The sequence below is a fragment of the Ochotona curzoniae genome, unplaced genomic scaffold (assembly GCF_017591425.1).
Source record: "Ochotona curzoniae isolate NIBS_2020 unplaced genomic scaffold, NIBS_Ocur_1.0 contig_1274, whole genome shotgun sequence".
NCBI classification, from domain to species: domain Eukaryota; kingdom Metazoa; phylum Chordata; class Mammalia; order Lagomorpha; family Ochotonidae; genus Ochotona; species Ochotona curzoniae.
This window is the reverse complement of record NW_024465023.1, coordinates 3,140,261-3,203,054: the sequence shown is the minus strand read 5'-3', so window position 1 is coordinate 3,203,054 and position 62,794 is coordinate 3,140,261. Positions and strand designations below refer to the sequence as shown.

Here is a 62,794-nt window from a genome sequence, read left to right as displayed (position 1 = left end):
GAATTTTTAAAAATGAAAAGAAAGTGTGAAATGTCAGAGTGTATGATTTTCTAATGGACATATAGGAAATGGGATGTGGAGCTGACCTCATTTAACTGTCTTGCTTTTAAATTCAAAGTAATTTCAATTATCTGGGCTTTAGAAAAATACAGATTGGAGAGTAACTATGCAACAAAACATTTAAAAACCATGCCAAAATTCAAAACCACAATGAGTTCTTTGATAATATTTCTCAGAATAGATTGGGATACCTGTTTGTAAAAACAGGAGGCTCAAGATCTCCTTGCAGGTTCACGAGTCAATCTGGGAGAGAAACTCTTCCCGCTTCTCTGAAGTCGACTCCTGTGCTCACTAGACCTTCTGAGCGTTCTCTTCCATAACTACGTGGTGGGCATTTTCAGTCTTTCCTGTAGTATACTGACTGCTCTATCACTTTGGGGGGGTGATATCTTCTTTATTGTGTGATGCTCCAAACCAGCCTGCTCTAATATATTTACATTTCTCAATGGCAACAAAGTCAGAGGACAACTGACTCTAGGATCTATCTGATGCATCTGTTTTTCTATTATTGCTATACTAAAAACCACAACATTTTTTAACTGAACTAAAGAAAGAACTAAATGAGCAAGATATTTGAGCTATAATAACCTTAATGAAAAGACTTTCTGATCAAAGTTGAGCCTAAGTCTCCTATGTATTCAATTATTTAACCCTCCTAAACTTTGCGTAATTTCTAAATTTGACAGACATTTATTCAATACCATTTTTCTCTACATCGTGGATAAATCATGTTAACAAGGTCAGGCCCAAGAGCACAGTGAGGCTTCTGGCACTCCAAAGCAGGATCTCCGCAGGTCCATCACATTCACACTCTGAGCATACTGGTGCTTAGGTGGTAAACTCAACTATCCCACCTCTTATTTCTCTATGACATATCCTGGAAAATTTCATTAAATCTTTTAATTAAATTGTGACATATTCTAATACCTTAACATTCCAGGCTAGCAAAAGAAGAATAGGTAGAAGAGAAGGAGGAAATGGAGGTAGAGGGCTCTAAAGGGAAGAAGGGAAGGAGAAAAAAAAATCAGTTTAGTACGATTTTTAAGAACAGAATCATAAAAGTTGAAAGGTAAATGAGACCTTTAAAATTACCCAGTATGAGGGTACTTCAAAAAGCTCACATAAAATTGAATTTAAAAATAAAGTTGCTTTGCCGAAAACATTTTTTAAGTCATATCACTGTTTTCATAATATATATTTCCCATGGATTTTCAGAGGATCTCCTGAATTCATGCTTTCACATTTCTTCTAACTAAAGTATACTTATCTTTGAATTACATTTTCCATAAACTTTTTTTTTGAAAAGTCAGATATACAGAGGAGCAGAGACAGAGAAAATCTTCCATCCATTGATTCACTCCTCAAGTGGCCTCAACGGCCAGAGCTGAGCCAATCTGAAGCCAGGACCCCGGAGCCTCTTCCGGGTCTCCCACACGGGTGCAGGGTCCCAAGGCTTTAGACTGTCCTCGACTGCTTTCCAAGGCCACAAGCAGGGAGCTAGATGGGAAGTGGGGCTGCCGGGATTAGAACTGGCACCCATATGGGAACCCGGCACATGCAAAGTGAGGACTTTAGATGCTAGGCTATCGAGCCAGGCCCTTCCATAAACTTCTTGAAGTATCCTTGCATTTATGCAAAGTGCAGGGAAGTTAAGCAACTTGCCTAATATCACACAGACTAGGGTTTGTCAAATGTTACTCCATGTTAGAATCAACTTGGGAGCTTTGAAAACTCCCAATACTTAGCTTGTGTCTCATCATGCCAGAAGCTCTGAGGGCTTAAAAAATACTGATGCTGATCGCTTCTCGGCCTTTTGGCTAAGATCAAGTGTAAAAAATACTGATGCTATGTCCCACCCCCAGAGATGCTAAGGTTCTGGGTATTGGGTGGGGTGCTGAACACCAAGATGTTTTTAAAACTCTCCCAGATGATTCTAACAGGCAGCAAAATGTGACAATCTCTCAGAGGAATGAATGATGACATTTAGGGATCCTCATATTGTCCTAGAAATGCTCTGACTCCATCTAGCTGCAGCCACATTTTTCCAGAAGTCAAGTGAGGGTTATAGCCTGTGCCTGCTGGCATCCACTCTTCCCTCAGTTTTGAAATTAGGGCACTATTGACCCAACTCTATCCTTATCCTCAGGTGTTTCTCAAAGGCCATCTGTGGCACCAAGGAAAACATATCTGCTGGCCCCTTCATCACCCTTTGAAGTAACTCATCCAGTCCTGGCCCCATTCTCTAAGCGTTGAGATCAGTACTCTCTGAACTGAGTATCCTCAAGACTCATAATGGTGGCAGTTAAAAAGTAGACACCTGGGGCCAGCACTGTGGCACCACATGTTAAACTTCTACCTGCAATACTAATATCCAATGTAAGTGCTGGTTGGAGTCCCAGCTGCTCCACTTTCAATCCAATTTACTACTAATGTTCTTGGAAAAGCAATGGAATATGGTCCAAGTGATTGGGCTCCTGCACACCATGTGAGAGACCCAGATGGAGTTGCAGGCTCCTGCCTTTGGCCTGGCCCAGCCCTAGTGGTTGCATCTATATCGACAATGAACAATGGAGGATCTCTCTCTCTCTCTCTGTCTCTCCCTCCTTCACTGTACTCTGTCTTTCAAATAAATAAACCTTCCTAAAAATATATAGATACCTAGGATTACCACATAATCCTCAGATTAAAACTACAGTCAGGGGCCTGAAAATCTGCATTTAAAGTACACTTCTCAGAGGACTTGGAAACATGCAGTCCCCACATCTCAGTTTGAGAAACACTGCTTTCCAACAGTGTTCCCATCTCCCTTGGGCTTTGTTTCACCCTTTCACTATTTTTGTTTTCAACTATTTTTTATGAATACCTGAGAGGTTGGGCATTGAATTGGCAACAAACACTGATCAAACAACAGGAAGTGACATGTTTTAATCTCAATTTTCTTCTTCCAGAAATATAAAGCAAAGTCTCTCCAAACACATTTGAATCTCAGCCACTTCTTGATTCATTACACAACAAACAAAATACCATATACAAGATCTTCTAGGAACCAAAAACATAAAATTTCAATATTTCTCATAGACCGTTAACTCCAGGCATGACTGTCTTTCCAAATACACTTTGCATCTCTGACACCTACACATTGGCTTTCATATAGAAAGTATTTGACAAATGCTAAAGGAATGAATGAATAAAGGAATAAATGTTTGGTATTTTTTGTTTAAGACTTATTTATTTTTATTGTGAAGTCAGATATACAGAGAGGAGGTGAGACAGAGAAAAAGATCTTCCATCAGCCACAAGAGCCAGACCTGAGCCAATCTAAAGCCAGGAGCCAGGAACTTCTTCTGAGTCTCCCGCACTGGTGCAGGGTCCCAGGGCTTTAGGCCATCCTCAACTGGTTTCCCACACCACAAGCAGGGAGCTGGATGGGAAGCGGGGCTGCCGGGATTAGCACCAGTTCCCATATGGAATCCCAGCATGTGCAAGGCGAGTACTTTAGCCACTAGGTTACTGTACTGGGCCCCAGGAATAACTATTTTTAAGCCATTAAAAAATAATTGTTAGATGTTATCATTGGGGTACTATGTTATATCCAGTATATGGCAGTTGATGATTAAAAAGTCTTTTATTAAATCAAAAAACAAGTAGTGGTTATATATGTATTCTATTTTAAAAATCATGATGGAAAGAAATAATTGTTCTAGAATTCTTCAGCTGACTAAATAATTGGCAATTGAAATTTTTACAGTATTAAATAATTATTGTAAAATTATTTTAAATGCTTTATTCTATGTCAAGTAACAGGTTTTTCTTAAGAGTCAGTACTTTTAAATTCTCATCAAAATATGAGCCTATTAAGACAAGGTGCGACTTGCCATTCCTACAGGCATTCCAACCTGAAGGCAGAGGAAGACGCAAGATTGTACGCAGTGTTTGTGGTGTCTGTAAAGCTCATCAAGCTGATTGGGAGATTTTCCACTGCTTGGTCAAACCTAAGCTTCTTCCACTGCCCATGCTCCACTAGCATGAGGAAAATGCTCAGTATACTCAAGATGTCCCTAGAGAAGTCACAACCTAGGGCCTAAAAACAGGTCCAGATTTGCACAGAGCCCTGGTCAGCTGCAGTACTGCGGTGGCTCTTGGCAGAAAGCAGCCTAAAATCTAACCCCTTCCAATATATATACTAAGGATGGTTCTAAAGAGTAAACAAAAAAGTGACTCATCATTGCACTCATATACAGTCTGTAAAAGTAGAGGTTTCCTCTAAAAGTTTTGCAGTGGGGGTGTGTGTTGGAGTAGGGGAAGAACAAGAAAATGGAACTGTTTGATGTCTGGTTCTTTTCATCCTAACCATTTTTGATTTTCAAAGCTGAAACAAAAGAATAAACAAGATAACTCTTGGTACCAGCCTAACCTCTGCCATCAAACACCATCCAATTGCCAACCCAAACTCCCCAAGCTCTCATTCATTTGTGGCATTAGTTTATTTCAAAATACATCTTTATCCAACTCATACACTTTGGCTCAGCTACGCTGATCAAATCAAATCAAATCAAACCCACCCCTACACCCCAGATGTCAGTTGGGTGATTCTCCATGCTACAAATTCAGCCTTTGCTAGAAACATGAGAAGTTCCTCCTCAAGCCCTGGCCCTAAGAATTCAAATCTAGAACCCATAATCACTCAGCTGGCGCCAAGCCCATCACCCTCACCACACTGGCAATTAAGTAGGCAAGCCCAATTCTTCCATCTCGTTCTAGAGGTCCCTTCTGACAATTCCCAGAACACTACATTATTTCCTTGGGTCTCAGGTCCTCATTTTGGGGGGGGGGGGAGGCGGTGGTGACAGAGGGGAAGGACACTTACATGAATAAGGAAAGGTCTTTAAGACTGAACTGGAGTCTTCCTGGGTCTCATCAGATGAAGAGCTATGAAAGGGCAGAAACTACACCAACCACCAGAGGTCTCTGAAGGTGTGTACTGGTACCTCAGACACGACTATAATCAGGACACAGCCTGGTCTTGAGTTGCTAAAGTGTTTGTGAAAAAACAATTGTACATAATTTATGGTTCTGGGGATTAGGTAAAAATCCGGAGTTAAACAGGTCTGCTCACTGCAGGACTTCTTAGAGCTTTCAATATATTAATATGTATTGCAACACTCTAAGGAAGAGCAGAGCACCATTTCCTACAGAGCCCAGCCAGAGACCCCTTTGAGACAGAACACCTAGAGGAAAATCACCACTCCTAACTGCTTTCTGCTGGCCCAGTGAAGTGTTAGGGTTAGAAGTCAGACAAACTGGAGTGGCCATTCTCAGGTAGTCTTTAATTCCTCTGCACCTCTATATCCTCATAAGAAAATGGGGATATCAACACACCTTACTGAAAACAGAGAATAAGAACAGCTATGACAGATAAATAGTAGTCCCTTGATAATAGTAGTGGGTTTAGCCGTTCTTACTAGATAGCATTTTTCCCATCTTAGTGCTCTTGGGAAAGACCACCCATTTCTTCCGTGAACCAAATTAGCTAGAATCCATAGAGGCACAGTCTCTGGGAGGCCCCAGAAAAAGCATTCTGAAGGAAGAAATTTGAGCATATATGGAGTACACCCACCCAATCAGGGTGGTATTATCATCCCTATATTACTGATGAAGAAACTGAGGCTCAGAAATGAAAGTTCATGCTCCCTGGTACAGCTGATTGCTGGCAGAACTGAAGACTCATTCCGTTTGGTCATCAAAGAACAAAAATGTCCACTAAAATGCTAGCTACTCCGTGGTTTCAAGGAACCATTCTTATCTTTCTAAAAATTACTGAACTTCACCAAGATTTCCTTTGCTCTTTTCTACAAATGGGAAACCGGTGGTCCTCTTAGACTCCAAGAGACCAAGGAAATGGAACGAAGATTTCTAAATCTGTTTAATGGAGTCTGGGGACTGGGCCTTGAAGAATCCCGAAGGGTTTTGCAAAGCATACCTTCTCTCACTTTAAAAGCTGTCACCCAAGTGGCAACAGAGTGTTGTCAAATGTCAACTCCATTTGAGACAGGCCTCATGCCCTTCAATATGGCATAGTCACCTGCAGGTATTTTTAAAGTGAAGATAACTGATTTACAATTAGCACCTCTGGGAAACTGCAAAGCTATGATAAAATACACTCTGAAGAAAGCTTGTACTCTGTGCCATCACCACACAATCTGTTTATAACATAGAATTTGACTTGCCCCAACTGCCTAAGCACATACACACACAGACACACACAGACACACACACACACATTACCTGTTTTTCTGCTTGGCTAGTGCAGAGGTGTGTCCTCACCCTGGGTGGCTCCTGAGAAACAAAGACTAGAACCAAACGTGCTTTCTGAGGGAACACGCAGTTCTGCAAGCAAAGAGGGCTGAGTTCAGCTCTCCCTGGAGCACCCTCTCACGCACACGCACATCCCCCTGCTGTCTCAGCAGGAGAGTGCTCGCTTCACTAATAAACATGCACAAAGAAATAACTAGAACAGGACCCAGCTGCCTAGTCTTCCAGCCTGAGTGAGGCTGAGCTGGCTGGCTTGTGAGCTGCAGCTGCAGCTGGCTGCCCAGTCCTGCTCTGCTCCTGGCCTGGCAATAAAGAGATGTGCTCGAGTAATGGGCTGCACAGTCATCAGGCACGTGACCTCCTCTAAGGGGAGCAGGCGTGGTGCGGGCAGGAGCAGGCTCCTGCTTCTTCCCAGCAATCATCCGCACCAGCACAGAGTGGAGAGCCTATCAATCCATCAGGGCAGGAACCCACTCACTCCATACGTCAACCGAAGGTGAGTTTTAGAGAGCATTATGGTAGCAAAGGCACAATTAAGACAAGTAGGGAAACAGAGCTTCCGTCCTAGAGACTACAAAGGCAGTACCGCGAGCCAACTCATTGCATGTTTGCATGCCATAGGCTAGTCAATGAACTCCTCATTTGGGAACATGTCTGCAGAGGGAGATCCACCCTGTCTCATCAGCAGAAAGGCTGTGGCAAGCTGGCCTGAGACTTTACTGAGTCTCACGAGGAAGAGGTGGAAGTACATTTAACAGTGAGTGCCTGTCTCAGCACTGGAGGGCCACCACCAGCATTCCACTCTCTCCAGGCAATCCAAGGGTGGACTTGTCTCCAGGGTCTCCCTTTGACTGCAGCTGCACCACTAAAATGCTTCTCCCAAACCCCACCTAGCAGGTGACATCACATATTTCAAGCTTTCAATCTTTTAGCTTCATCGCCTCAGAGTCAAAGAACTCCAGCCATAACCATCTCAACCCCACCTGGATGACCTGTAGCCCAATACCCTCCTGCCAGTGAGAACCACAGGAGAGCCAGAAAAGTGCTTACCATGTTTGCCATTTAATCTAAGGGGGTAACTTTACAAATAACTGGAAAGTCAGCATTGGATTTCTGTACTCCATTAACATGTTAAGTATTATCAGAGCGGTAATGCAACTGGACAAGTGTCCATGGTAGAGATGCCAAGATGATGATCTGATGAGGCTGCCACACACATTGTAGATAATAGCATAATTACCCAGGCTCCTGAAAACAGTAGTGGTCAATGTAGTTTTGTGGATGGCTTTCTCCAGCCAAGTGCCCAGTCAGTCCACCGTCATTAAATGATGGTTATGTCTAGCTCCAGTTGTCCAAATGTCACTTCCTCTGTGTGAAGCCTTTCCTGAATCACCACAGGGGAATAAGTCCCTCTGTTTTCTGGCTCCAAGAGCCCTGACTGTGTCCAATTAGAAAGTTTCCCAAAGCGGGCTGTAATTTGCCCTTTTACAAATACAGGAAATCCTGAAGGGCACAGGTCCAGTCCAGTCCTCTTGGCCTCCTCGGCATAGAACACATGACACACTCACCAGATAGGTGTTTAATCACAGAAAGAATGGAAACAAAAGAAGGGGAAGAACTCGTGGCTTAATAGTTATTATTCTCATGGCCAGCTTCTGGACCTCTTTGGCTTGGCTGTGACCTCCATGCAACTGATTTAAAACTTAGAATTTGCTTTCAAGGGACAACTTCCCTTTTTTACACTGTACAGGAAACACTGAGATGCTACATTTAGTACCACAAGGAGTCCTATGGCCAACACTGATGTAAAAGAATACCTCATAATAAGTAATATCACATTTATTGGGAATGTACCATGTTCTAGGCACTTAGAAATTTTACACGTACTATTCTTACTTCAGCTACATATCACTGTGCACTATTATGACACCTATTTAGCACTAGGAACAAACAGCAAGTGAGGGACAGAGCTGGGATTCTAACCTGGGCCCTTTCTAGAAGCCCTGCTTAGATCAGTACCTTGTGTGTTAGCAAAATTTGGGCTTTAGCCTCTTCTCAGATGCTCTCAGCTATTCAGCAGCCCAGCAGGGGTTGAGTTCTCCAAGGTTAAAAAAAAACAAAAAAGTCACAGGCAAAATTTTATTAAGAGTTCTGGACCCACTTATGAACATATTTATATCTCTAACAGTCATCCCTCAGTGGACACATCACCATGTGCAGACAGCCAAGAGGAAAGGTGAGAGATGGGTTTCCCCCTGGAAAAAGCCATGACAATACTGTAGCATCCTTAACTATGATGGCTGAGCCCCTCCATTCAATACAACAATTACTGAGCCCCTGTCACATGGCAGGCATTGTGCTCAGAGGTGTGAACTAACAGGTGAACAAAATACACAGGATGGCGTGGGGCCAAATCACCTTATTTACCTAGGTAAATTTGACATCACTAATCAAAACCCATCTCTCTATCAGATATAAGCTCCAGATACTTATAATGGTGTCAGGGTTACGGGAATGAATGAAAGCAATGTGGCATGATAAAGTCTCTAACGGGTGGTAGAGGGCACCGAGAAAGAGCCCTATCTGTGAAAGGGGGTGAGAGAAGATTTTCTGGAAGTGATACACAATCTAAGAGCTGACAATCAAGCAAGCTGTAGTCAGAAGAAGAGGTGAGGAGATAAGAGGTGTTCTCATGCATCTTCCTCAGTATCAAACAAGAGTGTAAGTGGGAGAAGCAAACTAAAAAGCAATTCCCTGGTCAGACTTAGAGCAGAGTAGAGGAAGGTGCCTGTCTTTATGAAGATGAACAATGGCTATCCTCTCACCCCTCCACGTGCCTCCCCTATCTTTCTCACTTCCACATTCCCCAGCTGGTTTTGCCAGGACTTCCCAAATCAACTCCTTGCCCTCCACTGCTTATTGTCTCATACTCTGCTTCTCACAGGACTCAAATCAGGACCCCAGGTTAGTCTGCGGTAGCAGCTACCACGAGAAGACAAAGAGGCATGGAACAGACTTGCTTCTATACCAGAGACAGAGATGGCATTCTAGACAAACCTCTCCTACTCCACAAACCTCCTGGAGTGGGATGGGATGCTCACAATTTCTGTCCAGGCAAAGTGATGATAGTAGTGGTTCCTGTTTGTGACTGACACATGACTGTGGGGTATTTTAGAATCTAGGTAAAGCAGCTGGGCTGGAGAGTAGGCTGAGAAAACAGCAATGTGTGCAAATCTGTTTACTGGTGGATATTTAAGGTGTCTGCCATTCATGGCCCCTAATACCTCAATGCAAAACACTGCCCAAGGACAGAACTGTCTTACCAGCACTGGTAATGCTCAGTAAGCCTTCCCGGGGTGAGCAACCACAGTCATTCACCACTTCCTAATACCCAGTAGTCTCCAAAATTGGGGTATCAGCTCCACAGCAGATGTACGGAGATCTGTGGGAGAAAAGAAAATAAAACATTAGAAATTTTATTTTTAATGTCGTCTTATTCCTGTTAATCTATTTTCATGCAAATTTGATCACACATTATAAGTTCAGATTAGTTATAAATACATAAATGTGTCTATATCAAGAACCCATTATTTATTTTATTTTATTTATTTTTTATTTATTTTATTGGAAAGTCAGATATACAGAGAGGAGGAGAGACAGAGAGGAAGATCTTCCATCCGATGATTCACTCCCCAAGTGAGCGCAATGGCCGATGCTATGCCAATCCAAAGCCAGGATCCAGGAACTTCTTCTGGGTCTCCCACAGGGGTGCAGGGTCCCAAAGCTTTGGGCCATCCTCAACTGCTTTCCCAGGCCACAAGCAGGGAGCTGGATGGGAAGCGGGGCTGCCGGGATTAGAACTGGTGCCCATATGGGATCCTGGCAGTGCATTCAAGGTGAGGACTTTAGCTGCTAGGCCATGCCACCGGGCCCCAAGAACCCATTCTTAAAATCCATGCTGCACATGGTTCATGATTTTAAAAATATATCAAAAAACACTGATTAAAAGAGTCTGCAAAGGGGCCTATATGCACTGGCATACAAGTTAATCCTCCACCGGAGGTGCTGGCGTCGCATATGAGCACCAGTTTTAGTCCCAGGTGCTCCACTTCTGATAGTCTGGGAAAGCAGCGGAGGATGCTCAAGGTTTTAGGCACCCACACTCACATGGAAGACTCAGAAGAAGTTCCTGGCTCCCAGCTTCAAGCTGACCCAGCTCTGATCACTGTGGCCATTTGGGGAATGAACTAGTAGATGAAGGATCTCTTCACTGTCTCCTCCTCCCATCCCTCCCCGTAACTGAATTTCAAGTAAAATAAAAGAAATATTTTTTAAATGAAAAGAGGGTAGGGAAATCCCAGACCCTATGGAATTGCACAATAAAATTCAAAATTTTAAAAATAAACCATTTTCTTTTTAAAAAAAAAAAAAGGAAAAGAAAAAGAAATGGCCTGCTCCCTTTTGAAGCCGATGCTTCCCCACTCAAGTCTTCAAGTGAGTGTAGGCAAGCAAGCACTGGATTGGAACAGTGCATGCCAGAGCCCGAAGTGGAAGACCCAGGTAAGTTATGCCAGGGTCCTGCCCTATACTAACTCTAAGATCATAAACATGTGCTTTTCAGAGAGAGAGAGAGAGAGAGAGAGAGAGAGAAACATCACAGGAATGGATTTGATCTAGCATATTAGGTTCTGTAGATATTAGGATCAAAAGCTGACCTTGAACCCCTACCCCAAACTTCATAAATCACAGCCAGAAGCAATATCACTTGCTAGAAACTCAGAGCAGCATGAAGGGAAACAATTGCTCTTCCCCTCAGGCTAAAAGTTTCTATCCATGGGCAAAACTCAGAAACACTGAGATCCATAGGGAAACAGCCATCCATTCTTTCCTTAATAGCTACTTGCTGGGTCAGTTCCAGCGATGAGACAGGAAGACAACAACATATAAATTATGATGCATTCCACAACCAGGCTCACAGTGTGATAGTAGAAACAGACACATGCACAAATAATTTCCAGACTGGAAATACAGGCACAAAGATATGTCTGCATACTGATGGAGACCGGAAGGATTTTAGCTCTACCTAGGAAAGCCTGGGAAAATTTCACAGAGCATGAAAGGTGGGGAAACACATTCTAGTGGTATTTCCTGAGATTGGAGGATAGACAGTGTATAAGAGCAAAGGCTGAGGCAATAACGTGGGGAGGTAGACAGGTGAGAATATCAGCAATCATCCAATCACAACAAAGAATGTAGACTTTAACAGTGAGAATGCTCCAAGGGCTTGGGCTTCTGCTACCATGTGGGAGACCCAGATGGAGTTCCAGGTTCCTGGCTCCTGGTTTCAGGCTGGAGCAGACCCAGTCATTGCAATCACTTTGGCAATGAACAAGAAGATGGCAGAATTTCCAACTCTGTCACACATTCTTTCAAATAAACCTTAAAAAATAAAATCTGGAAATCTAGACGGTATAAGTCAGGAAATAAAAATTCAAAATTTTCCTGGGCTGGGGAAGTTTTATAAATAAATAAAGCAGCTTGGGTGGAAACTACAGAGATTTTCATCTCAATGAGGTGCTTGTTCCTTCCTGCTAAGCAACATCTTGAGCTGCCTTCCAAAAACACTGGCCCGGTATTGCCCAAAGTCATTTTTCAAGAGCAGCTGATCATATTCTTATATAGGACCTATGTTTAAACATTGGCATATTTTGGCAATTTAAGAACCATCAATGGCAGGGTACAAAATTATTTTGTTCACTCATAAACATGAAAACCACCAGCCGGAACAGTAGCTCCTTCTGACTTGTTCAGAAGGGCCCTCAGAGATCTCCACTTTATGGGAGACAAAGTCAGGCTTAGAGAATTTAGGTGACCTAGCCAAACTTACAGTCTCATGACTTGGAAGCAGTATTCTTTCCTTTATATCTAAGTGACCAATTCTACCCCATAAATATAAGCTACTCCATAAATATAAACATTAAAGTCCACAAGAACTAGGCCAAACACCAGCCAAACACAGGCAGCGCGTCCACTTCCTCTCCACGGCTCCAAGCCTACCCCAAGCTGCCACCCTTTTTCTGACTCAGTGTGGGCGCTTACCCTTCCCTCCAGACGCTCTTGGGGCCACACAGCTTCAGGGGCAACAGACTTTTAGATCTTCACCTGGCCGGCTGCTGGTCTTTGAGCCTGACCCGCAGGCTCAGGCCACACTCCACCCTCACCCTTACAGGTCTTACTTAGAGAGGAGCGTAGAATCTTCCAGAGATTCTAGAATTATTCATCAAGAAGTTGGCTGTCACAACCTCACAATGTAAGTACCCACTGATGGGATGTGAATGACACAACCTGGAAAAGAAAACCACTTTTTGATTATTGAAAGGCAGACTCCAGACTCTTGGAGCTTTCTTGTGCTCACCCTGGCCTCCCTAGTGATCATTTTTGTGTGCACAAGCATGGTTGTTTCCGGGGGGGCACATCAAAATATCAGTTCAAACAAAGCTTGGGGTCAATGTGGGGTAACAAGCTATCCTTCACCTGCAGTGCCAGCATCCCGTATGGATGCTGGTTTGAGTCATGGCCACTCCACTTCTGATCCAATTTCCTGCTTTATTACCTGGGATAATAGCAGAGGATGACCCAAGTTCTGGGGACCCTGCACCCACATGCGAGGCCTGGAGGAAGCTCCTAGCTCTTGGCTTTGGATCAGCTTAGCTACAGTCATTGCAACCATTTTGGGAGTGAATCAGCAGATGGGAGATTCTCTCTCTCTCTCTCTCTCTCTCTCTCTCTCTCTCTTTCTCTCTCTTCTTCTCTCCGCTCCTTTCTTCTCTGTAACTCTGCCTTTTGAATGAAAAAGAATAAATCCCCACAAAAGAAAAAATAATACACTTGAGTGAAGTCTCCTGACCTGCTCTGTGATTTGAGGACTTTAAATAATGAATCTTTTGAGTTCCATGTAGATCTTAATCCTTCATGGTATTAGATATTGTCTGCAGGCCTCGATGAACTAGTTGTCATATCCCCCTCAGCATCTGGGCATACGGTCCACTGCACAGGCCTCAGTAACCATGGAGACCCAGTTCTGACACATGCACTCCACTGTCAGACCACATAGCCTATGATTTTCACTGTAGTTCAAGTTCTGAGTTCAATGATCCAATTGGGAGATCCCCAAAGATACCTCACCAGAGGTGACCCCAACCTGACTCCTGTGTGTATCTGTCAGTGCAGCGACCGGCTTAGTCTGTTACCCACATCAGCCTACACACACAATGGCGGTTGCAGCTACCTGGTTAGTTCTGTACATGGCCCCATCTTATAATCAAACCAATGGATGACGCAGCCCAAACCAACCATACCAACCACATACTTGGCCCTTATGCACACCAACAGGAAATGCAGCCCAGTCAGAGCAACCCCTAATAAATCCCAACAGGCCTGCCTCCAGCCCTGGCTCCTGTGCATGCCGATATATGCAGCAGATGAGTACAATCTATCCCACATTCCATTCAGCTCTCATACCCATCAATGGACATTGGAGCCTAGTTCAACCCAACCAATCCCACTATCCAGTCTGCATTCATGCTGCCCAGTGCCACTGCCTGTCTAGCCAGGCCTGCCACCAGCCCGTTTTTATGCTCACAAGTGGGAGTTGCAGCTCATCAGAGTGGTGCCCACAATTTCCCTTATAGGCTAACTCCCAGCCCCAGAACTTCCACTCTTCAGGTGGTTTTATGGTCTAGTCAGACAGGACTTGCCCCCAGTAACCACTTGTCAGCTGATGCTGTGGCTAAGTCCAACCAGCCTGCACTTACTCTGGCTCATGGATATGATCACTTAGCCCAGCCTGGCTCTCTCCCTAACCCAACTCACATGCAGGGCAACCGGTGTTGTAGCTCTATCCAACCTGGTCTGCCCCAAGTCCCAGGTCTTATGCTCACCAGCAGGAGCAGTGGCCCAGCAGGGAAACCCTGCAGCTCCACTACTGAGCTTACCCACATTCGGGGTCTTACAGGCGCTAGTAGAAGCTGTGGCCCAGACTGGCATGGCTTTTCTCACCTCAGCATCCACCAGCAAGTGCTGCAACCTGGTTTAGCCTGGCCTGTTCCCAGTTTCAGCTCATGCTGGAGGGTGTTACAGCCCAGCCCAGTCCAGCAAGCCCCCAGTCCCAGCCCTAATGTGAGCTGGCTGGTGTTGCAGCCCAACCTGGCCTATCCTACACTTTGTACTGGTTCTCACATCTGTCAGTGGGTAATATGAACTGGCCCAACTTGGCCTGTCCCCAGACTTGACCCAAACACATGCCAGCCAATACTGTAACCTACCTTGGTCTGGGCTGCTCCCAGCCTTGCTTCTTGTGCTCACCTGCAGGGACTGTGTCTGACAGGAAACTTCCCCAAGCTCCTCTATCAGGTCAACTCCCAGTGGCAGATCACGTGCACACAGGTGAGTCCCTGGCTCATCCTGACTTGGCCCACCTCCTGTCCTGGCAGGAACAGCGGCCTTGCCCAACTGGCCCACACCCATTCTGGCTCTTACAATTGGGTATTTTAGCCCAGCCCTTCCTCGTCTACACCCAGACCCAGACCCAGTTCTTACATGGGTCAACAGGTGCAGACACCTAGCCCAGCCTGTCCTACATCTGACCTGGCTCTTGTGAGCACCAATGGGTGCTGGAGCCTAGCCCAGACTGGCACACCCCAGACCCAGTTCACACCCATGCCAAAGGATGCTGCAGCCATTTCCAGCCTATTTTGTCACCCCCATTGCAGCTCTTGTGCTCACTAGTGGGAAAGCAGCTCAGGAGGGGTACCCCCTTAGCTCTCTGACCAAGATTGTTCCCAGCCACAGTTCTTGTATGTGCCAGTGTTTGCTCTGACCCAGCCTGGCATAACCCATCACATGGCTTGGCCTTTGCCATCAGATGCTGCAACCCGGTCTGGCATGGCCTGGTCCAACCCCAATGCCAACTCTCATTGCCTAGCCTGCCTCCATCCTGGCTCATGGTAGGTGTGACAGCCCAGCCTAGCTTGGCATGACCCACACCCCATCCTGGCTCCTGCACATTCCAGTGTGCTATAGTTTGGCCTTGCTCTGCCCAGTCTACCCTCTACAGAGCTAATCTGCATACGTGCTAGCCAGTGAAGCAGCCCTTCCTGACCAACACCCAGCCCTGAATCCCACACTCACCAATGGTAGTAATGGCCCACCAGGGGAGTTCCCCCACCAGGCTTACTCCTAGACCCAGATCTCAGGTGTATCAAAGGCCCTTACCTGGCAATGACTTTGCATTTCTAATAAGCGTTGAGGTAATGGGAAATTATATAGCATGGTACAGGTTTTACTTTTTTTAATTAATATTATATTCAATACAAATCATTCATTATTTTTGGATCCAGATCTGTGTTAATATACCTGGGAAGGCAGCACAAGATGGCCCCAAGTCCTCGTGAGAAACCAGGGTAGATTTCCTGGTGTCTGGCTTTGGCCCGACTTAGCCCTGTGTGTGTGGTCACTTACAGAATGAACCAGGAGAAGGAAGATCTCTAATTCTTGCTCTATGTTGCTCTGACTTTATTTTTTTTCCATAAGATTTATTTATTTTTATTGGAAAGATAGATTTACAGAGAGAAAGGAGAAAAACAGAAAGACCTTCCAACTCAATGGTTTACTTCCCAAATGTCCAAAATGGCCAGTGCTGAGCCGATCAAAAACCAGGATCCAGAAGCTTCTTCTACATTTCCCATGTGGCTGCAGGGTCCAGGGACTTGGGCCATCTACTACTGTTTTTCCAGGCCACAAGCAGTGGACTGAATGGGAAGTGGAATAGCCTGGACAGGAACTAGTAGTATCCATATGAAATGGTGGTACTTGCAAGACTAGCCAGTTGAGCCACTGCACCAGGCCTTGCTTTGTCCTTCTAATCAATCATTGTAAAATTATTCAAATATTTCAAAACAATGAAAAAATAATACTTATAAGCAAATTGAGGTGCCAATAAATGTCACTAATTTACCTCACGAGGGAGACTGTCAAACCTCCTAGGTGAAAAGTCAAATTCACAAAGCATTTCTAAACAAAAAATAACACAAGTTAACCTGATGGGACCACTGACAAGACACATCTGTACACTTGATGGTCCATTCTTTAAGCAGTCATTGAGAGTTCTGTAAATAATACTCAGGGACCAACAGCCTTGGTTGTATATTCCATGAGATAAGAATTGCCTTGCTTTTTAGCTCTCTGTTGCTACTGAACACTTTCCACTGATACACCATGTTCCTGCTGATACAGCCATGGGAAGGGAGCACTGTGAAACAAGCTATTGAGAGATCCAAGATTTCTCTGGATTGCTTTTCCTGTGGTGCTCATAAATTTAATACAGGGTCCAGAACAAAATCTTATCATTTCAGAAAATTAAAACCCCTCAGTGAGTGGAAGAGTCAGGAAGGGAATCCAGAAGAAGGTCTGTTGATTTCAAACATTATCAGCTCTCTTGTTTCCAAGCTGGGGATCTTAGGCGACTCACCCAACTCGGAGTCTCAGCTTCCTCATCTTAACAATGGAAATACTCAGGGCTGGTGCCACAGCTCAAAGGCTAACCCTCCATCTTCCAGCATCACTTCCCATCCATCTCCTTCCTTGTGGCCTGGGAAAGCAGTGGAGGACAGCCCAGAGTCTTGGGACCCTGCACCCATGTGGGAGACCCAGAAGAAGCTCCTGGCTGCTGCCTTCAGATCAGATCAGCTCTGGCTGTTGTGGCCACTGAGGAATGAACCAGCCGACAGAAGATCTTTCTGTCTCTCCTTCTCTCTGGATATCTGCCTTTCTGATAAGATCAAACAAAATAAATCTTAAGAAAGAAAGAAAACCAATCAAAGTACGGCAACTTTCAAATGCATCCTAATATTAGAGATGCTATAATGGAAAAACCCAAGGAAGTTAAAATCAACGTAGTAATCAATCCAGTAATTCCCAATTTTTTCCACAAAACACTACATAGACTTCCCAGATACACTATGTGGAGTTCACTTTGAGCCTACCACATTACAAACTCTGTGTAAATCAAGGGAATCCTGAGGGTAATCTGATCAGGTGAAGTTGTAGAAAGATCATAGTATGGATCAGATGGTAAGGAACTTATAGCAAGCTGGCCACAGGAGGAGCAAGGAGAAGGCTCCTGCAATAAATTCATAAGATAAACAGAAGTGCTGAATGAAAGCTGGCCAGCGGACATGGCCAAAGTGAAGGGCCAGATGCATGATCTGCCATGCAAGAAACCCCATGAATCTTAGACTGTGTCCATGGGGTGAGGGAGGCCTCAGATTGTCAATTTCTAGCTAAGGAGAGTTTCTCCACTAATTCAGCTCTATTGCTTGGGCAGCAGGGAGGAGTCCCACACAGGGTGCTGAGGGGACAGTGGCTAACAGGACAAAAGATGAAATTACTAGAAGGTAATTTCAGTCTAGGAGGTGATGATATTATTTTCAGGAGAATATTAAAGCATGTGAAAGCTGGATCTGTCCCCAGCATTAGACAACTGCGGCTGCCTCGTACCTAAGCAAGTGTTACACTGCTGGGAGAAAAGCAGCCATAACTGGCCAGCATTCTGGGCCTGCTTAATGCCAAATTTGTGTTAACTATACCAGTGTGCTAGCACAATTGCCTTTTTTTAAAAAAAAGATATGTGGGGGAGGTGGGGAACACCAGGCTAGGATACATCACCAAGCCCCCCAGCCTGGGGAAGGGGTGGCTGCAGATTGCCCAAAAAAAGGGTATCTGGGGACATGTTGGAGTGGGAACAGCATGTTTGACAGCAAGGAATGACTTCTGGGGCTTCCACAGACTGGGCCACTGCATGCACATGTAAGTAAGAGAGCTGAGACCACATGGTTTAGAGGAGGGAAACTGGAGGACACATTTGGGTCAGCTCAAGGCACCTGCCCATGTAGGAGATCTGGACTGACTAAGTAGCATCACCTGACACCCAATGGTACACATGAAAGCTGAGGTTGGGGTGCATGCCTGGTTAGGCTAGACCACAGTACCCACATGAAAGTGTTGGGACAGGGGATGGGTCACATCAGGCTGGGTCACAGCATCCACCAGAACATGAAAGAACTGGATCTGGGGACAGATTCTGTAGAGGATTTGTGGACTCACCTCTGTGGGACTACAGCACCTACCAGCTTGCATAAGAGCTGGAGGTAGTAACAGGCCAAGCCAGAATGGACTATTGAACTCACTGATAATAACTCATCTAACTCTTGAGGGGGCTGGAACTGGGAGAAGGTCAGGCTGGGCCAGGCTGCAGCACCCACCAGCACATGCAAAGGCTAGACTGAGGGTAGATAGACCATGCCAAACAGGATCATGGCACATGCCAGCACACATGAGATCCAGGACTGGGAACAGGCTACTAACCCCTACTAACCCACAGCTCCTGCTGGGGAGCACAAGAGCTGTGGCTAGGGGTCAGGTCAGGCTAGGCAAGTCTGCAGCACTTACCACTTTGCAGCACAAGTCGTTATTTATGTGGGCCAGGTTTGGGGACAAACCAGGCTGGACCAGGCCATAGCACCTACTGGCACACATGAGAGCCAGAATCAGGTGTGGGCCATGCCCAGCTAGGCTAATCCAGAGCACCCTCCAGCAAGAGCTGAGACTACAGGCAGGCCATGCCAGGCTGGGGACAAGTACCTGCCAGCACACACAAGGTACAAGGCAGGGAACAGGTAGAAGAATCTAGGGAACTGCCCTGCTAAGCTACAGCAATCACTGGTGAGTGCAAGAGCCAGAGCTATATGTGGACTAGGCTGGCCAAGGCAGGCATATGGGCTGGGCCCAGGGGTGGGCCATATTGGGTTAGGCTCCAGCACCCACTACCACTTGCAAAAGCCAGAATGGATACAGGGTGGGTCAGGATAGGCCGCAACATCTGCTGGGTCACATGAAAGCCGGATCTGTGGGTGGGCCAGGTTGTGCTAGACAGCAGCATCCATCAGTGAGAGAGGAATGGGTAAGTGCCAGTAGGGATAGGGTATAGAACACACCAATGAGTGTCAGGACTGGGGTCTGGCCATGTCAGGCTGAGTCACAGCATCCAATGGCACATGTGAGATCTAGAGTTGGTAGCAGGCTTGATAGCAGCACTTGGGGAACTTCTCTGGTAGGACACAGCTCCTACTGGTGAGCAGGAGAGTCAGGGCTGGAGGCAGGCCAGGCCAAGGTGGGCTGCAGCACCCATCAACACATATGTGGGCCAGGTCTCGGGGTGGGCGAGGCTGGGATAGTATATAGCACACACTGATACAAGTCAAGACAGACCTGGCCAGGCCAGGTTGGACTGCAGTACCCACAGGTTCACATGAGTGCTGGGTATGAGCCATGCTAGGCTAGATTGTTATACCTACCAGCAAGAGCTGGGACTGGAAGCAGACCATCTCAGACTGGGTGGCCACAGCACCCACTTGTATGTATAAGACCCAGAGCTGGGAGTAAACCTGATAAGAAAACCTCAGGAACTCCCCTGCTTCCACTGCTTCCACTGCTGAGCATGAGAACTGGGACTGGCAGTGGGCCAGTCCAGGCAGGATATCCACCAGCCAGCATTTGGGCTAGGTCTCAGGGCAAGCCAGGCTGTGCCAGGTTGCTGTACCCACTGGCACAAGAGAGAGCCAGAATGGATGCAGGTCAGCTAGGCTAGGCCACAGCACCAGCTAGAAAGTACCAGCACTAGTTACAAGTCATGTCAGGCTGGATCAAAGTGCCCCTTGATAGGCACAAGATCCAGGGCCAAAAGGGGCCTAGTAGGGAAACTGTGGGTACTCCCTTGCTACACTGCAGCTCTCACTGATGACCATGAGAACCAAGACTGGTGATAGGCCAGGCTGCACAAGGCAGAGACACCAGTTCACATACATGTAGGCTGGGTCTTGGGGCAGCTCAGGCTGAGCTAAGCTGCAGCACTCCCGGGTGTGCACGAGAGCCAGGGGGATGTGGGTTGCGCTAGGCTAGGCTGCAGCAGACGCTGGCACAGGGAAAAACTGGGGCTAGAGGTAGGCCTAGTGGAACCAGGGTCGCCTCAACTAGGCCACACCATCCCATGCTATGCGTGAGGACAGAGCCTGTGGCAGACTGGCTGGTCTGGGCCACAGCACCCATTGGTTTGTGTGAGAAATGGGACTGGAGTGGAATTGAACAGGCAGCTGCATCCACTGTTGTACATGTGTTGCCAGGTGTAGGTGACAGACTGAACCTGACATTGCACTGGCTGATGCACACAGGAGTCAGGTCTGGGGCCACCCCAGGCAAATTTTCTTGGAGGACTCTACAGCTAGACTCCTGGACACAGTCCCTAGCCACAGGGAAAAATCACAGAATGTGTGGTCTGACCTTGGAGTACAATTGTCAGAACTGAGCCTCCTCAGTTGCTAATGCTTATGCAATGGACAATATGCCTAGATGCACATGGAGGACACAATAACCAGCTGATCTAAGCCAGCAGAGAATGCCGAGTGCCTCATTAGAGGACAGAAAACAGAAAAGCTTGAACAATTCTCCTGGTCAAGCTTTGCAGCATGTTCCTGGGCGTGTGGATGCACTAAGGTGGATTTTATCAACCAATAGACCTTGAAAAGGCTTTCTCAACCCTGGTGCAACGAAGCCAATGCCATCTCAGAACTATCAAAACCACTCAAGTATCACCCCCAAAACACTCTTCCTCACATCAGGGTCTCTAAGGCATCATCAAATGACTGTCCCCCAGATGTAGTTTGACAGTAAGGAACAGACAGACTCCTCCCCCACCCCACAGTCGTCCCCTTCCCCCCCAGGAGAAAACAGAAACATTTGTCCCACCCACGTTCCTCCATACTTCGACTCTTCCTGCACTAATCAGAGGTGCAGGGTGTGCATCCCCCTCAACTAAGTAAACACTATTAAAATTGAAATTAAAAATTAAAACAAAAGAGTCAGACCTAAAGCAGAGCAGGCCTATGTGTATGATGGAGAAAAATAATGACCTCCATTAGGGGGTATGCCAAATTCAAGTGCCTGTGAGATTGCACTGAGGAAATGTGCCACAGGCAAGAGCAGCCTGGGTTTAGAGCCCACAAAAAATCAGGTCTAGAGAGTCAGATTAAGGAGGTCATCAGGTTACCAAAAATAGCCACTGTGATTAAAGAAGATAAAACAGCCAGGGAGAGCTTGCAGAGAATGAAGGCTACAGGGGTAAAAGCGGAACTCTCGGGGAGGAGGGACATTAGAGAATGAGGAGAGGGAAAAGCAGCCAAGGCAGCTCTTGAGGAGGCAATCTGAAAAGAAGGGGTGTGTGCAAGCCTGTGCACACCCACATGGCCTAGTCCTGTACACGTACCTTGGCCTATAACCACTGCCCAAGGTCATTCACCTAAGCAAGGGACAATTCTGATGTTCAGCTAGACACATTCAGCAGGAATCTCAAAATAGCCTACGATCTAGAGAGCTGTGATATTTTCAAGTATTACCACAATCTGTTCCCTTATCTCGCATGGGCTTGCGTTTTGCACGTATCTGGGTCTGACATGTAGCATGAGTAAATGGCAGAGTGGTAACTCCCTGTGACTTCTTATTTTCCTTCTACACCAACCATGACTGCCACTCCAAGACGAAACTGAAACAAAGATTGGATGAATCTGCAATTCATTTTCATGCCAAAGCACTTGCAGCTGGAAAAAACTGATCAAGGTCCAGGCAACGGAGTCATCCTGTAAGACCAACATGAGGTTCTTGAGCCAGAGCTCTGAGCCAGGTGAACCCAGGATGTGATAGGATACCCTGCTCCTTCTGACTTGTTCAGAAGGGCCCTCAGAGATCTCCATTTTATGGGAGACAAAGTCAGGCTTAGAGAATTTAGGTGACCTAGCCAAACTTACAGTCTCATGACTTGGAAGCAGTATTCTTTCCTTTATATCTAAGTGACCAATTCTACCCCATAAATATAAGCTACTCCATAAATATAAACATTAAAGTCCACAAGAACTAGGCCAAACACCAGCCAAACACAGGCAGCGCGTCCACTTCCTCTCCACGGCTCCAAGCCTACCCCAAGCTGCCACCCTTTTTCTGACTCAGTGTGGGCGCTTACCCTTCCCTCCAGACGCTCTTGGGGCCACACAGCTTCAGGGGCAACAGACTTTTAGATCTTCACCTGGCCGGCTGCTGGTCTTTGAGCCTGACCCGCAGGCTCAGGCCACACTCCACCCTCACCCTTACAGGTCTTACTTAGAGAGGAGCGTAGAATCTTCCAGAGATTCTAGAATTATTCATCAAGAAGTTGGCTGTCACAACCTCACAATGTAAGTACCCACTGATGGGATGTGAATGACACAACCTGGAAAAGAAAACCACTTTTTGATTATTGAAAGGCAGACTCCAGACTCTTGGAGCTTTCTTGTGCTCACCCTGGCCTCCCTAGTGATCATTTTTGTGTGCACAAGCATGGTTGTTTCCGGGGGGGCACATCAAAATATCAGTTCAAACAAAGCTTGGGGTCAATGTGGGGTAACAAGCTATCCTTCACCTGCAGTGCCAGCATCCCGTATGGATGCTGGTTTGAGTCATGGCCACTCCACTTCTGATCCAATTTCCTGCTTTATTACCTGGGATAATAGCAGAGGATGACCCAAGTTCTGGGGACCCTGCACCCACATGCGAGGCCTGGAGGAAGCTCCTGGCTCTTGGCTTTGGATCAGCTTAGCTACAGTCATTGCAACCATTTTGGGAGTGAATCAGCAGATGGGAGATTCTCTCTCTCTCTCTCTCTCTCTCTCTCTCCCCTCTTCTCTCCGCTCCTTTCTTCTCTGTAACTCTGCCTTTTGAATGAAAAAGAATAAATCCCCACAAAAGAAAAAATAATACACTTGAGTGAAGTCTCCTGACCTGCTCTGTGATTTGAGGACTTTAAATAATGAATCTTTTGAGTTCCATGTAGGTCTTAATCTACCAAAACCAAAATTCTTATTTTATCAATATTCAAATAGCACACAATCTGTGATTCACTTAAGCTCACACTAAATTCTAAAATAGTGCTTGCCCAACTTCCATTTGCTTTGTAGAACCAACGGATCTAAAAGTTTTTGACCCAGTAAATCTGGTAGGGGTTCAATTTTGCATTTCTTTTATTTTTTTTAAAGATTGATTCATTTTTATGAAGGTAAATTTAGACAGAGAAGAAGAGAGAGAAGGTCTTTCATCTGCTGGTTCACTCCCCAAATGTCTGCAATGACTGAAGCTGAGCCGATTCAGGAGCATCTTCCAGATTTCCCACATGCATGCAGGGTATTAAGACTTGAGCATCCTCTGCTGCTTTTGCCAAGCTACAAGAAAAGAACTGAATGGGTAATTAGGCAGTGGTAATTGGATGCATAATGGGATAGCTTGGAATGGGAGGATTAGCTTGTCAAGCTGTGGTACCAACCATGACTTTGCATCTATTAAGTGCCCACGTGAAAGGGTACTTCCATCCAGGTTTTTTTTTTTTTTTTAGTTACTATTTTATTCAATACAATCCTTCCTGATTTTTCTGGTCCAGATCCTTGCTAATATATCTGGGAAAGCTATGGAAGACAGCTCAAAGATTTGGGCACCTGCCCAAGAAATCAGGGTAGAGTGGGAATTCAGGGTGGAGTTCTGGTATCTGGCTTCAGCCTGACTTAGTTCTGCATATGTTGTCACTTAAAGAATAAACCAGTAGGTGGAAGCTCTCTAATTCTTGCTTTGTCCTTCTAATCAATCATTGTAAAATTATTCAAATATTTCAAAACAATGAAAAAATAATACTTATAAGCAAATTGAGGTGCCAATAAATGTCACTAATTTACCTCACGAGGGAGACTGTCAAACCTCCTAGGTGAAAAGTCAAATTCACAAAGCATTTCTAAACAAAAAATAACACAAGTTAACCTGATGGGACCACTGACAAGACACATCTGTACACTTGATGGTCCATTCTTTAAGCAGTCATTGAGAGTTCTGTAAATAATACTCAGGGACCAACAGCCTTGGTTGTATATTCCATGAGATAAGAATTGCCTTGCTTTTTAGCTCTCTGTTGCTACTGAACACTTTCCACTGATACACCATGTTCCTGCTGATACAGCCATGGGAAGGGAGCACTGTGAAACAAGCTATTGAGAGATCCAAGATTTCTCTGGATTGCTTTTCCTGTGGTGCTCATAAATTTAATACAGGGTCCAGAACAAAATCTTATCATTTCAGAAAATTAAAACCCCTCAGTGAGTGGAAGAGTCAGGAAGGGAATCCAGAAGAAGGTCTGTTGATTTCAAACATTATCAGCTCTCTTGTTTCCAAGCTGGGGATCTTAGGCGACTCACCCAACTCGGAGTCTCAGCTTCCTCATCTTAACAATGGAAATACTCCTACTTAGAGTGTACCAATTAATTGGAAATCTGTTTACTGTCAATCAGATAGAACAGCTTGCATTTCCCATGTGAATTTATTTCCTGGAGAAGTTGTCTGTGGGTCAGAATGTGCCTGGGAGCAATGGTTCTAGAGCCAGCCTGCCTGGGTACCAATTTTGACTTCACAACTCTATGTAAGCTTGGACAAACTACATAACTGCTCTTTGCCTGTTCCTGGTTCTATAAAACCATGGGAGTAGTATACCAACCACTCCGGGCAGACAAAAGAAAGAAATGAGTTAATACATATTGTGGCAAGCACTAGCTGTTGCCTAACCAGCATGCATTCCCTCTTTCTTTCTCACCAATACATTCTAATTGTTTTCTAGGTGCCAATATATATGGCTAACAAAACTTGATTTGTTAGGCTTCCTTGCTGTTAGGGGAGGGCATGTGAGACAGTTCTGGTCAATGGGAGCTAAGCAACAATTTACTGGCTAAGGCTTCAGGAAAGCTGTGTTTCTGATAAAAGGTTCAGCTGGCATGACCCTTTTCCTCTTTGTCCCTCCCCCATTCCGCCTGAAACCAGGACACAATGCCTGGAAGGGTAGCAGCCATCACGTGAGGAATAGAAAAGCAGCCCTGCACTGAAGACAATGACATAGGAAGATCAAAGGACAATTGTGAGACATGGGTGACAATGGGAATCTGTTCATTTCCTTACTTCATGTCTTGGGGGATAAAAGCCAACCCCTCTTGGGTGAAGCCCCTGCTACTTATCTCATCGGCTTTATTGCATGCAACCACACACCTGTTCTATGTAACCGAGGCACTTGTAAAGTGATTCCAGGGCTATCCACCAGATAGTATTCCCAGCATGTTAGCTGTTATTACTATTACACAGCCAGGACTATTTCCTAACCAGGAGGCTTGCAAATGCTCCCTTAACCTTGTTATAACAGGACCTTATTTTTCCTTTTTGAAATCAACCCTTTCCCAATTTTCAGCTGTGTGCTTGGCACAGCACTTACACCACCCTGGGGCATGGAGAGGCTCATGTGTTTCCCTCCCTCCACCCCACCCCCCCGCCACTCCCCACCACTCTCCTGCTCTCAGGGGAAAAGTCTTTAGTAGAAGCTGATGGAAAAGGCTAGCATCAGTTGATCATGGCTGTAGCTTGTCTTCGAGGCGAGAGCCTTGTTTTTGCGGAACACCAAGCAGGGAACACGCCCTGCTGCTTCACTAAGAACCATCTCTGTTGTTTACTGCTTGCTTAATGCTCTGGACTCCTGATGGACCAGCCACCCATTAATATTCCCAAATCTCTCCCAATGAGACCTCGGTGGCTTCTTCAGAACTAAGGAGCATTATGTGCAAGCCCTCTTAGACCTTGGGCTCCCTGAGGGAGACAACCTGCTACTCTGCAGTGTAAGCCTTTCTGGATTAAAGACAATTAGCAAAGTCCACTTTCCAAGCAACAGCAAAGGCTCAGCAGCCGGCAGATCACTCAGGCCTAAAGCTGTCAGCACATCCTCTTCTCAGAAGAAGCAGGGAGCTAAGCTAGGCAAGGCCAGTGGATTCCACAGCTCCTGGAAGAGAGCACTTGGGACAGACTCATCTCCACCAAGCATAGCTCTCTGAGCAAGATGGTCACCATGAAGGGAGCCGGTCAGTCTAGGGGATGAAACTGACAGTCAAGGACAGAGCAGGAGAAGCAGGGAAGCAGGGAAGCAGCACTGGAGCCCTCCATCATAAAGCCCTGAATCAAATCTGACCTCTGGAATTTTCAGCCCATGTTCATTTGAATCTGATCTTGGTAACTCCACTAGGCCTGGCTCTTTGCAATGTAGGGACTATGCCCAGAGAAAGGCGCACTTCCCAAACTGTACACTTGAGTTCATCTAGTTCATAAAATCTACAGTCAAGCACAATTTAATTGCTATTTGAATCATCTTTGCAAAAGACACAACAGCAATAAAAGCCACAATTAATTTGACTGTGACTTCGCTGATTTTTCTCTTCCAAGAGGAAAAAAAAGTGTTAGCCAGGTACAAATGTTTTTGTTTTTTGTAAACATGTCCAGGACAACCATATTAAGAGCAGATATGAATCTAGGCTTTAAAATGAACATTGCACCCAGAGGCAGATGATGGAAACCTATGACTAATATTGCGATAATAGTCACAGACAGTTGTCATGGCAGCCTGCTCATTCTGCACAAAATAGAACCCACTGCATTGTACCAGGATTTAGCAGAGGCAAGCTGGTAGCCTGCAGACAGCTCCACATTACACAGCTGACTAATTGGTTTGGGTTTTATTATTGTACATAGCCTTCAGACTACACTCAAATTGGACCAGAAAGATCCCAAGTACTTAAGATCACTAACGAAAATGCCCAATATGCTTTTAACACCTGTACCACTCTTGCATCAGGCTACAGAGAACAGCCTGGAGGTGAGTCTGGCTGGTATTGTGTTTAAACTCACCTTAGATCTGTATCAGACAATAAAAGTTGTGGGAGTATCCCAGTTCATTCCCATCACCAATTAGCACTGACAAGTTGCCTTTTAAGTAGGGCTCTCTGCAAGTGCAGAGTTTCCACCTTGTTCTCTGCTGTCAGTACAGAGTCCTGGGGGAGTGACTTCAAAACTAGGGGCATCTCAAGGCAGGGAAATAAGAGAGGGCAGGAGACAAAGTATTTTGAGCTGATCTGTTCCTCTCTATACCTCTAGAAAATTCAAGCACAATGATTGTGATTGTGGATGGTTTTGAAAATTACCAACAGCTGGCCTTGACAAAGCCCAGCTGAGGCCTTCCCCACTAACAGGCTCCTACACATTACCACGTTCCCTCTGCCATATGCCTTCATGCCTTCTCCTCTTCTGAGTTTTTTTTTTTTTTTTAAAGGGAACAGAGTCCTAAATGAAACCGAGTAACATCCTGCATTAGAAAAACCACATCAAGCCATTAGCATCCATTAACATCTGGGAACAACTAATTACTGTTTTTCAAACTTCTTGACGTTGGGTCATGTCACAGTAGTCCTCCAACCCTTGTCGGTGCAGAACACATTCCAAGGCCTCCAGTGGCTGCCTGAAACCAAAACGAGTACTAAGCCCTATATGTGCTATGTGGTTTCCAATACATACCTACCTACCTATGATAAAGGTTAACTGATACTTTAGACAGAGTAAAAGATTAACAACACTAATAATAAAAAGAGATCTAGTCATATAATGCAATAGAAGTATATATGAATGTGGTCTTTCAAAACATGGGATTTTCCATGTAATACCTTTGGTTGCAGTTGACTGCAAGTGACTGTAACCACAGAACAGGAAGCCACAAACAAGGGTGAGAAGAGTGCAGAGTAAAATGCCCACACTCCCACAGACGCCACAGGCCTGGAGCACAGGACAATCCTTCAGCAGCCAGTAGGCACATGACCCACATTGTCGACACGGTATGAGACAGCTACAGGTGAGAAGGGAGGTAATGTTGACTCAGTAGAGTTTGTATTTTCCCTCAAGTAACTGAAACTCTAAGTGCTGCTTAAAATTAGAGGTTGTATTTGTCATTTCATAAAGAATCTGGGAGTAGGAAATTCAGATACCTTTGTTCTTTCATCCAATTCATGCAGTTTTCTTCAGATAATTGTCAACTCACAATCACAGAACGGCTGCTCTACCTCCAGTATCATATCCACACTCCATGCAGGGAGTAAAAAACAAAGTCAAAATGAGGCTTAACAGCTGAGTCCACCTCTTTTTAAAGAAACAGTTGCATAAAGCCATCTATATGCATTACCTCCAGCCAGAACTGTGTCACGCAGCCTCTCCTAGCTGTAAGGGAGCCTGTGCAATCAAATTGCTTTAGCTGGACACATTGGCAACCCAAACAAAACCAGGCCATAAAATGCAGAAACAACACATCCAATCAAGCCAGATGGCCTAGGTTCCACTCTTCTGCTTTATTTACTAGCTGTATGACTTAGTTGAGTTACCTAATTGCTCTGTGCCTGGTTCTCACCTATAGACTAAGCAAAAATAACAAGACCTTTCTCACAGGATTCTTGCGAGGATAAAATAGGTTAGTCTGAGTCAAGAGGCTAGAATATTCCCAAACACATAGCAAGCACTATAAAGATATTTTTTTATTTTTGCTATTGAGGAAAAAAACAAGTCTTAAATAATCAACTGACAATGTTTGCCACCTATATGTTGCCCACTCTACAAATTTTACACATGCTGGCTACTGTGCCACACATGAGCAAGTGTCCTTCTGTCTTAAGGACTTCCCAGAAGACAGGGGAACCCAAACCCTAACATCCTGGAGGTAGTTGTTTTGAGCACCCAAGCCAGGGCACCACTGCCAGCAACTATGCCAATGCCCATGCATTATAGATGCAGATCATTTTGCAGTCACCCACTGACTTGTGAACCTCCTCGGGTAGTGTTACAGTAATTCCTTACATTGGACTCCTACTCCTCCAAAGTTGCAACAAGAGATCAGCTTTTCTAGCCATGCTTACAGCAAGAGCAAAGGCACAGAAATTCAGCTGTGCCCCCTGACTGCACGAGGGGCAGCACAAGAAGCAAAGGAACCGTAAAAGCCCCTTAGTGCTGAGTTGCCAGTTATCAGAAACGGCAGAGAAAGGGAGTCCAGGCACCATCACTGCTTGAGTATACTCAGAAGAGGCAGCAGCAGGCATCTGTGCTGCAGTCCCTCAAAGAGATTTGGACATTGTTACTGGCTTTGAACTTGCAAAGACTTCTTAGAACTCCTGTGAATCACTCACTAGCCTTTAACAAACTCATTTTTGTCTGAAACTAGTGTGGCTGTTGCGACAGCTTCTGTGGTGTTAGACCTTAGCGACAAAAATCTCCACATGGTATTAGCTTAAGTGTGAAAGCCCTGTCTTTCATTGCCCTTCTGTGGCCAGTGTATGGACTGTAGTTGGGCAACATGTCCTCATTGCTGTCTCTGGCACACTACGACTCTTGTAGCAAAGGGGGAAAACCAGAAGTAGTGAATCAGACTGGCCCTTCTGTTTGGAAGTGAGACCCATCATTTTTACCCACATTTAACTGGCCAAAGCAAGTCAAGTCTATCAATGGTATGCAAATTCTCCAAAGAGAAGAAAAGTGACCATTTTGAAGTAGAGGGTTCTACTGCAGGCAGCTAAGAGTACTGCCTAACACAAAACAATAGTAAGATGGCGGAAGAACTTCCAGCTTCCAGCTCATCTCCAGTTCAAGACCAGATAAATAACAAAAATGTCTCTTCTCTGAAATTCAAAGGCCCCAGGATAAACTATGCTTGGAAATGACTGACCTAGTTTGAGTCATCCCCATTATAGACAAATTCATTCAAGACATGCTGGCCTCCTGGCACAGCACTTGTTATGTGCTAGGAACTGTTTAGGTTCTGGGAATTTGGCAGCAAATGAAACCAAATTGACATTCTCCTGGAACTTTCTTTCTAGTCAATTATGGTGGGGCCAATCAACAAAATGAATATTGCCTTAAATTTTAAATGGTTCAAAATTATATGAAGAAATAAAAGCAGGAAAGGTGGGAGAATTCTGAATATCTAGGGTGAATGGAAGGAGATGCACATGGAGCACCCCTAAGCTGAAAATCCAAAATCTGAAGTGCTCCAAAATCCAAAATTTTTCTTAAAGATTTATTTTTATTATTATTATTTTTTATTGGAAAGGCGGATATACAGAGAGGAAGATCTTCCATCCAATGATTCATTCCCCAAGTGAGCACAACAGCCGATGCTATGCCAATCCGAAGCCAGGAGCCTCTTCCAGGTCTCCCACACGGGTGCAGGGTCCCAAAGCTTTTGGCCATCCTCGACTGCTTTCCCAGGCCACAGGCAGGGAGCTGGAAGGGAAGCAGGGCTGCCGGGATAGAACCGGCACCCATATGGGATCCCGGGCATGCAAGGCGAGGACCTTAACCACTTGTGCCACCGTGCCGGGCCCAAAAATCCAAAGTTTTTGAGGACCAACATAATGTCACAAGTAGAAAATTGCACACGTGATTTCATAGAGATCACATCAAAATGTAAGCAATGAGCCTATGTGTATAAGATATATATGAGACATAAACAACTTTTGTGTGTAAACTTGAGCATCCCAAAGATACCTTGGTATGCATTTGCAAATATTCCAAAATCTGAAAAAAAAAATCCAAACCACTCTGATCCCCAGTATTTTAGGCAAGAGATACTTAATCAGTAACACCAACTTTATATAGGGTAGTGAGAAGACATTTGGACAAATACCTGATCAAAATGAAAGAATAAGCAATGGGGTGGGACAGTATATTCAAGGCTCAAAGAACAGACGGTGTCAAGGCCCCCAATCAGGAGAGTCTTGGTATGATTCAAAGACACAAGCAAGCAGGCATAACTGGAGTGGAAAAAGCAAATACTATAGAACCAGAGAGGGGCTATGTGAAGAGGTCACTGTGCTCCAGCTGGAGGCAACTGCTTAGGTTGCCTTGTACCTAGGCAAGTGTTACAGTGCTGGGAAGGAAGCAGCTAATAGCTGGGGGGTATTCTGTGCCTGGTTAACACCAAGTTTGTGCTAACCATATCAGTATGTTAGTTACCTATCCTGGTTTTTTGTTTCTGTTTTGTTTTTGCTTTATAATACATGGGGAAGACCAGTCCTTGGGCCATGCTGCCACCACCACCACCATCACCATCACATCACCAGACGAAGGGCTGGCATTCCACCAAAAGACCAGACCCAGGGCCCAGGTTGACATAAGGATTGTGGTTTGTCCAGGGAAGAGGATTTAGGGATATGTGAGAGTGGGGACCACCAAGGAAGTACTTTACAGATTTGGGATGACTTCTGGAGGCTTCCACAGACTGGACCACTAAAGTCACAGATAAATGAGGGGGCTAAGACCTGGTGGTTGGGGGCGGACACCCAGAGGGCATGTCTGGGTCGAACCAATGCATCTACCCATGTGGAAGACCAGGAATGAGCTGGGTGACATCACCCACTGCCCACTGGTGCACATGAAAGCTAGAGCAGGGTATGGCCCATACAAGGCTGGGCCATAACACCAACCAGCACATGAGAGAACTGGGTCTGGGGGCAGATTCTGTAGGGGATTGTGGGCTCATCTGTGGGACTAAAGTTCCCTCTGATTTGTATGAGAGCTGGGGGTGGTGACAGGTTGAACTACACATGACTACGGAATTTACTAACACAAGAACTGGGGTTGGGAGTAGGTTGGGCTGATCCACAGGTGCACCAGAGAATCAGGTCCAGAGATAGGCCAGACTGCGGTACCTGTGAGTGTACACAAAAGCCAGGACGGGAAAGATTATGCTGGGCAGGGATCTAGCACCTGTTGGGACATGTGAAACACTGGTCTGGGAATGGCCCTGGTACAGGAACTTAGGAAACTGCCCTACTTGACCACAGTTCCTACTGGTGACCACAACAAGAGCCAGGGCTGGGAATAGGCCAGGTCAGGCAAGGCTGTACCACTCATGAGCATGTGTGTGGACTGGCTGGCAGGGGGGGGGCAGGGCAGGGTACTGGGCAGTACCAGACCAAGCCATAGCACCCATTGATGTGTGGGACACAGGATGGGGTATGGGTTACATCAGACTGAGCCACTGAACCCACCAGTTCACATGACAGCCAGGGATGGCGCAGGGCTAGGCTGTAGCATCCACTAATGAGAGCTGGAACTGGGGGCAGGCCTGACCAGGCCAGGCTGAAACATCCGATGGCAAGTGCCAAAATAGGGTTGACCATGCCAGGCTGGTTGGAACAACCACTCGCATGTACGAGATCCATGACTAAGACCTGGTCTGATAGGGGAACTTGAGGAATTCCCCTATTAGGACACAGCTCCCAGTGGTGAGCAGAAGAGCCAGGGCTCGGGGAAAGGCCAGGCCAGGCTGGGCTACAGTACCTGTTGGCCTATGTGAGGGTTGGGTCTTGGAGCTAGCCAGGCTGAGCCAGTCCACAGCATCTACTGACACATGTGAAAGCCAGGCCAGGATACAGGCCAGGCCAGGCCAGGTTGTACTGCAATATCTGCCAGTTCACATGAGGGTCAGAACCAGGGCTGGCTGGGTTAGGCTAGGCTATAGCACCCACAAGCATGAGCTGGAACTTGGGGCAGGCCAAGCAGAGCCAGGCTGCAATACCTGCTGGTGAATGCTAAGGCAAGGCAAGCCATGTCAGATTGGGCTGCAGCACCCACCAGTATACACAAAACCCTTTGCTTGGGGGTAAACCTGGTAGGGGAGCTTCAGGGACTCCCCTGCTAGGACACTGCTCCAACTGGTGAACATGAGAGCTGGGACTGGGGACAGATTGACATGGGCGGAGTTGCAACACCCGTCAGCCTACATGTGAGTTGGGTTTAGGGAAGAACCAGGCTAGGCTAGGCCATCGTGGCCACTAGTGCATGCAAGAGCCAGAACAAGTGTGGGCCAGCTGGGCTTTACCACAGTATCCATTGCCAAGTACCAGGTCTAGGAGCAAATCATGTCAGGCTAGACTGCAGTACTCTCCAGCACAAGATCTGGGAATGGAAGTAGGCCTAGGTGGAGAAACTGGGCACTCCTATGCTATACTACAGCTCCTGGTGGTGAACTGGTGAGAACCAGGGCTGGGGCCAGGCCAGGCTGGACAAAGCAACAGCTCCTGTTGGCTGGGCCTAAGGGTGGGTTGGACTGAGCTAAGCCATAGCACCCATTGGTATGTATAAGAGCCAGATAGGGTGCAGGATGGGCTGGATTAGTCTTCTGCACATGCTGGCATGCACAGGAACCAGAAATGGGAGTTGGCCTGGTGGGGACTATTGGGCTTGCCTCAACTAAGCTATAGTTCCCACTGATGTACGTAAGTGCTGGCCTTGTGATAAGCTAGGTTGGGCTAGACTGCAACACCAGTCAGTTTGCTAGGAACAAAAATGACCAGCAACTACATTCACCAGTATATGCAAGGTTGATATGAGTGATGGAAAGTGTCAGAAAGATGAACAAAGCAATACTCCCCATTATCTCCCATCCTCTGGTTCACTCCCCAAATGCTCACAACATGCTAGGGCTTGGTCAGGCTGAAGCCTGGAGTCAAAAACTCCATTCAGGTCCCCCACAAGGGTAACAGGCACTTAATCACTTAGCCATCACCTCCTGCCTCTCAGGGTCTGCACTAGTAAGAAGCTAGAGTCAGGAGCAGAGCCAGAACTGGAATCCTGGGCACTCTGATTTGGGATACAGGCATCCCAAGCACAGTCTTAACTGCCAGGCCAAATACCTGTCCCAATCTTAGCCTTCATTCTAGTGCAGGTGAGGAGTCTTTTAAGGCTTCTGAGCAGAGGAGTAAGCAGCTCCAGCTGAGTTGTTAACAGGACCACTCTTCCTACTCTTTGCAGAAGAGTCTACAGTGAGAAAACAGCAGGGACTGGGAGATCACAAGGCTATTGGCAAGGATCCCAGCAAAATGTGGTGTGAGCTTGGATTAGAGTGGTAGGTAGCAGGGAGAGGAAAGCAAGCCATCAGGCTATTGTCTTCTCAGGCAGAGCCAACAGAATTTACAAGTAAGACTACATTTAGGGGACCTAATGGCTAAAGTCCTCATCTTGCATGTGCCAGGATCCCGGCTGCTCCACTTCCCATCCAGCTCTCTGCTTGTGGCCTGAGATTGCAGATGAAGACAGCCCAAAGCCTTGGGACCCTGCACCCACATGGGAGACCCAGAAGAAGCTCCAGGCTCCTGGCTTCAGATCGGCTCAGCTCCAGCTGTTGCAGCCACTTGTGGAGTGAATCAGCAAACGGAAGATCTTTCTCTCTGTTGCTCCTTTTTTTCTATAAATCTGCCTTTCCAATAAAAATAAATAACTCTTTAAACAAAGATTACATTTAGGGTGTGAGAAAAAATGTGCTATCAAAATTGCAGACCTAAATGAACAGGAAATATTGCAATTGCCATGATCTGAAGGAAGATTGAGAGAGGAGCAAATTCAGGGGGTTGGAAGTTTAGACACTGACCCAACAGGCCTGAGATGCCTCTCAGACATTTAAAGGGAGATGTTGAATATGTAGGTTTGGTTTGCAAGAAGTGTGGACTAGAGATACCCATTGGCATCATAAAGGTTAGAGAGGGTATTTTAAAGCCAGTGGGTGAAGCCACAGCGGGGGGTGGCAGTGTGAGGATGAATAAAGAACCTGGAGAGTGAGACTTGAGCTACACACTGAGGCCCTAACAAAGGCACCAGGAAAGGAGGAAATGCTAAGGCAGGCAACAGAAATCAACATTTGGGAAAAGGTCTCCAACATGAGGAAGTGCCCTGCTGTTGGAAATGCTGTGCGGAGACCAAGTAAGGGAACATGCTGTTCTGTGTGGTCACGTGCAAGTCTCTGCTGACCTGGAGCCGAGGAATTTTGGAGGAGCAGTGGCACCAAGTACCAACATGGGGAGTGGAAGTGGAGTGAGCATGGAAAACAAAACTAAGAAATTTGATATAAAGAGGAAGAGAGAAACATAAGCAGCTAGAGTCGGAAATAGGATTAAGAGATTATCTTTTTGAACACTGACAGAAATTACAGCATGTCTGCATGCTGATCAAAGCGGTCGGAGAGAAGAGGGCAGAGAAGAAACAGGGGCAGGTGTTGGGAGTGAGTTCCTGGAGTAGGCAAAGCAAGAGGGATGCAACACCCCCAGCTGGGGCAGGGTCTGCCTTTGGACAGGAAAGCAGACAATTCAGCTAGCAGGGCATCCTAACTGCAGGACTGTGCACATCTGGGTGATCCCCATGGTGGGGCGGCTTGGACCTGGTAGATTTAGCGGCACCTTTGGCCTTGACCCACGAGATGCCAGTAGCACTCCCTCTCCATCCCACCACCCCATTCATAACAAAAGGGTGTTTAGATTTGGCCAAATAGCCCTAAGATTTTGCCCCTTCCCCCAGGAGACATTTTGTAGTCTCCTACCTGGGGTGGTGATTGGTGGGGCTGCTGCAGTGGTCTAGTGAGAAGGGGCCAAGGACATCCTACAACACACAGGACTTCCTCCATGACAGTCACCTGCTCCCAACCCACTGGGGTGCAGTGAGAAAGCCCTAAGATGAAGGAGGGAGAATTTGAGGGTACAGCCACCAGCGGCAGGTCGGCACACATGATGGAGACATGTGGGTGTTCTCCGCTCACTTTCTCACTGAGCTAGGCAGCAAGGTCACCGAGAGAGCAGTCCCAGGGCAGTTAAGGAGACAAGACATGAAGCTGTCCTCCAGGAGGGGCGGACTCCAAGGGGTTGGGAACAAGTGGACTGGCTTCTGTGCTGCCTTGAGGGCTTACCTGAGTCAGGAGTTGAATGTGAAACCAGTCGGCCCAGATTTGCACTTCTCTGGGCTGCATTCAGAGCCGGAGCAGCAGAGAATCGGATCTAATTGGCTGTGGCTTTGCCAAGTACAAGGGTCCTTCAGAAAGGCTGTTGGGGGGGAATGCAATTAAATAAGTATATTTGGGTACAAGACATTTTGGGAATCACTGCATCATTTACTCACAGTATATATTACAGTTTTGAGAACAGTTGCTGTCCCTTTAAAGCCCCATGTATTGGTCTTTTACTAATGGTCAATGAATTCGTGCTAACATTTAATTCATTCAGGACGGGGACTTGCTCTCACTGTGTATTTAGGATATGTGCCCACAGTGGCAGGTCTTTTACATCAATGGAGGATGCCCTCAGACTGTGCACTTACAAAACCGTGAGAAAGGATGGCTTTTCCCTTGTTAGTTTGCTCCCACTAGGTTATTTTAGTTGTAATGATGGAAAGCTAACTAATGCATTTTCCACAAACTTTCTGAAGACCCCTCATCAAAGGAGACAATGAAGGGACAAATGCCTACTGAAGGCCAGCTGCTCAGTTGGGGGGAAAGACACTTGCACCCCTGTTGGAGTAGATGGCTCCTGACTCCAGCTTCCTGTTTCTGCAGGCCCTGGAAGACAGTCGTGATGGCTCAAATCATTGGGTTTCCGGCACTCACACAGGAGACCTGCGTTGAGTGCCTGCTGCCAGCTGCAGCCTGGCCCAGATACTACTATGGTAGTATCTGGGGAGTGAACCAGTGGATGGACCTGCTGATTCACTTTCTTTTTTTATTTTTAATGACCACAGAATTTGAGCTGGGTAAAAGCGAATAACAAGGGACCATAAAAACGCAGGTGGCCCAAAACAGTCCATGTTCATTGCGATGCATTGCTGTTTCAACATAAACATGGTGAGTTCTGCCATAATGGGGTCATGACTCACTTTCTTTAGCAAATACTTCGTAACCTCGGAAGGGCAAACGCCAATCCTTTCTAAGTGAAATCAGCTAAACTAAGATCTGAAGCTCTGGGGCTGTCGTTTCTTTGATCAACTTACCCTTTTGTTAATGAAACCCAACACTGAACAAGCAATGGTAACCACCCAGGAAATCAGGAATCTCCAGAAGTTTCCAGCGAGTTCTAATGTGTATTAGTTCATGTATTTGGTCTAAAGTTGTTCAGATGCCTGTGGTGATAGGCCTCCCATAGCGGGCTGAGCAGCTTGAAGTGGTGGGCACAGTCACGGCCACCTGAGGCAGCCCTGACTCAGATGCTTTCAAAGTGAAAGTCAAACTGCTTGTTTCCAGCAGGCCCTTGGCTCCTCCTTTTGAAGATTTCACTTAAAAATATTAAAAGGTGTCTTCCCTGGCATGCCTACAAAATATGACAAGAGTCCAGTGCCATCCTTCTAGGAATCTCACATAGCCTTGAGGACTCGAGCCTCCTCTTAACCACTCTGCTCTCTGAAGGCTGAGTGTAAGCCCAGCCCTGCCCCTTGCCACCTGCCGATGCCAAGCACGTCCTGCTCACATCTGTGGCTGAAAAGCAGTCAGCCTGCCTCACCACGGCCTCCTCCCAGGGCCTCTGCCCGGGCAGGCATGCCATACAAACCACACCGGCCTTCCCTGGCAAGGCGCTCTATACCTCCAGAGGGGCGAGGAGAATGGAACCCAGGTTTGCCTCCAGGTCAGAATGGAAAGAGGGTGAAGGGGACAAGAACTTGTCTAAAGGCAGAACTGTGGGTTGCAGGCATCTGAGTGGCACCAGCTTGCTTTCTCCTTGGACTGTCAAAGTGGGAATCTGGCTACAGCCTGCAGTTGCCAAACCTACCTGCCCAGCCAAGGGCAGACAGAAAGCTGGAGGGACAGCAAAACATTCCCTAAAGACACAACCCGCCTCCAGTGGTGCGTGTCATTTTAGGGCCAATCTTGGCAACCTTATATTGGATTGATGGGAGTTAGGAATCGGGCAGGGTACACTCTTCATTGGTCCTCCAGGAGTCACGTCAGCTCACTGACCAGCAGCAAACATGGAACATGTATGAATGTCTCCTATGATGGCTGCTCACTCATGGTTCACAAGCAAGGGCAGCAAGCGCTCAGGATGCCTTTCTAACTGTACCAGCCCCAGGGGATCAGTACAGGGCAGTGAGCACAAAGGAAGCTGAGTACCAGAAGGCCCATCACTAGCGCAGGCCTGTCTATTTCTGTGGGGTGGGGAAGAAAAACACATGGCAGATATGTGCCTCTGCTTTCCGGTATCTGCCTCTTTTCCTACCTGGAAAATGGGGTTGTCATTTAGAACCCGAGGTGGAAGCAGGCGTGCCTGGTGTAGTGCTTGCACCTGCCAAAGGGAGCGTGAGAGCTGGGAGGTAAGGCAAGGAACTGCAGCCCACACAGCTCAAGACCCCAGCGCTCCTGACACCCACCTGCTCCCTCCGGGCCTTCCCAGAGCCGGCTGAGGGGCAGTGCTCGCGAACGGCGCACCTCTCCCTCACCCTGCAGGTCCACGCGGGCCCTTGGAAGAGTCCCCGCAGGCTGCTCGGAAGCGCCTTACCCAGCTTGAGGACAGTGAGCAAGTCCTGGGATGGCGAGGCGGCTGCAGCCACAAGCCCTGGAGCAGACAAGAGGCTGACAACGAGAAGCAAAAAGCCAGTCGGAGGGGCTTCCCCAGACCGCAGGGCAGGAAGCGGGCAGCAGGGGCAGCAGCAGGGCTGCGTTTACAGGCCCTGCGAGCTGCTCTTGAAGTTCCTGGCACCTCAGGAGCAAGAGCCCGGGCTCGGCCGCGCTGGGCACCGGCCCCTCAAGCTGTGTGCCCTCGCAGCGCCCCCGGGCGGCCTGGGCCTTACCCCTGACCCCGGGCCTAGACAGATGGCATTCACCCCAAGCCCTGTGACCTTGAGCCCCACGGTGGCCTCAGGAGGGGAAGAACGTGGGGCCAGCAGCCGGACTTTTCCAGCCTGGGCAAAGCAGACGCCCAGGTAACAAATGTCCTTCGGGCCACCCGACGGCTCCGCGCTGCCTCCATCTTTGCTTCCGAAGGGCATGCCTGTACTCCCTGTTCCCCCCTCAAGACCTCCATCGACCTCCATCGAGGCCAGCAGGACAGTCTGTCTTCGGAAGGAGCAAGTCAGCTCGCTTAGGCTCAGTTTTCTGGAAAATGGAAAAGGCGCGTCCTTCACGAGCTGAGGGAAGCACCGGCGCCCAAGCCCCGGCTGAGGAACAGTTTACGGATGAGGTAATTAGGAGGGCGGCGCTCTCGACCGGGAAGACGACCCCGTCCCCGGCCTCACTGAAGCTCGCAGAAGAGACGACTCCCGGAGGCCTGGAGGGCCAAGGCCCCAAAACGCCCGGGCCCGAGACAGAATTTGGCCGCGTCGGCCGCGCGCCCTACGGGAGGCGGGGCCAGGCTGGGGCGGGGCCTGAGCGGCGGCAGAGGGGCGGAACCTGACCTAAGCGGTGAGGAGGCAGTGAGACTATGAATACGTTAAAAACGCTGCCACCCTTCGCCGAGGTTCCGTAGTGTAGTGGTTATCACGTCTGCTTTACACGCAGAAGGTCCTGGGTTCGAGCCCCAGTGGAACCAAATTAAGGGGGAGCTCATATTTTCATCTTTTTTTCTTCCTATGACAATCCCTGAATAAGTAACAGGAATGGAAACAAGACAAAACTACTGATCTTTTTACATCACAAAGGTGAAGAAGTAACAGCCCATTGTCTAACCTGAGAAATAGGTCAAAGTGTGCGTAGGGCTAAGTCGCAGTCCTCAGGGCAACCCCGCCCGGTCGGCCACACCCCTCCCTCTCCTTCAGGTGCTCTGTGCAAACCTTGGAAAATTGGGCGCTCTTGCAGGTTTTCTAATGCCTCCAACCCAAACGTGGCAACACTTATTATGATCACGATATAAAGTTTCACTTGGGATTAAGCTCTAAAATACAGCGTAGGGAAAACAAACAAACAAACCGTATTCCATCTCATTACCATACGTATTCATTCAGGAAAATACTGAATTGGGTGGTGGGTGGGACAGTTAAAGCACAAAGATGGGCATTTCTGCGTCACTTGTAATAAGGAAACGTGGAGATAATTTAAACGGCCAAGGTTAGGAGGCTGGCTTTTCTTTTTTAATACAGCAGTGCGGTTAGTGGAATAGAAATTCCTAAATACCAAAACCACTCTTTCCTTTTGCTTCTCTTAGCTCGTTCCTTGTAGTTTCACTGGGAGCGGGGGAGGCGGTGTAGGCGTTATTACACTTTTTAAAACACTGGCCCTTTTCAGCTTTGAGAGCAGGAACAAAGGAAAGATGTCTGGGGCCCCACGGTTGTCTGCCAAAAGTGGCAACGAAAAGAGGAAGGAGGCGCTCAAGTTTTTTTCCTTTGCCTTTCGCCTTGCTCTTCGGCTAATATAGTGTGTAAACTTGCATCTTGTGCTAACCTGGTAGAACACGTGCTTTTCCCTGTCGGCCACGATCACTCCACTGACTGGTTTTTCTCTTGGCTCCGCAGGGTTCCAGCAATTTGCATCGTTGTGCAACAGAGCTCCACATCAGCCACCTTGCCAAACTGAACCCAATATTCATTAACTCTGTCTTTTCTCTTGTCAGTTTCCCCCTCGGATAGCTGTATGATAATCATAAATATTGTCAAGCATGCCAGGAGTGCTTCACATATGTAATTCCACTTAAGCCTCAAAACAACTCTGTGAAGTTGGCATTCTTACCATGATCGCACAAAAGAAAAACTGAGGTGCATTCAGTTACCTAACTTGGCTGAAGGTCACAAGTGGCGAGGTTGAGATTTGTTTGATGATCTGTGCCTAACCCTACCAGGCTATACCATCTCTCCTTATTTATTCGTGTTCTTATTTACTTATTTGAAGGACAGAGTCATACAGAGAAGGAGAGACAAAGAGAGAGAGACCTTCCATCCTGTTTTTCACAGCCAGGGCCGGGCCAGACCAAAGCCCAGAGCTTCATGTGAGCCTCCCAGGAGGCTGCAGAAACTCATGAACCTGGACCATCTGCCACTACTTTCCCAGGCATATTAGCAAGGAAGTGGATCCAAAGTGGAGCATCTGGAACTCGAACCATCACCCATATGGGACACCTGAAATGCCATAGTGCTGGCCTTTCCTTTTGGATTTAACCAGCCCTCCTACATGGCCTTTAAACTGTTCCCAGTGCTTTGCTATTACAAGTAACACAGCAATGCACATCGACACACTCCCTCCCTCTGCCCCGGCCACCAAATTTAGTATTATCTTGAGAGAACAGTTCCAGGCATGCTGCCAAGTTGCTTATGAAAAGGGGAATCTGACATCTTCATACGGCTCAAGAATGTTAGTGCTTATTTGGCTGGAAATTGATATCCAGGTCATTGCTGGAAGGTGATGGAAGAGATCAAGACCTGGGCCTTCTCATCATTCCCCTGCATCGCTTCCTTCACAGTAGCATCAACTACAGCGACTACAACGTCGCTATCTTCTTGGAGACTCCTTTGTTGAGCCAGGTAACTGTGTGGGTTAACTTGGAGGGCTCAGCGGGAAGATCTAAGATCCAAATGCAGTAAGATGCTTAGTGAGGCTACTGCTCAAGCTAATCCCCTGCTCCTGGGCCAGCATCCACTTCGGTGAGGTAGAGCCTCGGCCAAGGACGAGCAGAAAATGCTACACAAGATGGAAGGTTTCTTGGTCTTACTTCTCTTTGGTTATGAAGGTATGTGCTCTCCAGCCACTGGCATTTATTACACTCTTATTCATAGAATTTAATGATGGCTCTATTAATGTTAACAACTGATATCATTAACAATTAATATTCTTAAATATCATTGATAAATAAATACAAGCTAAAGAAAATGTTAATTAGCAGTGCATGCCCATCACCATGTGTCCATTAAGGAACAGCAGTTGCGTGTCTGCAGATGTGGTCTCCTTTGTCTTGCCCCTGGCTTTCCGATTCCGATGATGCCAAGAAGTAGGAGGAAGGATCTCAGAAATCACCCAAAAGAGCTGCACATTGCAACAATTATTGAGTGATGCAATGTATTCTTGAAAACTTTCAGGAATTAAACTTAGAATGACTGGCAGAATTTAATCTTCAAGTCCAGGGCACTATGGAAGGCAGAGGGTGCTATTTATAACCCTTACTGGACAACAGGTGCCAACCGGGACTGCCCCAGATACAGCAGGACATAAGGTCATCGGAATTTATTTAAGGTCATACGGATTAACGGACTATGCTGAGAATTGTCCCAGAGTTGGAAAGTTCCAAATACTCTATACACTCAATCAAATTTCTAAATATGGCCCTGGCAGGAATGGTCATGCTTCACTAAAGGAAAATTCAAGGCAAATTTCTAAACTGTGATCTAATTCAACTTTTGAAGTTCTCGCTCCATCTTTGTAATACTCTTCCAGACATCTCTCAATTCTTAAGTACCCAGCAACTCAGGATTTCTTCCCAGGTTCACTGGGGCTTTGGAGAATCGGCTGAAGCTCATGGAGGACATTGTGGATGTGTGGTGTGACAGCAAATAAAGGAAGGCTGGGAGGAGGAAGCCTCTCCCCCTGCAGACGACATGGCAGCCGGGTGCAAGGGAATGTACACAGATCACAACTCCTGCTTTCCCCATCACTGACCCTCTCACGGTTACTAGTGCAGTGATTATTTTCTTCTCGCTTGCATTTATTTTATTTATTTGAAAGGCAAAATTAGAGAGGAAAAGAGCTCTTCCCTCCACTGGTTCAGTCCTCAGATGGCAACAACAGCCAGGGCTGGGCCAGGCTGAAGCCAGGAGCTTCATCAGGGTCTCCCATGTGGGTACAGGATCCCAAGCACCTGGGCCAGCTTCTGCTGCTTTCCCAGACATCTGGATTGGAAGGGAAGCATCCAGGAATCAATCAGGCACCCATATGGGATGCTGGAATTACAGGCAGAGGATTAGCCTGTTATATCACAATGTGGATCCCAAATACTCATTTTGCAGCCATGTCAGATCTTGATTTTTGCTATTTAAACACATTTCTTAGTATCTGGAAACATTTGTGTAAATGTAATTCCAAGGTCATTTTGTAAATCCCCAAATATTTCTCTAAGTACACCAACTATCGGGGTTCCCCCCCCCGTTATTAAGAGTCAGAATCCCAGGAGCTCTCCAATGCCCTAAGATACTTTGAGGGGATATTGTTGTGGTTTTTTCTTCACTTCTTGTATTTTCTTCAGCAAGAATATCTCAGCAGAGCCTTTCAAGACTCAGATCCAAAGTCCTGGGTTCTCAGACATCCATAGATTCATGGGTTCATGCCATTTGTTCCAGAGCTACTTTCTGAGTATTTGCTATGGGGGGCACACTGTGTAAGAATTGATGGGCACTCCATCAATTCTTCTGACTTCTCACTCCAGAACCTTACAACCCTGCTCCATGGCAGCTAGCTGGAAAGAGGCCCTGTCAAAGGTGACTAACAGTGCATTTTGTTTTTTTAAGACTTATTGATTTACTTGAAAGGTAGAGTTACACACACACACACACACACACACACACACAGCAAGTGAGCTAGCTTCCACTGTCCACTCCACAAAAGGCCACAACAGCAGGAGCTAGGCTGGTCTGAAACCAACTTGTCTGGGTATCCCAAGTGGGTACAAGGGCCCAAGGACTTGAGCCATCCCCTGCTGCCTTCCCAGGCCACATGCAGGGAGCTGCATGGGAAATGGAACAGCCAGACCTCGAACTGGTGCCCATATAGGATAGTGATGCTTAAGGCAGTACTGGCCCCAGGAATGCATTTTTAAATCTGGCTTATCCATTCTGTGGATATCAGTAATAAAAAAAAAATCAAGCCGTTGAGCAGAATGAAAGGAGAACTTTCTTTTTCTGTAGCTTTATCAATCTGTGCACAACTGGGGAGTTCTGGAAATGTCCAGAAGAGCTGAGGACTCCCTCCGTCCCGCTGGCATGGACAGCGGCTTGAAGCAAGGTTTAGGTTTCCCTACCCACTACTCAAGGCCCTCCACTCTTACACCGTTTGGAAGGAAAACAGCTGGCCAAAAATGCCATAGTGGCTTGAACAGAGGAATGCTCCGGGGTGAGACAAAATCCAGGACACAGTGTGCTTAGCTCAGAGGCCACATGGAAACAGAAGGTCCTCTCACACTATATGAAAACATATTCAGTTGTACACGTGGGAACCTGAAAATGAGGATTTTTTAAAAATATGTATTTATTTATTTTTGGGTCACAACACAATGGCTCAACAGGCTAATCCTCACTCTTCAAGCGCTAGGATCTCATATGGGCACCAGTTCTTGTCCTGATCGCTCCAATTCCCATCCAGCTTCTTGCTGGTGGCCTGGGAAAGCAGTGGACTGGAGGATGGTCCAAAGCCTTGGGGTGCTGCACCCACGTAGGAGACCTGAGAAGGCTCCTGGCTCCTGGCTTTGGATTGGCTCAGCGCTTGTCATTTGGAGAGTGAACCAGTAGATGGAAGATCTTTCTCTCTGCTCGCTGTGCTTTCCCCACAGAAGTGGAGCAGCTGGGACACGAAGAAGCACCCATGGGGGATCCCAGGCTTGTAGGTAGAAGATTAGCCAGTTGAGGGTTCTGTCTTGACGCTGGCTGTTTCTGTTCTTCAGGATCAGTGGCTTCTCATTGCCGTTCAATAAGGTAAATGGACTGACCTAGTCGGGTCAGCATCATAGCAAAGCCTACCTGTATCTCACAGCTGAGTCAGGCTTCTCTCTGCGTGACATTTTCAACTCTATGCTAATGATGACTTTTAAAAAACGTCCATCTCAAGAAAGTATGAGAGTCTATTATGTGGTTATATTTGTGATATGAAAGCAAAGACCGGCAACACAGCCTCACTTTACAGTTGGAGGTGCCTCCTTGGCAGGTGTGCCAAGCATCAGGGATGGCTGTTTTAGTACAAAGCAGTTTTCTTGAAATATAATTTACATGTTACTAAATTCAGCCATTTAAGGTGCACACATGAATAGTGTTCTAAGGTATTTGTAAATCTGGGGAGTACACAATTTAATTTTAGAATATTTTTTATCTCCCCAAACATTAAGTTTTCTCATGTCCCTTCTCCCCATCTGTATCCAGCCCCTGGCAAAGCAGAAATCCACGTTCTGTCTCAACAGATTCGTCATTTCTGGACTTTTCATTGAAGAAGACTCACACAGCACTTAGTCTTTTGTCTTTTATTTGCATATGTCTTTGAGGCTCATCTGTGTGGAAGTATGTACAGATAACAGATTTACCCATGAATACACCTGTCACCTAAAATAATAATGCTTTCATACCAGAAGTAATTTCCTTCTTTGTTCTGCACAAAGAGGGCTGGTAGTGCAACCTGCTGTGTCTCTCTTGTGTCTTTATTGTGTTTCTCAAGAAGCTTTGGAGCTGGTTCCAGATGCTTTTGATCATTCATCCTCTGACGCTTCTCTCCTCTGCTTCATCTACTGCCGTGGGAAGGGCTGCTCCATATTTAGCAATATGCAATCAAAAGCATCAGAACAGCCCTCCCTGCGTGTCTCCAGTGTACACATTCCCTCTCTTAGGCTGGCAAGATACATGTCAAGAAACAGGCAAGTCTTGAATTTTCTCACCATGGCAGCACAGATGGCCCCCGGAGAAACGGCCCATTGCAACAAAGGGCGCAATGAGCCCACAACGTGTGAGGCTGAGACGAGCAAGAACTGCCATCCACATCACGTGTCAGGGACTCACTGGAACAGGCCGGGAAGGGAGAAAAGCACGCTAGCACATAACCGAAATCTCTAACTGCTTTTCTTTTAGAGGTTGTCATCTCCCCGCCACACCCCACTCCACCTGTCACCAGTGTGATTTTCTCATACGATAATATGTTATAGTCAAAAATGTCCCTTTTTTCTCTTTGTTCTCTGGCTTCTTGATGATGGAGTAATTTTGCAGGGAGCGCCCAAGGGAGGGGGCTACGCGGCCACATCGCTGCTCCCTTGGTGACAGCTTTGCCTGTGACATGCTTGCTGTTCCTTCCTTCTCTGCTCATTTCCATAAGGACCTGGCATCTCAGAACTACAGGCTGCCTACAGACAAATACTTTCCGGGGGCAAGGAGCCTAGGAGGAAAAGGAGGCAAGAAATTGGCCCCCCATTGGATGGAGCCTAGGAAATGGAGCCTGTGGTTGGGCCTTGCTGCCAGGGCGGTGTCACAGGCAGATGGAAGATGCAGCTGTATCCTCTCCCCACCCCCTTCTGGGCCTTCCATATCGTTTTTGCCTGATATGAAAACCCCTCGGGGCCCACAAGTGTAGACCTGGGGCATGAAAAAATCCTCAAAGGTCACATCCCTGAGCCTCATGGGAACTCTGTTGCTTGCTGTTCAGTGACAGATGCAAACTGATTTGGTCACACCATGACCCCCAGTCTAGACTGTAAGAGAAATTTGGAGAGACAGGCAGAACATGGATCACAGTGACCCTTTGGAGGACACATTATTTTGGTGCTTATTTTAGGGATAAGGACATGGAGAAACGTCCAGAAGTGTCAGAGGAGCATCTGGGACCCCAGCCCTGGAGGCCCAACACAAGGTTCTGGGCAGGCACTGTGAGAATGAAGCAGTGGACAACAGATCTGGCTCTCCCATTCTGGCACTCTGCCTTTCAAATAAATAAGCTAACACATTTCTTTTTAAAAGTTCACAGAGGGATGACTAATGTTGTGGTACAGCTGTTAAGCCACCGCTTGCAGTCCTACTGTCAATCTAGCTTCCTGCTAATATGCCTAGGAAGCAGCAAAAGGCCCTTGCCTCCCAATGGGAAGCCCGAATGGAGTTCCAGCTTCCTGGCATCTGACTGGCCCAGCCCTGCTGGGTGTTACAACCATCTGGTGGGAGGAGGAGGGGGAAAGGTGAACTCCCCTCTCTAATTCTGCCTATAATAAATAAATAAATCCAAATATTTTAAAAAATTATAAAAAATGTGATATATAGAACCTTATTTTGTTGTAAAAAATGATATTCATGCATGGCTTTCTGCTTACACACATTTTTCATAAACTTTTGAAGAACCCCTCACATTTGAATTTTCTTCCCAGCAAAACAAACTGATGTTTCAATTCCATTTTCCATGCATTTTCTGCAGCCCCTTCCTTATGCATACAAGAGTACAGATGAGCATACAGCTCAATGACTTCCCCCCAACCAAGCACATGCATGTAACCAGCACCCCCAGACTCCTTACCTGGGCTCCCTCCCTACCACCTGCCCCAAGTGTGACTAGCAGCCTAGGACCAGTTCAATGCCATGGATGACTTTTGTCTGTTCTTACATATCTTCAAGTCAATTCCTACAGTGTAATCAACCTTAACAACTGACCTTGTACCCAACATCATGACATGCATCGTTCCCATTTAGTCATGTCTCTTTGCAGTTGCAGAATATTCCATTGTGTGAATGTCCCACAGAGTCTTCACTCTACTCTCTTTTCTTCCTTCCCTTCACTTTACTCTTGATGAACACATGAGTGTTTCCACTTTGGGGGGGGGGAAGTATTTCAAATGCTTTGGCTATGAATAATCTAATACATGTTACTGGGGTTTTTTTGTTGTTGTTGTTGTTGTTGTTGTTTTTGAGAATATCTGTATTTCTGGTAGGTAACAACCTAGGGGTGTAATTGCTGGGTCCAAGCAGAGCCAAGTACATGTTCAGCCTCAGTGTAAATTGTCAAACTATTTCCTCAAGACATTAGAGCATCTTCTACCCTCATCAGTGCCATTGAGGTCAAGGCTCCGTGGCCTTGCAAATACTTGGCTTGTCCAGCTTTAGACAGCAAGCGACATCTGCCAGAAGACACCCAGTACGCCACTCCACACTGAGCCTCAGCTCTGGCAACCTTTACGAGCAGGCTGAGGAAGCCGAGCTCTCAAAGGAGACAAAGGTTTATCCAGACTGGTGGGAGCTCAGGGGAGCTGCGAGGCACTGACAGATCTGACGCTGTCATGTAAGGACACAAGACTGGGGTTGGGAAGAGTCCACTGGATCTGAAAAGAATGACTTCCTTTGTCAGCACAGGGCATGGCACTAGAGATGCCTAGTCTGTTTGGTGGACTGCTAGCACAAAATACCATAAACTGGGTAGGTTAGAATGACAGAAAACCATTTCTCCTGGCTCTAGAGGCCGGGAAATCCTTGATGGGGGTGCCAGATATACAATAACATATACCAGATTCTGTGTGGGGTAAAGGTCCAGCTTTCTGACTCACAGATGGCACCCCCTCGCTGTGTCTTCACTTGGTGTAAATGGAAAGCCAGCTGGCACAATGGGGAGGAGGGCTCTTTTAAGGACAGTAATCCCACGTGCCAACACAGAGCCTTATCACCTCTGAAAAGCTCCACTTTACAGTACTGCCAACCTGGGTGATTAGGTTTCAACCTTTCTATTTGGGAAGGATCCACACATCCAAACCATGGCAAGTACTGTGGTGGCCTCTTATAAAGATGATGCTCCTTAACTTTCACTGACACCTCTGAGGGTCTATCCACAGCAGATTACTGTCCGATGGGATCGGAGCCCAGGAGAGACAGCAGTGCGCCAGCTACGGAGGAGGGGTGGCCACAAGTCCTCTCAAACCAAGGCCTGTGTCCCATCATACCCAGTGCAGCCTCTGCATAACCCATCAAAGCACTCCCCAGGGCTGTGCTCCAGTGGTCCATCTTCTGTGGCTGCAAGCACACCTGCCAGGCAGTGAGGCTCCCATTTCAGAAAGCTCAGGCCTAGGACAGTGCCAGGCTTACAATGTTCATGAACAAGTGCCCACAGGAAGGGGCAATATATCTTCTTCAAATGATAGCTTTTATCATCATAGGGCAAAAAGATGAGACCATCTCTCACCTCTGATAAAATCTCAAAGCCATTTGTAGGCATTAGATGTACTTTTTAAAATAGCAAAATGCCCTCAAGAAGGGACTTTTACATCCCACTTTTTAAAGATTTATTTATTTTTATTGGAAAGTCAGATTTACAGGGGAGGAGAGACAGAAAGATCTTCTATCCATTGGTTCACTCACCAAGTGACCACAAGGGCCGGAGCAGAGCTGATCAGAAGCCAGGAGCTGGGGCGGGGGCGGGGGTTCTTCCAGGTCTCTCACACGGGTGCAGGGCCGTCCTCGACTGCTTTCCCAGGCTACAAGCAGGAAGCTGGATGGGAAGTGGAGCAGGTGGAACATGAACCAGCGCTCATTTGGGATCCCAGCACATGCAAGGTGAGGACTTCAGCCACTAGGCTACCGTGCTGGGCCCTACATTTCATTTTCTGCACTTAACATCTTTTCTGAAACTTTCAGAAAAGGAAAAGTGCTTTGTTGAAAAAAAGTGTGAACTGGAGCTTTAGTACTGTATAGGAGAAAAAGCATCTCAAGGTTCATGGCTGAGCCTTCTAGGACAAAAGACAGATTAACAAAAGCATGCAAATCTGCTTCCCACATTTTCTGCACCCCAATGGCACTTGCTGCACTGAGCAAGACGCTGGGCACCCGTGTGGGGGCCGCTAACTCACGTGGCTAGGAAGCATTTGAAATGTGGCCAGTTGGGCTGACACTGAACTCATTTATTTTAATTCAGTTAAATTCTTTTTTTAAGATTTACTTATTTTTACTGCAAAGTCAGAGATACAGAGAGGAGGAGAGACAGAGAGGAAGATCTTCTGTCCGATGATTCACTCCCCAAGTGAGCGCAACGGCCGGTGCTGAGCCAATCTGAAGCCAGGAGCCAGGAGCTTCCTCTGGGTCTCCCACACGGGGGCAGGGTCCCAAGACTTTGGGCCGTCCTCGACTGCTTTCCCAGGCCACAAGCAGGGAGCTAGATGGGAAGCAGGGCCACCAGGATTAGAACCGGTGCCCATATAGGGTCCCCGTGCATTTAAGGTGATAACTTTAGCTGCTATGCTATAGCGCTGGGCCCAATTCATTGCACTAGCAGCTACTGCATTGGATAATGCCGCTTTAACCAATCTATTTATGTTAATATGTATACATTCCATTTTCCCACATTTTTTTATGTGAGATTTATTTATACTTTAATTGTGACTTGGTATATCTTGTGCATTACAAAGACATCTAAAAGAGAATTTCTAACCAATGCCCTGGCCCTAGATAATGGAAATGTGGCACAATGTGGTAACTGGGAGTCAACTCCTACACACCACGTCAGGCCAACATCAAGGGTGACCATGACGATGACCATGACGACGACGATGATAAGAAAAAAGGCCACAATGTTAAGTGGAAAAGCAAAGAGGATACCATATTGTTTAGGTAGTGGGCTACCAAATATTCTTAAAACGAAAAAAAAAAGGGGGGGCATAGAGAAACAAGATGGCTAGAGATTTGTATCAAAATGTTAAGAGGGTGCTGGTGGGCAATTTGGCTGCTTTTCCCTCCAGCAGCTCCCTGCTTTGCTATGTTCATGGATTTCCAGAATTGTGGAATGAACTAAAACCTTCCTCCTCCATCAGTCCTCTGGCTCCTCAGCACCTGTGGTTATTATTTCTAGCAGATCGTTCCCGAACTTGACTGCTGCCAGAGGGGCTTTTGCTAACTTTCACGTGACTATTTCCATTGACTTATTGTCACTTTGCTGAGTCTCTGCAGGAAGGTGACCGTGGCTCTCTTGTGCTTTTTGTTCAGCCAGCCTGGGATTATCGTCCACTGAGGTAAGGTACAGCGCGAGGCGCAACCTACATGGACACGATCTTGAAGACTCTTCTAGCCCAAAGCAAAGCATAGCACTGTCACTTCGATACACGTGCGTGTGCGTGTATTTAAAGATAATGTTTTTTGGTGGCACTAGCATGTTCAAGCTCTAAGACTGGTGTTTCAGTGAGAGAATGAAGCAAAACAGGTCTTTAATCAGGTGGTGCAGTCTTGAACCCAGCACTGTTTCAAACTAGATTCCCAGATAGGAAACTCCAGGGGACCTGAGGAGTACAGCCTTGGACAGGGTCCCGCATCCCTGCACATTAGGGTGAACAGTATCCACTGCGTGGCTGTGTCTGGGAACTCCTTAGTAAGGGAATGCAATGCTGACCGTGCTGGCGGGGGGAAAGCAGCTGGGCTAAGCTCTAGGAATGGTGTGCTCCTTGAAAACAAGCTGAGCCCAGCTGCCTTCAGCTGTCACTGTTCTAACGTCCAGCCCCTCTGGCTGCGTGCAGGATGAGGGTGAGGACCCTTGGTACCACAAAGCATGCAAGTGTGACTGCCACGGAGGAGCCAATGCCCTGTGGTCTGCAGGTTCCACCTCCTTAGATTGCATACCAGGTGAGTGTCCCCCTCCTTGGGGTGCCCCAACATTGTTGTTCTCTGCCCTCTAACCCCACTTCCCTACCCCTGCCCTCTCCATCCCTTTCCCCAGCTGGCCTCTGAGCTTCTAATCTCCAGCATGCCATCCTGATGGCATTGCTCAGAAACAATATCCTGGTCTCTATATGGCCGAGATGGAAAAGTAGGGCCTCACTTGCCATAGAATTGAAGAGACAACGATGGCCAACCGAGAGGAAATTTGGGTAGTTGTGGGGGGAAACTCAGGTTGGAGAGCTAGAACCGCCCCAGTTGAAATTTGGGCTATGTCACTTCTCCAGGTTGGGGCTGCCACTGAGTTCTTCTTAGGCCCACTGGAGGGGACAGCCCTGTGGATGCTGCCAACCATATGCACCCAACCCCTTGCAGCACCTCCTTCCCAAAGGAGGCCCAGAGGGCTGTACTTTCTGGTTCCTGTGGTGATGCCACCAGTGGGATCCTGTGACAGACCAGTTACCTAGGGGAAAACAGATCTGTGCCCCAGTGAGCCGCTGGGACTTTCAGGACTCCAACTAAGGCAGCTTACCCTGACTCAAAAGGACGCCTTCCTCTAAGACAGGGGCCAGCAATGTTTGCAAAACGGCCAACTGCAGCGCTGTGTGCTCAGTTCTGCTGTGGCAGCTGGGAAGCCGCAGTGCAGTAGGTGTCAGTGCACACAGGCACACGGGGTGCACATAGTCAGTTTTGCTGCACACCTCTCCTAGCCGCCCAGGCAGGAGCCTAACACTGCCTAAAACAGCTCCGGGGGTGGGGGCCTGAGCCTCTATTTGCATGAAAATAGAAAATCTGCTGCCTGTGCAAGCCCCAGTGGTGCACTGGGGTCTACGTTTGCTCCCCAGGGACCGGCAGGCGCCTGTGTTAGAAAGGCAGTTCAGGGGGTTCCCTGCGGGAGTTGGGGGGTGAGGGGACTCTTCATTAGGACCGGTGGGATCGCCCGAGGCAGCCTTGAAGGCCTCGTCTGGCCTCGGAGAACCTGAGCACGGAGTGGAATGAAATTGTTCTTTTCCCTCTGCGCTGATGCCATCAACTGTGAAGCAGACACAGGCGGGAGGGTTTGAGGGGCAGGAAAATGAACCTGGACCTGCCTCTGTGCCCACTCCCCACCAAGCTGTCTCCCATGTTGCCATGAACTTAAAGTTCTAAAATTAGAAATTCCTTTATCTGAAGCGTTCTCCTCTCTCTGCTGCCTTTTTTTTTCTTTCTTTCTAACAACACAAATATTTTCAGAAAAGGATAAAAAAAACACGACCTCAGTGTTAAATGGTTTACTTAGTGGTGTTAATTGGTTCTTCCATGAAAGAAGTGATTCAAGGCAACAGCACTGGGCCAGGTCCCAGAAGTCTCTTGCCCGGCAGGATGTCAGAACTGTATTTCAGTGTCAACACTGCAGGATGGCTCTGCATCATCGGATTCAGTACCTCCACCTGGGCCTGTCACAGTGGACAAATTCCTAAAAAGCACAGAGGGACAGGGGGTGGGGTGAGGGGGTCGTTCAGAGCAGGGGGGGAGCTGCCCCCATCCACCTCTCCCCACCCCAAGGCAGAGGGCTCGAGCAATGTGGCTTCAGCAGAGCAGGAACAGGGACACCAAAAGTCCTCTTTTCCACGATTGGGCCAGCACATCACAGCACCGAGAGCGGGGATTAGGGGAGAAGGGGCTAAAGTCTTCAGAAACTTCATGAAAAATGCCTATTATGAAAAAAATTGTTTTCCAAAACTTTTCCGTACCAAAATAAATATATCTTTTAGTTGTATTTCCCACACTTTTTGAAGTCCCCTCATATAACAAATTCAGTAATGTTTTACTTTATTCCAAACTTTATGTTCAAGTTTATAATTTATTCTGCTATAAATAGCATTCTATATTCTTACTCCATATTCTACTGTGTTGACATACATTTATTTCCAAGTCTAACACGCACGCATAATAATATTCACATACCTCTAGAATCTCTTACTAAGAATGTCCCTGAATTCTGTTTTTTTTTTTTTTTTTTTTGGTGAGGGGAGTGGGGGATTAGCATTCCTTATAATTCTATCTGACCTTTATGCCTGGCAATGCAGAAAGTATTGTTGAATAAAATAGGGATGGTATGAAGGCACTTCAGACAGCTTGTGGATTAGGTGGGTGGGTGTTTGACCTAGCAGTTAAGCTATGGGTTAGGATGGCCACAGGGCATGTTAGGGTGCCAGGTTCAACAACAGCTCCAGCTCTTGCTAACGGAAAGGCAGCAGTGACGGCTCCCTTCCGTGGCGCTCTGGACTCAGTTTGCAGCTCCTGGTTTCAGGGTTTCAGCACTGGCTGTTGTAGGTGAGCAACTCAGTGGATGGGAGTTCTGTCTCTTGAATAAATACATTTTAAAAATTTATCCAAAATAAAGTTTGTGGAAAAGTAGAATGAAGAGTTTATTCTGGTGTAAAATCAGTTTTTAAATCATCAATAGTAAGGTTCTTCTGAAAGTTCATGGAAAATATTTCTACACCAAATTAAACTGATCCTTTAATTCTACTTTTTAAAACAGATTTGTTTTTGCTTTTATTGCAAAGTCAGAGATACAGAGAGGAGGAGAGACAGAGAGGAAGATCTTCCATCTGATGATTCACTCCCAAACTGACCACAACAGCTGGAGCTGAGCTCATCCAAAACCAGAAGCCTGGAGCCTCTTCTGGGTCTCCCATGCGGGTGCAGGGTCCCAAGGCTTTGGGCTGTCTTCGACTACTTTCCCAGGCCACAAGCAGGGAGCTGGATGGGAAGTGGAGCTGCTGGTATCAGAACTGGTACCCATTTGGGATCCTGGCGCGTTCAAGGTGAGGACTTTAGCCACTAGGCTATCACGCTGGGCCCTTAATTCCACTTCTCACAGACTTTTAAGTACCCTCATATGCAAAGTACAAATGACCTGGATTAGTAGTACAATACATCTTATGTAAAAAGATAATATATCTTTTTATAATTATCAAATTTTGGCTCGGTACAGAGTCATCTGACATAGGTTTTTCCTTCAAAGTGAGATGAGTCTGGCAATAAGTTAACAATTGCAACAAAGTTGCACTGGGCAGAAAACGTGGGAAGCGCTTGCTGCCTGTTCATGGGATCTGCCAACAGCAGTAATTAGAAGCTTGTGAGTCCAAGGGTGCTCAGCTCTCTGAATCTGCCAGCAAGTAGAATGCCTTCGTGGGCAGCCACACTGCAAAGAGCACTCCCAAAGTGTGCCTGTAAGAGATGCCAGTGCTTACGGGCAGTGCAGCCCTGGAGTCCGCCTTCTCCACAAGCTCCCGTGACGGTTTGGCCACACAGGCCTAGCTGAGTGGTCCACAGAGCACTCCTCTTCTGTCTCCCAGGAATTAGCATATTTTGAAAAACTCCCCAAGCCTCTAAACAATGTGTTATTCATTTGCTGCCAGCCTTCTCAACTACTCATGGAGTTGGGCCTGTTCCTTTGCTGAAAGAGGGCAAAGAGAGGGGTAAACACTTGTGACCAAGGCCAGAAGCTTTCCTCCTGGTGCCGGGCCATGGCTATCTCTGAAAGCATTCTGGGGCCCCGGGGTGGGGCTTTTGAAAAGGCATTTTCCAGAAAAGACTTTAGCATTCCATTATGTGGTTATAGCTGATGACATGGCTATGTTCAACTCTTCAACCCGAACTTTCTATGTGAACAAAATACTTTTTTAAATTTTGAAATTATAGGTGGCCTAGCAGCTAAAGTCCTCACCTTGAACGTGCCAGGATCCCGTATTGGCACTGGTTTTAATCCCGGCTGCTCCACTTCCCATCCAGCTCCCTGCCTGTGGCCTGGGAAAGCAGTCAAGAACGGCCCAAAGCCTTGGGACCCTGCACTCACGGGAGAGACCTGGAAGAGGCTCCTGGCTCTGGATTGGCTCAGTTCCAGCCATTGTGGACCACTTGGGGAGTGAACCAGCAGATGGGAGATCTTTCTCTCCGTTTCTCCTTCTCTCCGTAAATCTGCCTTTCCAATGAAAACAAATAAATCTTTAAAAAATTTAATTGAAAGGCAGAAAGAGATGTTGGTTCATTCTCAAGTGCTTACCAACGGCCATGGCCAGGCCAAAACCAGGAGTGTTAACTCCATCGGGGCCACCTACGTGGCTAGCAGAAACTCAAGTAGCTGAGCCATCATCTGCTGCTTCCCAGGAACATCAGCAGGAAGCTGAAGCAGAAAGAGAGTAGTTAGGCAGGACTTGAACGAGGCACTCTGACATGTGAGCATCCAAGCAGCAGCTTAACCCGCTGCGCCAAAACAGCCAGCCTAGAGAAAGTCATTTGATTTACATTATTTGGAGTTCATGGTTCACAGCCAGAAAGCTAGAAGCACATATTCACATAAGGTTGTATTTTGCTTTCTACAGACATTCAGTTAGAAACTTCGTTTGATTATATGTAAGCGATGTCCTAAATCACTAGTTGTTGGATTAGGAGTTGCGTATTGACAACCATGGTACAAAAATGAAGGACTGCTTAAAGACATCCAAACTGACATTTTTGTAGTTTTCTTGGCCTTATCCTCAGGGTACAATATGGATATTATTGCACCAGCCATCAGATCTTCCTTTAGTCTAGGTAACAAGAGGGAAGAAAAAGTAAGCAAAACCTGACCAGGTATTCTCTTACTGGTCTGAAATGGAGTTACATGGTTCCTTTAAGCTGCAAGGGAAGCTAGGAAAGATATTTTTTTTTAAAGCTGGTCACATTGTGGTCCCCAATAAAATTAGTGTCCTTAGTGTCCTTTACTGAGAAAGTAGGGGAAGGGAGGAGTAGGTGGCCTAGCAGCTAAAAATACCAGTTACGATGTCAGCATCCCATGTCAAATGCCTGGGTTTCAATCCTGATTTGCTCCTGAATCCAATTTCCTGCTAAGTAAGGCACACCCAGGGCGGCAGCAGGTGAAGGCTCAAGAACTTGGGCCCTGCCCCCCATCTGTAGGAGACCTGGAGTGAACCACTTGCTCCTGCCTTCGGTCTGGCCCAGTCCTGGTTGTAACGGGTATTTGGGGAGTGAACCAGCAGAGTGTGGTTCTGATCGTTCTCTCCCTGTCCATAACAAGTAATTTAAGGAAAAAAAAAAAAAAAACCAGGAGGGGATCATAGATCCTGGGTTGGCAGTTGGCAGTTTTGTGCCAGATCACTCAACCCTGATTTTACTATGAGAGACCATAGGGAGAAGAGCAGCAGGAAATGCCGAACCAGCGTGGGCCACGTTATGGGGAAAGCCAGCTCCTTCCCACTGTTCCTTATTTAGTTGCACTGAGCACATCTCTCCCATTTTTTATTGTCGCTCTCATTTTCTACCTCCTATAAATTGCCTTTGCCTGCTGCACTAGAGCGATCAGGGACTCTGATGTTGCTACACATGTTGGCTAACCCCAATTTGACGAGAGAAGGAAAGGCACTAGGCATTGAAGTACCACGTTGCGCAGCATGCTGGGGACAGGGGATGTGTGGTCTTCAGGTCTCAATGGTTGGCAGTGGTGAAGCATCTCTCCAAGTGCCCCTGCATGAAGTGACCACCGAGCCATCTCACTCCACTTTTATGGATGTTGTGATTCTCTGCGGAGATCCCACCATGGCAAACTCTGCTGTCTGCTCCGCGTGAGGAAGGAACAGACACTTGGCCCAAGGAAGACAGTGCGTTCTTATAGATGCAAAGTGCACGGGCTGCTTTTGCTGTTTCCACAGCTCGTGTTCATGGTGCATTGACACAGGGTTGTTGGGACGTGTATTGTTCTTTTTTTCTTAGAATGCCCCTATCACAAGCCCCTCGGTTTCGAGTCAGGAGAGGTTACAGCAGATCAGATCACTTGCTCCAACCCGGAGCAGTATGTGGGCTGGTATTCGTCATGGACTTCCAGCAAGGCCCGGCTCAACAGCCAAGGCTTTGGGTAAGTAGGCCAGGCGGCCCAGGTGGAATTTATCCTGTGTGTGCTTTGAACACTAGCTCTTGAATATATGTGTGAGACAGAGCACACCTACATGTTTGGCCAGTGCAGCAGCACCTTAAAAGGTTTGGGAAAAATTATAATTAGAGGTTATTTTTGGTGTCAAAAATTGGGAAATGCATGCATGTGCCTTGCATGATGCAGCTTTTGAAGATCCCCAATATGCTTGGCTTTTCAACATTTCTTGTACCAAAATAAATGGATCTTTTGATGCCTTTATTCCATGACCTTCCTGAAGTGCTGGCTAATTGTTTACATGTCCAGGACTATGGACACACGGCAGCTAAGGTCCCTGGCTCCAGGACACACATAGCCAGTGGCCTATAAGCACATGGTCATAACTGTGTGATACACACAGTCAGATCTCCCACTGGACGCATCAGGAAACATATTCCAAGGAAAAGCTATTGAGTGTGAGACTTGACATTGACAGGTGAGGGAAGGGAAGAGGGAGGGGGCTGGCACATACAAAGGCCCTGGATGGGACTGTATCTCCATGGCAGTTAGGGAACATATAGCCAACAAGGCTAGGGCATAGCAGGGCCAGCTGGAGAGGTAAGCAGATTTCAGGTAGTGCAGGACCTTCCTTATCTGCCATGCCAATCTACTGTTCTCCTTAGTTTGGGGAAAATGGAAGGCCCTCAGTGTGTCCTAGTCAGCATGTGGGCTCATGCTGCTCTAACAAGAGAGCCCCCAAAGCACAAGGACTTAAGCAATTGCAGGTGGATCTGCTTGCTCACCTAAAAGTTTCATGAGGTGATCTATAGTTGTCGGGATAGTTTGATGGAATCAGGAGCCCAGACTATCTTTTAAAAAGATTGATTTGGGGCTAGCACTGTGGTACATAAACTTAACATGCCACCTGCAAAGCCAGCATCCCATGTGCATGCCTGTTTTGAGTCCCAGCTACTCCACTTCCAATCCAGCTCCCTGTATGTATTTGGGAAAGCAATGGAGGATGGCCCAAGTACTTGGGCCTATGCTACCTGCATGGGAGACCCAGATGGAATTCCAGGCACCTGGCTTCAGACTGGCCCATCTCTGGCCATCGCAGCCACTTGGGAAGTGAACTAGTAGATGGGAAGACTTCTGTCTCTTCCTCTAATTCTGCTTTCCAAATATTTATTTTACTTTTATTTATGGGATACCAGCACTACAAGCAAAGGCTGGCACCATTCCACATTCCTTTCAAATAAGTTATCTTCTTTTAAATGGGTTTATCTACTTGCTAGGCAGAGAGATTATGAGTTTTTCCATCTGCTGGTTGACTGAATGACTATGTCTGGGCTGGGCCAGGCCAAAGCCAGGAGCCAGGAACTCCATCCCGGTCTGCCACATAGGCAACAGGGGCCCAAGTACTTGGGTCATCACGGTTGTCTTCCCAGGCACATTAGAAGAGAGCTAGATTAATAGCAGAACAGCTAGGCTTTGAACTGGCACCCTGATATCAGATGCCAGTGTTGCCAGCAGTGGCTTAACCCACTGTGCCACAATGCCTGCCCCAGCCTACACTCATAAAACCTCACTGTCCTGTCATTCTTAACAGGATGCTTCCATCTTGGGGCCCATGATGGTTGGTTGCTCTAGTTCCTGTGGTGATATCCCCATTATAGTTAGCAAGGAGGGGAAAAAAAGTAGAGTATGTATGCTTTTAATGATACAAATATATTCTATTGGTCACTTAATTCCACACTGCATAGGTCAGAATTTGGCCGGATGGCCCCACCCAGCTGCAAGAGACACTGGGAAATGCAATCTGGGTGGCCCATTGGCCCAAGTGGAACTTAGGGGCTTTATCACTAAGGAGGGGATGAGGCTGCCAGATAAAACGTGAAGTTGGGGAGCATCAAAGGCAGACATGTGTGTGGCAGAGCTGTCTGGTTTCTGTGGGGACAGTCCATGAGTGGAGAACAAGAGGAAGACAAGGAGATTGGTGAAGTGAGGGAGGGCACAAACTGAGGGTCATGTGCACTAAATGATGGTCTGATGAGGGAAAGAGATGAATTGAAGGAACTGTGGGGAGGGGGCCAATTCATGGAGTTGATACTTGAGAATGGAGGGTAGGAAGGGAGGAGAGGAAGAGGTCCAGGGTGGCTCTCAGATGGCTAGCATGGATGACAGAATCCTCATGCTAATTGAGGGAGGGTGGCAAGATTGAACCTGACCTTGGTCTTCTAGGGACAAGTTCTGGGCGCTAAGACTGTGGCTTAGGTTGTGTAAATGTCACATGGAGGGGGCTTTCCCGGGGGACATCTCTCGGGGACTTGCTGTTTCCTACAGGTGTGCCTGGCTCTCCAAGTTCCAGGACAGCAGCCAGTGGCTACAGATAGATCTGAAGGAGATCAAGGTGATTTCAGGGATCCTCACCCAGGGACGCTGTGACATCGACGAGTGGATGACCAAGTACAGTGTGCAGTATAGAACTGATGAGAGCCTGAACTGGATTTACTATAAGGATCAAACTGGAAACAACAGGGTAAGTGGGGCTATTCCCATGCACATGCAGCACATGCCCTGTGGGACTCCCTTCCTATCTCTATGCTCTTTGTCATCACTAGAGCTCTCCTGAGCCTATGCCCTGGGGCCAAACAGGCTTCTTTGCCATGACCTGGCTTTGTTCTATCTTTTGTGCTCAGTACAGTTTGAGAATGAGTGCCATTCTTAAGTGCTCAAGAATGATTTGACTGAGTTCTCACCTAACTATCCAAATGGCCCTGGACAAGCACTTCACCAGTGTAGACAGAGGCAGCCAAATCCCTGAGTAACTCTGGGCTACATCTCTTCCCCAACCACAACGGACATCTTCCTCATCATCAACTAAGCCAGGATGCCCGGTGTTACTGGCAAAGAATAAATTGAATGGAAAACTCACAGCCACTTGGAAATGCTAATTCTAGTGAATTCTCGTATGTCATCAGCATGAGTCACGTGCAGCAGAGAACCAGAAGTAGTCTCAGGTGACAGTCTATCTAGCAAGACATTTCTGGGCTGAGGTCTCAGGAAGTCCAAACACAACAGGAAAAGAACTTGGACTCCTAAGTTCATTTCTGTTCCTAGTAGTTGGCCTCTGGAAGATATGCTGGGATTCTTTCTCATGCCATGCACCTCACGAGGCTGGGCTGGGCTGTCTGCAGAGAGGCACTCCACTCCGGCAGTCATGCAACCTGGCTGAGCCCTGGCCATCGCCCCTCTTCATCTGGCTGGCTCTTGACATAAATGGGCTCAAGAATAAGCAGCTTAGCAAGAACAGGACTGGATGTTTCTTCTGGGGAAAATGGTAAGATAATGGCAGACAAGGCCCTTCCTGTTTCATAGAGAGAGGAAGCCAAATGATAATAAAGTTCCCCCTACCTCCCCGGAAATACAGTTCCTGTCGTTGGGACTCTAGAATGCGGACAAAGAACAACTTATTTAGAAATAGAGCCAAAAACCTCTATTGCAGTTTCTTATGTCACATCCCGAGAAACACAAAGAAATGCTTTCCAGAATCTTCCTTTTTGTTTTTCATGCTTTCTAGAAAAAAATTTTTTTCAAGTCAGTCTAAAAAGTATTTGTCATCTGTATCAAACAGGGACACCTATTTAGCTCCAGCTCACAACTTCAGCCCAAGTTTATACCTTGGCATCATGGGAATGCCCCTCTCATGAATGCAACTGTAGCCTCGTCAGAATTTCTGCTCAAAATGTACAGAATAAACACAAAATTAGCACTAAGAGGGAAGAGGTATTTTCTTATTTGCTTAGCTATTTGGAAGAATGTGAGAGAGAAGACATAGAAGTCTTCCATTCACTAGCTTACTCTGCAAGACTGGACCAGGCCAAAGCCAGGAGCCTGGAACTTCATCTGGGTCTGCTTGTAGATAACAAGGGCCCAAGTACTTGGGCCATGTTCTGCTGCCTCCCAAGCGTTAGCAGCAAGAACAGCAGCTGTGACTCATACTTGCACTGATAGGGGATGCATACCCCGAGCAGCAGGCTACCCTTCAATGCTGCAGTATCCATTCCTGCAGCTTTTTATCAGTGCCATGCCAGGGAATTCTTTATTACGCTGGAAATGTCCATTCCTGTGATGTCCAGCATAGTGGTCACTGTGTGCCTAATGTGACTGAGAAATTGAATTGTTACCTAATTTTAGTTCATTTAAATTGAGATAGATTCATGTGGCAACTGACTCAGATCTGAGAACACCTGTGAATTGCCTGTGCCTTAACTGCTTCCTAAGCATGGGCCAGCCATAGCCAGGCTGTGCTTTTCCCTTCTCTCCCTGATGCTGTGGTGACAGGATCTCCTCCCTCATTAGGTCTTCTATGGAAACTCGGACCGGAGCTCCACAGTCCAGAACCTGCTGCGGCCCCCGATCATTTCCCGCTTCATCCGACTCATCCCGCTGGGCTGGCATGTCCGCATTGCCATCCGCATGGAGCTGCTAGAGTGCGTCAGCAAGTGTGCCTGAGGCCTCAAGCTGGCACCTGCCAGAGGGTAGATTACACACCATCGGGCTGAACAGGGACATCTTATAGAAATACTTTCAAGCGCAGAGCTGGTTAGGAAGTATCTCCTTCTCAAAAACATAACATGTTTTGATTTCAACAATAAATAAATAAATAAATAATCTATTCCCCGCTCAGGGTCAAAGAAGATAAGAACAAAGAAAATGTCCTTAAAAATGATTTTCTCAGAAAAGCCTAAGTGGCAGGAGTAACTTACTGTCTTCATTTTTTTTTTTTTTTTTTTTTTGGCCAGTCTTCTCTATGACACCATGAAAGGTGCAGCCCCAGAGGGACACAAAGCAGCCCTGAAAATCTGAAAACTCTTTTGCTTTACCCCATTCAAAAACTGGGACATGGGAATTATATAAAGAGGCCTCACTGTGAATGTAGCGGGGAGTGTGCTCCTATTTCCCCTGGTTTTCATTCAGCCATGGCTAGAGAAGTCTCAGAGCACCTTTAAGGCAGCTAAAGGTTTCAGGGTTGACTACTGAGCAAGAGCCTGTGACCTGTCACACAAAAGACCTGCTCTCCTGAGAACCTGTACATGACAAACGACCAAAGGTCCAAAGGCAAAGATCCTCCTCTGCTGAGCTTGCAGTGTCAGGAACACAAGGACTGGCAAGCTTTCACTTTGCCTACAGTTCCATTCTGCAGTCCATTCAGGCCAACGGGCCAGACCGACCGCCTAAAGCAGGAATTTCCCTCCATCCAGGGTGACCATTGAAAACAGGCTTGACATTTTTTGACAGCGACTGATCTGGGAGCCTGTCACCAGCTGCTCCCTCTGCAATCTCTACCTTGTAACACACAAACACCTTGGCTCCTGAAGTTGCACACCTCGTTGACATGTCAGCAGGCGATAGCGATCCTTCCCTGCCAGCAGG

At 46.9% G+C, this 62,794-nt stretch overlaps 1 protein-coding gene and 1 non-coding gene across 2 annotated transcripts; both read left to right on the top strand.

The window, feature by feature from the left end:
- Positions 1 to 39,649: 39,649 nt before the first annotated feature.
- Positions 39,650 to 39,722, top strand: TRNAV-UAC. Its single transcript has one exon. It is a non-coding gene; the product is annotated as a tRNA-Val (tRNA).
- Positions 39,723 to 41,797: 2,075 nt separating this feature from the next.
- On the top strand, positions 41,798 to 61,901 carry RS1 (retinoschisin 1). The gene is made up of 6 exons (XM_040997674.1): positions 41,798 to 41,849; positions 50,800 to 50,825; positions 51,324 to 51,429; positions 57,223 to 57,364; positions 59,702 to 59,897; positions 61,721 to 61,901. The coding sequence occupies exons 1-6, from the start codon at positions 41,798 to 41,800 to the stop codon at positions 61,871 to 61,873; spliced, it is 675 nt and encodes a 224-aa protein (XP_040853608.1). The 3' UTR covers positions 61,874 to 61,901.
- Positions 61,902 to 62,794: the final 893 nt, after the last annotated feature.

Bases quoted from the DNA above. Each gene is read 5' to 3' on its own strand.
- RS1 (XM_040997674.1), top strand. From the start codon at position 41,798: ATGCTACACAAGATGGAAGGTTTCTTGGTCTTACTTCTCTTTGGTTAT. The intron at 50,826-51,323 runs GTAAGGTACAGC...GGCTGCGTGCAG, and splicing joins TGGGATTATCGTCCACTGAG to GATGAGGGTGAGGACCCTTG. The intron at 57,365-59,701 runs GTAAGTAGGCCA...TGTTTCCTACAG, and splicing joins CTCAACAGCCAAGGCTTTGG to GTGTGCCTGGCTCTCCAAGT.